At 34.1% G+C, this 72089-nt stretch overlaps 1 protein-coding gene across 1 annotated transcript; it reads left to right on the top strand.

Moving 5' to 3' along the window:
* Positions 1–14527: 14527 nt before the first annotated feature.
* On the top strand, positions 14528–70386 carry LOC110036751 (auxin response factor 12-like). The gene is given in 17 exon segments (XM_020741278.1): positions 14528–15287; positions 15390–15508; positions 15597–15695; positions 15776–15832; positions 15920–16075; positions 16165–16249; positions 17395–17485; positions 17560–17724; positions 17803–17925; positions 18944–19019; positions 41206–41353; positions 56135–56236; positions 56239–57116; positions 57194–57225; positions 57227–57373; positions 58132–58249; positions 69936–70386. Coding segments are annotated over 16 exon segments (2412 nt in total). The 5' UTR covers positions 14528–15241; the 3' UTR covers positions 58220–58249; positions 69936–70386.
* Positions 70387–72089: the final 1703 nt, after the last annotated feature.

The raw sequence follows: 72089 nt of genomic DNA, 5'->3' as shown, positions 1-72089 counted from the left end.
CTTTTTTGAGCTCTGAGACCATGGAGAAGACCATTTTGGATCCTCCACGTGTTGGTCCTAGCCACCCCTAGCCAAAGGCCAGAGCTTGGGGGACCAACCACATGAGTTTCCAAAAGAGTAGAGTAACAGGGTAAGGGTGAATGATTTTAGGGTTTAGGATTGTGCATGTGTGTGCATGACTAAGACCAAATCCAGACCACCTAGGGCTAATCGTAAGGCTTGACAATCCTATGGGAACTCCTCTTGAGCTCCCCTATGTTGTTTCTAACCTTCTAAGTGCTAGATGGCAAAATCAAACATGTGGAACTCCAAGAAGAGCAAAGAGATATTTAGAATTTCTAGTGGGTAGGGTTCCATTACTAGTCCTCTAGGATAGTGATACACCAAAAAAAAGTTCAATTTTATGTATACATTTTATGCTTAAATTTGGTGATATTACAATTTAAAGAAGGGTAATTTTATATTTTGTTACAGTTATATTTATTTTAGGCATTTTGAGCAAAAAGGAGCAAAGAGGAAGAAATTTGGAGTCAAAATGCAGATTTTTAGCATCCTGGAGCCAGAATCCAGAGAACAGCATGGAACTCCAATAAATTGGCTCCAGAGATCCAATAAAATGGCACCATAGATGAATTAAGACAAATTGTGGCAGTTATTGACTATTTTTGAAAGGTTATAGAGGGCTTCAAGTAATTCAAATACCCTATTGAGTGATTCAATGCATCTAAACAGTCTGGACAGGCTCTTGAATGAAGAGATATATATCTTTGATGAAGGGATTTGTCTCTTAATATGAAGAGGTGTGCCTCTTGGGAAAAAGGAGGGAATTTTGAATTCCTTTAAAAAGAAGGTTGGCGCCCCAATTAAAAGAATTCTAGGAGGTCTTGGTGGGGTGTGAGGCGTGAGAGTGTGTGGTGTGTGGAGAGTGTGAAGAGTTGGCGTGAGAGGTTTTGGAGAGAATTTTCTTCTAGAGTTGTAATATTAGAAGGAAAGTTAGAGATTTCATCTTCATTACTTTTGTAAGAGAGAATTGAGTGTGATTGTAAAGAGAGAAAGTGCTTAAAGGGAATTTCAATGGATTTGCTTGATGCGGAGTGTGAGATAAGTTGTGTTCTGTCATTTCTTTGTTTTGTAAATTTATTTTTATATATAAAATTCATGTTTTGTCATATCATTCTCATGAATTTTGACTAATATTCTTTATCCTTCTCCCTACAATAAGCTATGGTTTTGTAAAAAATTAATATTGTTGTGCAAGGTTTTAAATGTCAATAAATTGTGACGATTCAAACTCAAATATTCATTTATTTTTTTATATGGCTAATTGAAATGTTAAAATTTGTTAAAAAACATAACATATGAAAGTGTTATGCTTTCTACAACAAGGTAAGAGTGACATTAAATTTCATGAGTGAGAATGAAATCCATGGGGTTGAGTGCAAATAAATAGGAAAATATATTTTGATGTGCGTAAAATTGGAGATTTTAGGGTGACAAACTAAAATCCCTAATTTGATCCACTTGCTTGGAAAATAAAGTAAGATTGTTAGCCCTCAAGTGTGGGAGAAGTGGGAGCTCTAGAAGGGGAGTCAGTATCCTCTCAACCAAACCACAGATTCAGGGACCAAACTCTGGATAAACCAATGTTCTTTATGCAGTCGAAAGATGATAAAGAATAGGATTGCTCATATTTGGCACAATACAATTATACATATAATTTTAAATGATTTCAATTACTTCACTAACCATAAACTCATTGTAAAGGGAAAGGATGCTTTTTTTAAATTTGAACTCCTTATTACAAAACTTTGTTTAGTCTTAGTAAGTTTAACTTTGAAGTTTAGAAAATATATTAGTTAACTTAGTTCTTTTAGCAACATTTCATTTAGCATACATTAATTTACTTTAGATTAGTTTTTCTTACTTAAATTTTTATAGTTTAAATATTGTGTTTTACATTACAATCATAAGAATTTCCATCTCCATGTGGGATCGATACTCAGGACTCTATTAGAGCCCTTTATTACTTGAGTGATACATTGACAACTTAAAGATTCTAAAATATAAAACTATTTAAATTGAAGTGATTTTTATTGTGATTGATTTGCATATTTATTAATCGTGTTGTCATGTGTGTTGTAGTATTGAAAGATATTTACAACGCATACACAAAAATACCACATCAGGTAGCCAACAGGAAATTCCTATGGCTAGTTCCCAGGCTTCTACGGTAGAAAGGCTAGATATCAACAAAAGTGAGGTCAACACCTGTCACCCTAGATTACCCACGTAAGCCCTAAGTTGGGGCTAACCTAGCCTCAAGTTTCAAACCCTAGATCAAATTTGTTAAAATTCTAGCATGTCACTCTATGATCGCCCATTTACACTCATCAAATCTTGTCTGTCTATCTATTTTCACTCACCCCAAGATTACTTTTTCTTCATCCTAAAAGTTAGTGTGTTAATTACTAATTAAGGAAAGCATAGCCCTCTTGGGTCAATACATTTTTATAATATCTTTTAACTTTTGGATTGGTCATATTGGATAAGTAAATTAAACATCAAGTAATATACCATCACAATTTTAAAATTAAAACAATTCAAAACAATTCTAATCCTACACATGATTATTTCTCATCACAAGGAGAAAAATAAATAAAATTACTTAGATTTCATGAGGAAAATACAACAACACTTGGATTGATATTTAAAATTTGGTTTATACAATAAATTATAACAAACTTAAATAAAAATACATAATACTTATCTCAAAGTCCTTCTCAAGCAAATCTCCTTAAGTTCCTTTGAAGAATTCTCAACTCTCCTTCCACACCACACACTAGTAAGAAAACCTCTCTCCCCTACTCTAACCACCTCTTTAACCACTTCGCTAACCCTTCAAAGAAACTCAACTACTCTAACTTTCTAACCTCATAATCTCCTCTCTAACAACAACCAACAAAAAACCAACACACCCAACAACCACCTTCTTTTACTTGAAGAGACACCCCCTTATATTAACTCTTAAAATCTTTACGTGTCACTTTAGAAGGCCCTTCAAAATTCATCCAAATAAATTATATCTAAAAAAAATTGATTCTAGTGCCTAGGCGTCGGTCTGGGCGCATAGGCATCAACCTTCTAGAAGCTTGAAATAATTGCATGGTGCCAAGATGCCATATCACGGTGCCTAGCTATCTGTTTCCATATTTAGGGTCTGACATTTAAGCACCAGAAGCTAGCGCCTGGGTGTCAGTTCACTTTGTGGTCCTTTGCTTCATTTAACCCCATTTTGCATCATTTTCGCTTCTTTTCCTCTAAAACTTCATCTCTTGTACCTGAAACCAAAAACACGCAAAATACCTTCCATTAAGGTGTAATATCACTAAAAATGAGCATAAAATATATATTAAAAAGTTTCACATTTACAGGCATGTCAATCACTACTTCAACGCCTATATATTAAAAAGTTTCACATTTATAGTTTCATATTAAAAAGTTTCACAATTAAAACTTCATCTCTTGTACCTAAAAGCATGGTACAATCCAGATTGGTGAGGTTATCGATTGAGGATTTGTCGAGGGTTCCTAAAGCAAATATAATCTGCCAGAAAGTAGCTAAAACTGCTTAGTAGATATCCAAGCAGAAAAGGCAAGACAGGAGTCATCTGGCATGATGGCTTATCGGTTGCATGAGGTAGAGGAGTCTTTGGTTCGATAGGCTCATCTCCTTTAGCGCCATGACACAATTCTACAGAAATTGGAGAAAGAGGTGCTTGTGGCCTAAGCTAGGGAGGCCTTTCTCTAGAAGGATGTGGTGCCTCTTTGATAGGAGATGGCCGCCATCCTGGAGGATCTCTTGACCTCCCAAATCCAATATGAAATAGATAAGATAGAAATTTCTAGATTAGGTGGCGACTTTGTGTATATGAGGTTGTCTCAGTCGGGCTAGTAGATGAGGCAGAAGTTGCCAGCTTGATTTTTTATTTTATTTTTAGCTAAGTAGCTTTAACCGAGTGACTTGAAATATAAACATTCTTATTTAAATAAAATTTTAATTTTTTTCATATCATATTGTGTGTCTGATGTGACCCCATTTTAGCGGTTATATGCAGTAAAAAGACATTGACACCCCTTGCGTCATTTTAGCTTCTTTTGGGTTGATATAAATAAATCTATTAGAGTTAGAAAAATTATGCTTTACTATTTCTCTCATTGCATTATTTTCATTTCTCCCTTCTGTGTCTACCTTCCCTCTTTTATCTCAATTGACTGTCATGGCTCCTCAGTTTTCCTCCCAACTTTCTTGTGCCAATCCCTTTGGTGAGAAATCTATAATATCTACGAAACAGATTTAGGGTCTTTAAAGATCATATTTTATTATATCCTCCATTATTCTTCGGCTAACTAAAAATATTGAGAGAGTGATGTGCAACTTTTGGAAGAACTTGGTCTTGAATTTGGATTAGTTCAAATTTGGGTTCATGCTGTTTATTTGTCACGAGCTCCACTCTATATTCAATTTTTATGGTGTTATTCTGGCACAGGTGGCACCGAACTCCGTTGACATTCTCACGATATTTATGGTTTTCCTCCAGTGGCTAGATATCCCATGGTTGTTCAAGCTTGTTTCATATTACTTTGGGTTCAAGATAATTCGGATGGGTATGCAATCTTCTCATATGGCCATAAGCTCCAGATTGTTGACATCGAGTGCAAGGTGAAAGAATGACAATCAAAGTTCATCATCACCTAAAATTGGATAGGCTAGGAAATATCCTTCTGACCCATCAGACGAGAGGTAAAGAAGCTGAAAAACCTCCCTTAAGTCAAAAAAAAAGTTTACATGAATATGATTAAGGGATAGGAATTAACTATGTATCAATATGTGGAAGTGATCGTATTCAATAAAATTTTTTGGTTGGAGGACTATGGTGACATGACTATTGAAAGTTGGGACAGATCGTATGCCAAGGAGAAAGAGCAAAAAACAACTGTGACTATTAAGATGTCTATTGGGCATCCCCGACACTAGTAAGGGACTTTCATCTTCCTTTTTTTTTCCTTTTTTTGGTGAAATTTGATAAATTTGATGATTGGTTGTAACTAAATAAGCAGGGGAACTTCCAGGGTGTGTTGAGAGGCTTTTTTTTATCTCCCAGTTTCTAGGGTTTGAGTCTGAGAGGAGGGGCATCCCCTATGAGAGTTGTTGGTGCACCAAAGTTGTCCAGTGTCCCTTTTTCTTATTACGGTGCTAAGGAAACCTCCTGCTAATTGACTTTTCTTGACATGGAGTCTAGCTCTAGGGTTGAGGAAGAGTCTAAGGTCACATAAGGGGAATTTGATCCCAACAATATGTTTGTGCTTCGTTTGTAATTACTTCAATTTCAATTTTAGACAATAACATCAAAAACTTGAATCTCACTGCCCATGTGTGTTTGCACCCATAATTCCCGACTGAGTGTTATGTAACAAATTATTCCAATTTTTCCACAATTCAATTTTATACACTAAGGATACTACGCAAGTGCACGTATTGCTCAAGTAATATAGAGTTTTATTTCAAAAACTTTGAGTATCAATCCCACAAGGAAAGACATTAATTCATAATGACTTCAGTAAAAGTTCTAGTCGACAATAAATTATCTTAGCCTAACATTTCCAAAAAGTTTGATTTTCCTAAATTCATCACTCTACTCTAAAATTAAAGGTAACTAAATTAAATAAAAACCTAATCTCTCGAGGCTGGTTAAATTTTGGAAAGTTTTTATATAATCAAAATCTCTTCTCTCTTATAATAAAGATTTTGGCATAAGCAGTAGAAGAATATATTGAATTATGTACTAATTTTTGCGCCAACAAGGAACCTATATCTACCTAAACTCTTTTGAGTGTATAAATAAGTTTAATGTTCTATTAGGTTTACATCATTAGGAGAGATGTGAAGGTGGTTAAAAAGCCTTACAACTCATGGTAAGGAACCATTCACTTAAATCAATTGTCACCTAAAAGCCCCTAATAGAAACAAATCATGAAGTATATTTCATTTAAAAGTTGCACCGTCGCCTGACTACTTCATCATAGCAAACCAGATAATGTGAGTGCACTCAAGTTGTGAAGTTATTGCTCTTCTGAGTTTTTGTCTCAACTTACAACAAATTTTAACATAACCTATGGCCAGTACGTTATGTCAATGAAGCAAAGGAGATTTCCTCATTGCAAATGATATTGAAATTATAACACTATATTGCAATAATTCAAAGCAAATATAAAAAAATGTACAAGTCTTTTCTTTATAAAAGATTCACGCCCTCCTTGCACAGCAAATAACAATCCCTTACACTCCTCTTAAATCTCTAAAAGATTAATACAATAATTAAAAAAAAATCTCTCAATTCCTCCCTTTTTCTCTTCTTTCTAAGTATCAAGAGTCACTAATAACTCCAAAAGACACTTCCCCAAATGAAGAGACCCCCCAAGCCCCCTTAAGATACCTCTCAAAATATCTAAGAGTCAATCAAATGCCCCTTCAAGATTCATCCAAATACATTGCATTTTTTAGAAAAATTTGATTCTAGGTGCCAGCCTTCTAGAAGCCCAAGATAATTGCCTAGCGCCTAGGCGCCAGTCCTGGTACCATGGCATTGGGCTCTCTGTTTCCACATACAAGGTTTGGCGCTTAGGCGTCAGAAGCTAACGCCTATGCACCAGTTCACTTTGTGTCCTTTGTTATATTTGACCCCGTTTTTCTCTGTTTTCGTTCTTTTTTCTTCAATTACTTAACCTATTGTACGTGTGATCAAAAACAAAAAAAATACCTTTCTATAAAGTGCAATATCACTAAAAAATAAGCATTAAATGTATATAGAAAAATAACAAATTTTCAGGCATGTCAGACGTTCTCCTCTTAGAGGGGAAAAGCCTAGTCAGTGAGAGTTATGCACCTCCCCCCTCCTCTGTCACGGTGTTCTAGTTCCCCTTTAGGGTGGATTTCTCCTTTAGAGAAGGAATACAATCTCTGGTTCAACACTATTGCCCACCTTACCATAATGAGCACAAAGACTAATTAGTTCTCTAAAATTCCCATTGGAGAGGAGTTCAAAACCTCAGGTTGCCTTTGTCTATTGGGTGAGTTGGTTCGGTCAGTGCAATTGGATGTCGCGCTCAAGAGGGTAGGGATGGCAGAGTTTGGCTAGATCTTTGTTCAGTTCAATTTTATGGCTTGATTGATTTTGGAGTTCAAATTGGAGGCTCTTGTCCAAATGGAGAAGCAAAAAAAAGAAAGCTAACAACTTGATGCCTAAGTTGGCCATCGATAAGTAGAAAGCTGAAGTTTAGGTGGTTGATCCCGACTTTTTATATAGATGTACAATGTTATGTATGCGATTAAATACTTTAACTTCCTTAATAGTTATTTTGAATTTGCAACAAAGTCAAAAACTTGATCCAAAACAAAAGCTAGGGAAGTTTTTCACTATGAAAGAAATAAGAATACAATTTCAATTTAAATATGGGATACTACACAAGTATACGTATCGTTATCAAGTAATATAAGACTTTCTGATTAAGTCTTAAATATCAAACCCACAGGAAAAATAACTATATGCTTTTAAGAAAACTAGAAATTTTAGAAATTTTAGATGAAAAAAATCTACTTAGCAAAATATTCTTACTTAAACTTAAGATGCTAAAATAGGAGTACAAATTTGATTCTTTTTGTAATTTTTTTGGTTTATGAAAATAAATTAAGCAACTAATTAACTTAACTAAATACTTGCAAGATAAATGTGATATAAATAAAATATCTTTCTCCTTATCGTGAATCAGTAATAAGTAGAGAAATTCCGTTGAGGCCACGTGGAGGCTAACATATCGTATCAAAACCTAAAACTGTAAATCAAATTAGGGGCTTTAGCATGTCACTCTAAAGTGCTCTAATTTTACACCCTTTAAAAGTCTAGTTCCCTATTTATTTGCACTCAACCTCATGAATTACATTCTCATTCATGAAATCAATATGTAATTCAAACCCATTTTTGACTGAGACAATACCATCTTAGAACTTAAATGTTCTCACAACATGTGTTAACATCTTAATTGACCAAATCAAGAAGTAAATGATGTGCAATGTTTCAAATCATCACAACTTCTTCCAACAGTGAAGTCTAATACTTCACACAACTTTCTTTCAATACTTAATCACTAATCATTTTAAGAAAAAAGATAAAGAAACTACTCATAATCCATGAAGAAAACACAACCACACATGAGTTTAAAAGTAGAAATCATACACACAAACAAGAAATCTAAATTAAAACCAGGTGTAATCACAAAGATAAATGCTTATTTCAAATTCTCTCTTACAAGTGTCACTCACAATACAAACTAAAAACTCAAAATAAAATAAAAAGAAAAGTGATCAGCGGCAATGGCTGCGATGGGCGGCGACGACGACGACCTTAGATGGATGATGGCTGTAAATTTGTTGGGTGGTTGGCCTGAACAATCTAGGTATTTTCTTATAAAAATCCAAGGGGTGCCCTGGTTTCTCTTCAAAAATGTGTCTCCATTTAATGAATCTTCTAGAAGTTGCCTCCTCAAAAGCCAATTGAATGAATTTTTGTGTCCATGGACTATTTCCCACGTTTTGACCAAGTGTTGCTTCAAACACCTCTTCAAAAATCTATCTAAATTAAATAATTCATCTCATAACTACTTCTGGAGCTTAAGCGCAGGTACCTGATGCTTAGGCGCTGCTCCTCTGATGCTTATGCGTCAGTCTTGGGCGCTTGGGCGGCCAGTTCATTTTTGCACCTTTCTTCGTTTTTGCTCCAAATTTGACCCTTTTTCACTTCTTTTAGCATTTTTCATCCATTTGATTGTAGCTGAAAGAAAAACACACAAATACCTTTCATTAAAGCGCAATATATCAAAAATATGTATAAAAATGTTCACAATAACACTATATATTTTAGGTGTATCAGCGGTCAACCTTGAAAAGTGGTTAAAAAGAATTGTTTGGGATCTAGGAAAAGATGGTGGAAGAGTACAAAGAATTAACATTAGCCTTAACAAAGGAAAATAAAAGGTTAAAGGAACAAGTAACCAAGATTCTGACTTCAGAGGAGTATGTTGAGGCGCTTACAGAACAACTATGGACGGACATGGTCCTGGTTGCTGAACTCTTCATCAAAGCAGGATTGGTGGAGCCCAAATGGCCAGAAATGGGTCAGTTTCACAACCTTCACTTTGATTCTTAAGATGAATGTGGCAAACCTACTAAGCTGCGTGATGATGTAGCCAACAGTGATAGTAGGCCCACAACCACCTGCATTTTCTTTCTTATAATTTTTTTCCTTTTGACATTGTTTTTTTAAAAGCATGGTTAATTTTTTTTAATAGAACTTTGTTTGCCCAAGCTCGACTGACTGATGAATGTAAAAATTCATATATTGAATTGGAAGACATTTTCTTTTTATGCTCCTGCAATTGTAATTTTTTTTGTTTGTAGGAATAGAAGTTTCACTTCACATTCATACCTTAGTTTCTTGCTCATGATATTTATTTTACTTTACCAGCTATGTGTTATAAATTGCTTGTAGGTGGCTGGGTGATTGGTTCATGGCTATGTGATAACCAACTAGCCTTTGACAGATCTCTCATCATGGTTTCCCCTATTTCCTCTTGCAAAGCTTGTCACTTTAGGTGGGGGACCAAGTTTAGAGATGATTAGAATTTGAGTTTATCAGTTGTGGTTTGGTCAGATGATCTTGGTGTCACTGTCCACCATTATTCACTTATAGGCTCGGACAAACAATCTTAACATCACGACTGACAAGTTTTTTTTGTGGGTCTAGCCAAATAATCTTAGCATCATGACCTACTAGTTTTGTTTATGAGTTTAGCCATACAATTTTAGTGTCACAGAATAACTTTGTTTGTGGCTTTAACAGGATGACCTTAGTGTTATGGCTGACCAAAATTATTTGTGGGTTCAACCTAATGATCACGACTGACTAATTTTTAGTTGTCAGGTAGCTTATGTCGTAACCGTTTTATGTCTGGGGCATCGAAGCTGGGATCCAATCTTTCACTTGGATGGGCCTCAGTCGCTTAGTTGGACCTTAGTCTTAGGTTGGGTCCCTCGCTATGAGAGAAGACCGCCTAAATGCTCCCTTCAAGAAGATTGTCGTCATATTATTGAAAGATCTTGTTACTATTGTGCAAGGAAACATCTAAAGATGTTTGTTAGATCGAAGTTAAGGGAGTTAAGCATGTGGTGAGAAGAACACTAAACTAGGTATTTTTTTATCAGGCATCTATAACATCATTGTTGTAATTTTTTTCTTAGGAATTTTAAGTTCTTTGGGGTTTGATATGATGTTATAATGGCTTTTTGATTCAGTAAGTTTTTCGAGTATGTTTGATGTGAAATTTTTTAACTCTTCAACAACAAATTGTTCAGTACCTCTTCGAAATTATAGGGGGAGTAGTAATACTTTGAAGGCATAAAATAAATGAGGATGATATTCTTTTTATTATAAAAATTAATACAAAAATATTAGGAAAGATTTTTTTGAGGTCAACTTCGCTCCATGTTAGAGAAACTTCATTTCTAGCATAAGTACTTTTATTGTATGCTTGAGCTCCTACTCCCCCATCGGATGATGTCACAATCGTTACACATCTAGTACAATTTGCCAACCATCTAACAATGAACAACATGATCAACCAGTCCGTGGGGCATGTTTTTGGCACTATTCCTTAATGAGAGAACACTTCTACTTCTTTTAACAGTGTCAACCAGAAATATCCCTACCGTTGGACACAGTTTGCCATTATTTTTCCCTTTGAGTGACTCCAACATTCTCTACAATGGATTTCAAGGAGAATATTTTCTGCCTCATTCTCTTTGATGTAGTTCAAGTATAATGATGTGCTTATTTTTTTAAATTTTTTTCCTTTTATCAATAGGTATTAGGATGCTTTGATTTTAAGTCTTTTGTGATTTATGACCTCCTTTGCAATTTCTCTAGTCTCTAAGTACTAGACGCAAGAATCTATCCAACTCTTGGTTCTTCCAATTTCCATAGGCATCACATATAGTTTCTTGATGGCTGGCAAGCTGAGTTTTTGTAGGGACACATTCCTCAAGTGAACACATAATAGTTTTGTAACATGATTTTCTTCCCAACCGATATGCTCAATCCTGAGCTGAGTAACTTTAAAATTTCAGCTTTAGTCTTACTGAGGTACCTAATCATCACTTCATCTCTAACATCAAAATCTACATTTATTTGATTAAGTACGAGTTGTGAATCTATCTTTACGAGTATGCACTCGATGCCCATTTCACAGGCTAGGTGTAAGCCAACGATCAAGGCTTTAAATTTTGTCGGATTACTCAATAACTCAAACTCTATAGCCATCAACTGATAGAAGTGCTCCTTTGATATGCTACTCAAATTTATCCCTAACCCTACTCTAGCTTAACTTGAAGCATCATCTAAATATGAGAGCCATTCTTATTAGTTGGTAGAGACTTCTTAGCTTCGCTCCATTTGTTTTGAAAAGTCTGCTAGGAAATTTGTGATTATATGAGCTTTGATGGCCAACTGGAGGAATATGTGATGTCAAATTCACATTGCTTCACCACTCACATCAACAATTAGCTGGAATGGGCTAGTCGATGACACGAAATTTTGCTTGGTTATTACTAGAGAGTATAAGGAATACTGCCTTGAAGAAGAAGGTGACTTCGAAGAGTCCCAGATAGAAGATGCTCCTCCAAATTTAAAAGAAGAGATCAAATAATTGGTCGATGAGTTAAAAGAGATCAATCTAGGGGCTGAAGATGACCCTAGATCCACTTTTATCAGTTCCCTGTTAAGTGATGATGAGTATGCATAATTGGTCAAGCTATTGAAAAAATTCTGAGATTGCTTCGCTTGAAACTACAACGAGATACCTTGTTTAACACTGAAGGTTGCAGTTCATAGACTTGGAGTAGACCCGACTATGACCTTGGTCAAGCAAGTTCCCAGAAGGATGCGTCTCGAGATTGAGCAACAAGTTTCCACCGAGATTAAGAAATTGATAGATGCTTACTTTGTGAGAGAAGAACAGTATCCAACATGATTAACTAATGTTGTGTCAATTAGAAAGAAGAATGGACAGTTTGAGTTCGCGTCAATTTCAGAGACTTAAAGAAAGCTTGCCCAAAGGACGAGTTCCATTACCAATTCCATAACTAATGGTAGACATTGCGTCGTCTGATGCAATCTTATCACTTATGGGCGGATCTTCCCTTGATGGGACGTACTGCTATAAATTTTATTGAAGTGTTAAATTAGTTTTCTTAACTTAAGTTATATTTTACATGTAATTATAAAATCACAGAACTAGTTTTTTTTATTTTTTCATAAAATCAAAAAAGAGGTTCTAACATTTACTTTCATAAAATCAAACCCTAAAAATTGCTTCGAGTTTGGACTTTTGTGAAGGAAATATGCACGACATGCTTAACTAACAATATGGATGTGTTCTCATTGATTAGATGATGCTTTAGAAATAACTCCCATGCAATTTCATAGATAATCGGGGGAGATCTTAGCGTTTGAACATGAATGGTATTCGACTAATCGTCCTGTGGGGATGATAAATGGATGTTGTTCATTTTTGTGAATCAGAAATGGAAGTCATCAATTAAGTCGAACCACAAAACCATCAATGCGAATATGATGAAATTGCAGGGCACCTCGGACGATAGTGTGGAAAGCGTCGCAAATCAAACCACTCAGCTTCGGATTTCGGAGCTGCCGAAGATGACAGGGTGCCGCGTCAGATAAGTGGGAAAATCTTAAGTTCTTATTTAATTAAATCCAGAAAACTCAAATAAACTTTAAAAAATTATAACTCCGCCTAAAAAAATCCAAAAAATAAAATAAAAATATCTCTCAAGTTAGGGAATAGAGGAGAACATAATAAAAATAAATTTGAAAAGAATTAGTTTATATTTAATTTTTAATTAATTAAATACTCTCTGGGGTATTTTAATTTTTAAACATTAAAGAAAAATCCAAAAATCATGAAATTTGTAGGGGTTAATTCTAACACTCTTGAGAATATTCTCTAATTTTTCCAATATTATGAGATAATCCTAAAATGAAAAAGACCAAATTTCTATCAAACTTGTAATTTATTTTTTAAATAATTATAAAAAATCTGAAAATTGGAAATTAAAATGGGAATTGATTAGGAAATATTCTAAAATGAAAAAGACCAATTTTCTACCAAAATTGTATTATTTTTTTAAATAATTAAGAAAATAAAAAAATTAAAAATTAAAATGGGAATTGATTAGGAAACTTGGGGTAAGAAATTTAAACCCTAAAATAATAATTTCCAACCTTTAAAAATTAAAAAATAAAAATTTAAAATCTTAAGGGCAAAATTGTAAAATTTAAAAGATTACATTGTATCACAAATTGTCTTAACCCTAGTTTAGAGCATTAAGCTAATCCTAACTTAGGTTTAAGGGATTAACAAAAGAAGACAAAAAGTTACATTACCGAAAGATCAAAAGACTTGATTAACCAAGTACAAATCCTTTAGAATTTGGACCCGAAGTTAACCAAACAAAAACTTTCCTAGCCAATGACCAATCCCCATCAAGTTGAGAAAAGGTCTAAGCCTAACTCTCATCCCAACATTGCAGTCTCCTCATAAGAGCCTTTGAGACCCTTCATAAAGAAGCTCAATGTTTTGCCATGATGTACTCCACGAACACCTCGAATGACTTTTTCTTAAGGGGCAAACTACTATTGGATTACAGTGATCTACTTTCTGCCCGACAACCTAGTCTTATCCTAACGACAGTAGCTCCTCATCTAAGGATCGATAATCAACTGCCAGACCAAAGCGGCAGACTGACAGACTCAAGCCGTCCGAGCCAAGTCTGGATGACCAAATATCAACAACAACCGATCTGCGACCTCCACCTCAGCATAGACGAACAATTGAGCCCTGTCGAACCAAGGTCTACTGATCTCAGCCGACCGAACGATAGTGTAGAGGAGCCATATGCTTATTTATGTAAATACCCAAAATACCCTGCAATGCCCCCAATTAAATTAGGGTTAAGCGTGTAATTGTACATATTATATCCCCATTGTTGATAAACAAGACACTATTCCATAAATAAAAAGATTACAAAATCTCTTTATTCACCTAATTGTCACCGTGCATTCTCCTTTTATCTATCTTTTTCTCTCTTGTTTTACGCTCTATCTGTTTGATGTGAGTCCTGGGCAGTTTCAGATTCAACACTTATTTGTTGACAAATTTAATTAAACTTAATATCTTTTCTGAATCCGAACGAATGGCTAAAATTAAAAGATGGACAACTATTTCTTGAAACAACAGACTGAATTGTGTTTCAGAAACTCAAATAAAAAAATGTAAATATGTTCGGCTATTGTTATTTACCTTGAATCAATTAATATATATCTCTAGCTGCACGTGTGTTGCAGATGCAAGCACTCCAACATTTTTTTTTTTGTACCTCAACTTCTTTTATCTCCGCCTCTCAGTCGAACAGAATTAGCATACCATTTTAAAATTTCCTCTTATATTTACCCAGACAGGAAATCCACGATAATTCCGGCAAGTGCTGTCCTCCTCTCCCGTGTGGCTTTACCATCTCCCCTAATTCGACCGATTTATCCATTCAAGCCGATCTGGAGTTATACACTGCCGCGCTTCTCCGAGCTAGCTTTAGCCTGAGGGTTGTGTTCTTACAGCTCCCCAAGCTCGATGCTTTTCAATTCCTCAAGTTGCTTCTTCTGTATCATTTTCCTTTTAGTAGCAGTCAGAGGACCCGAACTTTGCTGGTAACACTAATTCCTTGTCGGCCGGTTCAAGGAAGAAGGGAACTTTGAAGGCGGAGGCAGAGCTGATTGGTTTCCTGATAGGGAACCTGGTCTGGCTTCCAGAGTGTGAAAATCTTATTTTGGATTCGGCGGACATAAACTGTTTTCTACTCGACTATGCAGCTGATTTGGTTTCTTGGAGTGTGAAATGTGAGCCTTTTTTGAAGTGGATTAGGTAGGATTCCTAGGCAAGTCTTTTATTATCGCAAAAGGTTTTTTAGGGGTTTGGGATCGACGCGGAGGCGGCGGACATGTGCACGATAGGTTCCTGTTACTTTCTGCGTGTTTCCTGAGCTTGTTAGAGTGCTGCTATGAAGCTCTCGACTGTGGGAATCGTGGTCCAGCAGGAGGAGGAAGGTTCTCTCTCTCTCTCTCTCTCTCTCTCTCTCTTCGTTCTGTCCATTTTGCTCTCTCCTATTTATAGTTGGTTTGATGTTTGTGGTTTCGTCGACATTATAGCAGGGGGGGACAAGAGATGCTTGAACTCCGAGCTTTGGCATGCTTGTGCTGGTCCTCTGGTGTGTCTACCCAATGTCGGCACTCGTGTAGTCTACTTTCCGCAGGGCCACAGTGAGCAGGTAAAAGTCAGAAGTTCAAAAGGTTAATTTTGACGCTTGAAGGTTTCCTTTTTCTCTTTCATTGATTCATCTTAACATTGGTGTCAAGGTTGTGGCTTCAACCAATAAGGAGGTTGAGGGTCATATTCCTAATTATCCAAATTTGCCACCTCAGTTGATCTGTCAACTACACGATGTGACTATGCACGTAAGCTTGCTTATTCTATGTTTCATATCAACTTGTTAATTGGCGAAGTAAGTGTTCTGATTGATTATGAACAATTTCAGGCCGATGCTGAGACTGATGAGGTCTACACACAGATGACTTTGCAGCCTTTGAATCCGGTATATTCTCAATTTCAGTGTAGTTTGATATTGAGTGATTAATTTACCGGTTATTTTAGGTAGTGAAAGTGTTGTAAGTCAGTGCAGCAGGAGCTCAAAGATACTTACCTTCCAGCCGAGATGGGGCTGCCAAGCAAGCAGCCCATGAATTATTTTTGTAAGACTTTGACAGCAAGCGATACAAGCACTCATGGAGGGTTTTCTGTTCCTCGTCGAGCAGCTGAAAAAGTTTTTCCTCCCCTGGTGTGTTTTTATCTGCATGCTGTGTTTTTCGTAGGAGATTTGATTGGATTGACATGAAGATGATGGGTGTTGTTGCTTTCATTTTTTAGGACTTTTCTCAACAGCCACCTGCACAAGAACTGATTGCTAGAGATATTCATGATGTTGATTGGAAGTTCAGGCATATCTTTAGAGGTAGTAATAGCAATAGCTTATAAAAAATTGGTTGTTTAAGCTCTTGTATAAAATTTTTTTCCATGAAACTGTAATCATTCTCATTTTGACGCAACATTTTTCTGAAATTAATGTAAACTTTTTTAATAAAATAAAAACAACTGTTATGCAAGTAAAATTTCATCCAAATTAACATAACATCACTTGTGATAAGAAATCTATATCAACTGTTATGCTTCTTCATTTGGATCAGATGAGGATCACCAGTACATTTGCTTAATTTTTTTCCACCCATTTGATTGGATTCTTATAAAGGATCATCAAATAGTATAAATTTGTATGATAATATAAATTTAATATGTGAAATAAGGTCTCTCTCTCATGTACGGTTCATTATTGTAATTTATGTGAATTTGCTAAGCGGGGTTGTAACCCAAGAATTATGATTCATTAAAAGTTTGGTCACATTTTTCTAAGATCCTGCTGGGCCGCCATTGTAAAATGTATTGTATGATTTCCATCAAATTCTTGCTATCATAATAACAGAGAAATTTTATAAAACTTTAAAGTTAGGGCTTCTCTTTTCCTCCCACTTCTTCACCTTTGCATCCTTTCTTATATTGCTTTTGAGGTTTTGTTTGAATCTCTAAAGTTGTTCGTGATCATAATTATATGAAGGAATTTATTTTATTTTTGTAATTGTACCTTTTTAGCCATCTTTATAAGTGTCTCATTTTATCTAAGAGGTTTCTCAATTTGATCAGATTGATTTATTAAAACATGTCAAGTTTTTGTGTTTAATATGATGATCTTTGCATTTTAGTAGCTTCAAAATATTTAATTTTTTTTCGATAAGCATCATTTTATTGCTCGCTTTTTAGTTGTTTATTTTATACTAGATTATAACAGTTGATCATCTGAATTTGGTAACCATTGTGTGACATTCCAGCAAAATTTTGTTCTGGCATCAAGTCATTAACATCTTGGTGTTAATTGTGCTAGTACTGCTTTGGCATGATGGAAGGAGCAAGGGAAATTTCATCATCTCCAAATCATGACTTAAGGCAATTCAGTCTAATGGAGAACAATGCAAATGCAGAATATAATTGCCTTAATATATTTCATATGAAGTTTAATTTTTAAGTTTCTTTCTTCACAATTTGCAGGACAACCAAAACGGCATCTTCTCACCACGGGCTGGAGTGTTTTTGTTAGTGCTAAGAGGCTTGTTGCTGGTGATTCTGTTTTATTTATCTGGTTAGTACTTAAGACTTTAGTTTCATGTGAACTATGGGAATTGAGGTGTGGATCTCACTGAATGTGATTTCCAGGAATGAGAAAAATCAGCTTCTGTTGGGAATCCGACGGGCTAATCGGCCACAAAATGCTGTACCTTCTTCTGTTATATCGAGTGATAGCATGCATATTGGACTGCTTGCCGCTGCAGCACATGCTGCTGCAACAAATAGTCGTTTCACCATTTTTTACCACCCAAGGTAAGATTTATGAAAGCCACCATCTTGTTATGATATTTTTTTTATTATTTGGAATTCGCTAATGTTAAATTTATGTAGGGCTTGCCCTTCAGAGTTTGTGATACCACTATCAAAATATGTTAAGGCTGTCTTTCACACTCGTGTCTCAGTTGGCATGCGTTTTAGGATGCTTTTTGAAACGGAGGAGTCAAGTGTTCGTAGGTACGTTAGTGTTTTTTAACTGAAAGCGAAAAAATAAGTACATTTTTCTAGGTTACTAACTTTTGACTCAAAGATGCCACCTTTGTGAAATGCATGCATGAACTAAAAATTGCACAGTTTATTTTCTTCTTCTTTTTTTTTTATTTTTATGGACGATTGTCATGAATGTTGATTCCAATCTATGCCATGTGCTTCATTTTCAAGTACTACCTTGATATTTTGAGATCATCATTCAATATTCTGATTTTTTGGATTTAGTTTCTACATCCATTAATGGTTATCTATGGACATATATGCTAGAAAACCTGAGGGATGGATGCTGATAATGTTATATTGTTGATTGTACTTAGTGCTGCATGCAGAAGACTAAATTGCATGTAAAATAGATTTTTGCCCTCTCGTTAGGTTGGGTTTGCTTCATTGCTATGGTATGTGCTCCTGCCAGGATTGAACATTTGCATGTATTTGCATGTTCATTGTGAAAATGTATGTATTTGCTTGTGTATTTATGTTTAAGTGCATATATTTGCATGCACATGAATTTGTTCGACCATGTGCCTGTGTATATGTGTGCCTCTAGTTGTCCGAGAGAGCTTGTTTACTTGTGCATGTGTGGTGGTGTGTTTATGAACTAGAAAATTGCTTTATGCATGCATGCTTGTGTGTGCATGGGTAGGTGGGTTGGGGATGTAGTGGTAATCTATCTTTTCCTTTTTTTTTTTTGCTATTGTTTCTTTTTATTTGTTTATAAACTTATTGAGAAACCTATTGCTTGCTATTGATTGTACCAGTTTAAGTCCAATATTCCTTTAACACTTCGGTGAAATAGCATTCCTATCATATATTTTCTTACTTGTATTTTCCCTAATGATTCTAGATGTTAAGTTTCTGATATGTTTATGATTATATTTGCTTTAAACACCCATGTGTGGGGAAATTAAATTAATAATGTATTTTCTTGTAATAATTTACAGTTTGGAAATTTATTCTTGTAATTGGAATCTTGTGTTTCATCCAGGTATATGGGTACAATAACAGGAATAAGTGACTTGGATCCTATACGTTGGCCGAATTCCCATTGGAGATCAGTGAAGGTGAACTGTTAACTTCTCTATTTCCCTTTTCTCTCGTGTATTTTGTGTGCTAGTGAATTGTGGATTTCAAATGTATCTTGCATCATAAGTCTTGGAGTGTTCTGTTATAATTGTTATTGCTTGGGTGTGAATTTTTGCATCATGATTCATAGCACAAGGCTGCTTCTTTTGATGGGTATGTTATTGTTGGGTGGGTTCATAAAAACCCTATATGGATTTACTAGGATATCAAGATTGGTGTAAATATCAAGACAAACTTGCATGAATCTCAATGATTCTAGACAACCCAATAATGGGTGATCCAGTTTGATTCATACCACTCAAATCTAGCCTAAATTGATCAATTCAACTAAACTTGGTCGTCTATGGTGTGCTTGCAAATTTTCTACAATGAGTTAGAAATCAACAAATAAAGTTTAGAGACCTCTGCTTAGATTCCTATTTATTAGGGCAACCGTTTTGTTGTGGCAACACATTTTTCGCATTTTTCTACCATCGATGGCATTGGGAGGAACCTTATGTCATCACTTTTATGCATGAGAGCTCCATTAGAGATGCTCCCTAGCATGGATTGGCCAATCAAATTAGTTAAGCGGCTTGATCTGATTTGTTTTATTCAAGTAAAGGGGAAATTGAACCTTTTTTCCCAAGGGACCAAAGTTGGGAATGGGATGGACTTTATCATAATTTTCCACACTAACCCACCAACCAAACTGAATTTTGATATTCAAAATCTTATTGCTAATTGTATAAATAAGGTTTTAAGATAGATATTTCATACATTTATGCGGTTGTGCATCCTTGAATCAATGTCTTAATTGCTTAGTTGCGTGATCTAGATTAAGAATGTCTTAAAATGTTGCATTTTGTGGGCTCTGAAAATTCGCCTCGGCTGGTTGAATTTTGTGGGCTTTGAAAATTCACGCCCCGGCCTCTTGTTGAGAACTTTGTATTTATTCGTGTCAAATTTTTTAGAATACATATTACATAGTAGATAAGACTACCTAAAGATTTCATCCTCATTTTATAATGATTTTATGATCCGAGGTTAGAGGTTTCCCATAGGCACAAGTTTCTGTGGTTAATTACCCCTTCCGATAACGGTAGAGCACTTTTGATTGAAGCTATTCGTTATGCACTACATATTCAACATATAGTATCACAAACATAGGTTTTATGTTATATCATTTATCATTGTGAACTAAAAGCGGTTGGTGGCAAAATGATAACGAATTTGATTAAGATCCCATTGTTTCATCGTTTAGAGTCATTTTGGTCCATGATTTACTTAGAGTGGTTGCTGGTCTACTTAACATGATGAGATAATTGCCTCAATTTGACTAAAGGATCCTTAATAGTCGTCATAAGTTGCGTCATTCAATGTAACTTTGTAGATTTATGGTGGATGCTAGTCTAAGGGGATAAATTTAAGTTGGTCTTAGCTGAGTGATAAATTTATGTCAATCATGTATGCCATTGTGATTTACAACTTTAAAATATAAGAGACCATTAGGAACATATAGATTATAGCTATGATTAACATGATGAGATAGTTGCCTCAATTTGACTAAAGGATCCTTAATAGCCGTCCTGAGTTGCACCATTCAATGGAACTTTGTAGATTTATGGTGGATGCTAGTCTAAGTGGATAAATTTAAGTTGATCTTAGCTGAGTGATTGATTTATGTCAATCATATGTGTCATTATGATTTACAACTTTAAAATATAAGAGACCATTAGGAACATATATATTATAGCTATGACCATTCTTTAATGGTGTCATTTGGTGACAAATCACCTATTCAAAGAGTTCTGGTCGTAACAACTTTCTTGTGGAGCCGTTAACGGAACCAAGACATGTCACGCCATGCCATTCTTGGCGTGAGATTGATTTGAGTGTGAATATATAAATATATTTGATCTTACATTTGCTCTTTATGAGCTAAAGTTAATAAAAAAATTGTCATCCTCAATAACTATTGTGGATGGTGGATTGAGCATGTTTTAAGCTTTAGGTGATTGAATTTACTTGTGTCTTCTCTTTTGTTAGTTTGAAAATTTGATTTGAAACTGATTTAAAAATGAGTCATTTGTTTAAGATTTTCAGTCAATTTGACCATCATTGAGATTTTTATTAGTTGATTTGAATATTGTCAACTCTATATCTTATTTATTAGAGGATCATTTTCATAATACAAAATTTATTTGAATATTATAGACGCCTATTGACTCTAGCCCGTTCATAGAGGTTCGGGCTTAAAGATTATGTTTTATGATTTTTTTTATAATTTTCAAATTAAATATTTACATTTTAAGTTTGGAATTTTATTTTTAAAATAAACCACTATGGTTAAAATCTTTTATCAATGCGGCTAGCTTCGAAGATTTATTTGAAATATTAACTTTTATGATTTCATTGAAATTTGTCTCTTGAATATTATCAAGATATTAATCTTTTCAACCTAGTCCATATGAGAATCCAATTGTCGATGCGCAAGCTCAGTCTTGTCAACCTTAATTCTTATGAGGAGTAGGTCAGACTGATTGATATGAAACTTATGATCTTGCCTTATAAATAAGGCAGCTCATTCTAGAACGTGCATAATTTGATATTTAATATTTAATTTTAAAAAGAAATTTTTATAAAATTTAAATATTATAAGCATTGTAGTTTGATTTTAACTTCCAACTCATGCAACATTTGAATTTAGTTATTTAAGATAACATAAGAGCATACACAAGCTTAAATTTATTATAAAGTGCATACATTTTAGGGTATTTTAAGGATTATTGAATGATTCATGCACACATCATAGAAATAATAAAACTTTAGTATTGACGTATTCCCTATGATGCGGCCTTAACTTAAGTCCAGGTGCACTTGCACTCTGGGGGCCTTACACAAGTGCACGTGTCGCTTTTGTAATATAGGACATTTGAGTCCAGATGATCAAACCCACAGAGAACGAGGTGTTTTAAGTCTAGGAAAAGTTCCAGCCTGCTAAATTCGTTTTTATCTTGGAAGTAAATTAGTTTGAAGCTGTGCTAACTAGTCTTACTCAATTACAAACTCTTAAAGGTTTACTCCTAATGAAATTTTATTTAATATATTTGGATTGGTGACAATCAAGTTGAAGTGCTACCTTCCCTTCTAATGATTTAAGTGGAGTCAAGGAATTAAAAAATTGCAAATTGTAAATGAGGCTAGTGGAAAATAGGAGAAACTCTCTTTTTTACCTTCTCTCGAGTGCATAAAAAAGTTTGGTTAAACTAGTTTTTAATTCCTTAAATCTCAATTTGAACCTAACAAAGATTATTTCCCTAAGATTTGTATCTCTCTATAGTGTACTTGCTCCATAACTAGTTGTTATTCTATAACTTTTTTGAGTCTTTATGGGTCACAATACATTTTAACTAATCACTTGGCCAGAATGAAAATGAAATAAAGATTTGAAGGCTACTCATCACATTAAAGATTTTAAAAATATTTCTGAAGTCATTCGTTCAATCCTACACTTAATCAACACAAGGGAAAGTTAAAAAGTCTACTCAGAAAGCATTGAGAAAATACCACAAATCATCTTTAAAAACAAGTAAATCCACTATAAAATTGTGTTTACAGAATTCAAATATAAGAGTACACAATACTTAGCTTTGACACTCATTACAAAGCTTTGAGAATGCTCCCTAAAGATGGTCTTCTCCCTTGTTGCTAATCTAAACATTGTCATTACAATTCAACTCAAATTCCTCACCAATCACTCAAGTAATCTTATCCTATATTCTCCTACAACAAACCCTACTCCTTTACCAAAGACCGACCAATGATTGTAAAAAGACTCCTTTATCAAAGACCCCTTTATCGTGCAGAATAACCCCCAACATTGTGTCGAACAACTGTTGAAAACTGCCCAGGTTGTTCTTTGGCGCCTAGGCGCCACGGGGCTGGCGCTTAGGCGCTAGGCTCAATGTCTGCACAGTTTCATATGGGCGCCTAGGTGCCGAAAAACCTGGCACCAAGACATTGAGCTCCAACCTCTCGGTTCTTAGCTTGGGACTGGCACCTAGGCGCCCAAGAAATCTGGCGTCAAGGCGCTTGTCACCTGTGTCCTCCATATCTCCAAGTCACATTCACTTTGCACAATTTCTTCTTCACTTTGCTCCATTCCTAACACTTGTTGTACCTACAAAAAAAAAATCATAAAAATATATTTCTTCAAAGTGTATTTTCATTTATAAATATGTGCAAAACATAAAAAAATTAAACTCATTTCTACACATCAAAATCCCACAAATTTAAAGGTTATTTGTCCTCAAGTAACGATAGAATATTAAAACCATTTTATGTAATTTGAGGGAGTGAGTTTCATTAAAATTAACAACAATTTTTGCTTCAGAAAATTCAATGTAAATTTAGATTAACTTTAACAAATGAGTCCAACCTCAATGTATAAGTAATTCTTTTACCCAACTATGAAAACTTGATTTCTTATTTACTTTAAAAAAAACAATTAATACTTGTTAATTAAGGTACCTTAGATGGTGGAGAAACAAAATTTAAGCCCCCCATTAAACAAATTTTACTAATACTCCTTAAATACACGTAGCTTAGGAATGTAATGCAGCATCAACTTAAAAAAGAAAATCAAGTGAAAATAATTTTTGATCAAGCTGCTCCTCACTCAATATTTTCATGTAATCACTATTTTTCATGCTTTAGGGTGTATATTTTAATATCTACATAATTGTAGGAGGATTACTATATCTGGATAGTTCTTTAATAGTTTTAGATTTCACTATCATCTTCCTAAAGTAAAACATGCTACATTCAGCTTTTAAACTTTTCAAAAACTAATATATTCGTTGAAAATATGATTTTAACTAGTGCTCAATTTTATAAATAGTATATCTAGGGATACTGAGATGAACAAATATCTCTTTTTTTTTAAATGAATAGAAAAATCATTTTTCAAATGTTGAGTTACGAGTTAACTTAACACTAATCTAGTCTCATTTACATGAAATTTAAAATAAAAAATAATTATGTTTTTTTCCTTTTTCAAAAATTACAATAATTTCAAATTGACACAACATACCTCAAATTTTTTTTAAAAATATCAATCTAAATACATGTTATTGAGAACAAAAAAATTCAAGCATTAAAAAGATTCCCTCTCCCCTCGCCGAACTTAATTTTCTAAATATGAAGCAATTTAAAACATAAATATAAGCAGAGAGAAAATAGCACAAAAATACATCCTACAACATATATCTATCCACAAGATTAACAGGTATATACAAGAAGAACAAATAAGCAGTAGGAAGTAAATCACAGCTAAACGACGATGAAAATGAAACTACCTCAGTATAAAATGCAACTGGTAACTAAAAATAAATTAAGTCTACAACCACAAATACTAATTAATAAAGAGAGTACCAAAACAGCAGCAACAATTAATACACATATAGTTCAGTGCATAAAAGAAAAAAAAAATAATGTCCAGTATAATCACATAACAAAAATAAAATTAATGTCTAGTATATCCACAAATAAATAAATAAAGTTAATCCTCTTCATCATCACCATCATCATCATCCTCATCCTCTTCTTCCTCATCATCGTCCATCGGTCGACTGTGCTCATATATTTTGTAAAGTGGGCAAACTGGAACTCTACTGAGTTGTCCCCATCGTTCCGCTGATTCATTCTATATATTTCCACCTGAGCAGCCTGAAAACTGATGACGTGATCATATTGACATGTATTCTAGCAATCTATATGCGGCAAATGATCAACAATATCATAAACTTCCGCCTGAATAATGGAGATGTCATCCTCCATCGTCTTCAATTTCTCTGACATGGAAGCTATGCTAGTGGAAGGACGAGGTTGAGAATAAGATATAGAAGGCTGAAAAGAACTCGCTCCACGCCCCAAAGTAGCATGATTATTATATAAATTAACATTAGCCTTAAAAATGGGTTTTAATGGATGTAGTAGCTCCTCCCATCCCTCAAAAGTAACACCAGACTATTGACAAAGGGCAGAAATAGTAGAAGGATGTCGTTTAAAGTGGATCCTCCCTTTGTAGCATTGATGATGGAGTGATCAATCAGTGCTCCTATATCTATCGATTTCATGGTTTGGATGCAATAATTGGGAGCTGCTCTCTTTCTCTCTCGTTATCTCACTCAAATTGGTGGAAGGCAGGAGCTTGGCCAAAATGAAGTAATGCCAAGCTTTGGAAGGAGCCTTCGATTTAGATTAAAAATTTACTTTATGGTCATTCCTCACCTTTCAAACCCCTTATTCATTTGTCAGGAATCTAATGATCTCATCTAATTCAGAATCAGTGTGGGCGAAACTAGAGTAGAAACTCTGAGGGACATCTCCCAATAAGAATAACACATTAATGTGTGAAGGGGAGATATCCACCTGCTTATCCCTCACAAAAACTGAATCATCAAAGGCCTCAGGGAGGTTAGCATAGAATTCCATGGCTACAAAAATTACTGCTACAGCCATAGTAACAAAAATTCTCCCAGTCTCTCCTAACAATCATACTTTCTTTCTGACCCCCAAGACTAATGAATCCCCTCTCCGCAATTAACTTAGATACTAAGAAGTCGCAACACTCCTGAGCTTTGGAGCATGCGAACTTCTTTTTATCATATGAAGTTTATTTTGATTTTTCACCTTTAGTTTTTTGAGCCATAGGAAAGCAACAATGATGAAAATTCAACAGAATGAAGTTAAGAAATGATGTGGATGCATACAAAATACTAGTTATAAGCTTAATCAAATTATCCCAAAAATTCCTCAATTTTCACCTCTTCCAAAAATCCCGATGAAATCCCGATTGAAAATTGAAAAAATAAGCTTAGGGAGTGGATTTTATCTTTTGGAAGTGATTTCCACTCACCAAATTTTCAAGGATTGAGCTAAAATGGAAGGAAAAGGGAAGCCTTAAGTATCGCGTCTCAATTGCCGAAGAAGGGTCGGGGAGGAGGTTTTGAGAAAATGACCTAAATCGGGTCGATTTAGGTTTTGTCGAGCAAGAAGGACCGACGCCTAGGTGTCGCGATAGCAGTGCCAAGGTGCTGCTCTGCCTAAGTTATGGCGCCTGATTTTATTAGCGCCTAAGCGCCTAGTCTGCTTCTGGCACTTTGGTACCAGGGGCACTGGTGCCTATGTGCCTGACCCAAATTTGGTCCTAGTTTTCTAATTTGCAATTTTTTATCATCCCCTTGTTCTTAATCACACATATTAAGCACACCCAATCACAATTCTATGCTAAAGGTAAATGAGGACCACTCATCCTTCTTCTCTTCACTTCTCCCTTCTCCAATTCCTCATCTTCAATGGAATCTCTTTCAATCGATTGTCAGGTGCTTTACATATTTTTGTAAAGATATTTAGGTTCATATAACACCTTTACTATTGGCTTATGCGCTGTCAACCTCTAAGTACTATACTATCCATTAAAGTATACACCTCTATCAGTTTAATGAAAAAATTATCCACATGCTCCTCTAATAGTTGGTTTATTGAACCAACATGATGGAAGAACAGTGTAAGAAATAGGATGTAAAAAATTGAGATGGACATATCTTATGCTCAAACTCAACATGTCTCTTGTAAATCCTTTTCTCTTTTGAGAATTAGGGTGTAGAGGACAAGGTTGTTCCTACTACCACAAAAGACACTAAAGTCCAGTCATCAACGAGAAGAGTAAGGATTCGCCTCCCTCAATTTGCACACTCCTAATCAAATCAAAACATACACAATCTAAAAATATCAACATAAAAACAAACACTCCAAACAATAAGAAACATCAACCACAAACAAAAAGACAAATACAAACTTAGGTTGCCTTCCAAGAAGCGTTTAGTTTAACGTCCTCAAGTCGACGAATCCAGATATTTACTCAGGTTGACCCAACATTAAATTCTCATTAACTATAGGTCTCTCATCACCTAAGTAGGGTTTAAGTCTCCATCCATTCACTTTAAATACCCCGCTACTCTTAGAATTATTAATATCAATTGCACCAAAATGATAAAATTTTATTACAGAAAATGGTTCTGACCACCTTGACTTATATTTTCTGGGAAATAATTTCAATCCTGTATTATACAGTAAAACCTTCTATCTAGGCTTAAAATTTTCCTAAGAATCTTTTGATGGAGTCACTTTTTCATTTTCTCTTTATAAATTCTCGCATTTTCATAAGATTCCTGTCTAATCTCATTGAGTTCATTTTACTGCAGTAATCTTCTCTCACCAATATCTTTCATATTATAATTAAATTCTTTAACAACCTAATAAGCTTTATGTTTTAATTTCATTGGTAATTGACAAGCTTTATCAAACATAAATATATATGGAGACATTTCTATAGGTGTTTTATAAGCAGTCCTATAAACTCATAATACATTATATAATCTTAAAGACCAATCATTTCTATTTGGATTAACAGTTTTTTTCTTGAATCTGTTTTGATTCATCTATCAGATACTTCTGCTAAATTACTCGTTTGATGATGATATTCTATGGTAATACTATATTTAATTCCACATTCAGTAAATAATATATCAATTTTTTTATTTCTAATGTGGCTCCCCATCACTTATAATCACTCTAGGTATAACAAATCTACAAAACACATTCTTCTTTAAGAATTTTGCTATACCGAACATCACAATTTGAAAGAGCCGCTGTCTCAATCTATTTTGTGACATAGTCCACACCTATGAAAACATATAAATTTTCTATTGATGGTATAAAGGGACCCATAATATTTAAACCCAAACATAAAAAATTTCAATCTCTAAGGTAAAGTTTAGGTGCATTTCATCACGCTTAGAAATATTGTCTATTCTTTGGCATCTATCACAAGTTTTAATATATTCATTCACATCTCTAAATAAAGTAGACCAATAAAATCCAGATTGTAAAATCTTGAAAGCAGTTTTATCAATTCCAAAATATCTCGAATTTTAGAATCATAGCATTATAATTTCGTGGGTTTCTTGTATACATCTCCTAACTACTTGATCCTTACATTTTTTATAGAGGTATGTGTCGTTCCAAAAGTAATATCTGGCATCATGGATGAATTTCTTCTGTTGATGGTAAGTTAGATTATGGGGCCTAATATCACCACTCATGAAATTTACTATGTGAGCATACCATGAAACATATCATTCAGTAATAGCAAATAATTGCACATCAGAAAAATTTTCATTAATCTCATCCTCATAATCACATGAATTCCCCTGATCTAGTCTTAATAAATGATTTGCTACTTGATTCTAAGTTATCATTTTTATCCATTAGTTAGGTTCTTGCATCAAAAGGATCAATTTAATCAATCTCGGTTTGACATTCTTTTTTAACATAAGATATCTAATAGCAGAATGGTCGGGTATGAACGGTACCTTTTGTTTCAAGCAAATAGGGCCTAAATTTATCACAAGCATATAATATGACCAATAACTTCTCAGTAGTGGTATAATTAATCTGAGTTTCATTTAGAGTTTTAGTGACATAGTATATTGCTCTAAATATTTTATCGTGTCGTTATCCTAATACTGTCTTCATAGCATAATCACTTGCATCGTATATTAACTCTAATGGTTTCCCCCAATCAGATGAAATAATAATATGTATGAACAATACATTTTGTTTCAAGCAAATAGGGCTTAAATTTACCAAAAGTATATAATATGACCAATAACTCATTCTCATTAGTGGTATAATTAGTTTGAGTTTCGTTAGAGTTTTTGTGGCATAACATATAGCTCTAAATATTTTATCGTGTCGTTGTCCTAATACTGCCCTTGCTTCGCATATTAACTCAAATAGTTTCTCCTAATCAGATGAAACAATAATAGAAGCAGTGACTAACTTCTATTTTAGAGTATTAAAGACATTTAGGCATTAATGATCGAAATTAAATAATTTGTCCTTTTCTAAAAGTGGTATAGAGGTTTGACAATTTAAAAAAAAAAACCTTAATATATCACATATAGAATCCAACATATCCCAGAGAACTTCTAACTTACTCACAATAGTAGGTGAAGATAGTTTTTCAATAATTTAAACTTTTGCTTGGTCCAATTCGATGCATTTTTCAGATATTTTGTGTCATAACACAATTTATTTAGACACCATGAATTGACACTTCTCCTAATTGAGAACAAGGTTAGCATTTGTTTGGGGCAACTGCAGGTTTTGTTTGGGGCAACTGCAGGTTGGGGCAACTGCAGGTTATTGAATAAACTGCTGATAAGCTGATTAAAAATAATTTGTTGATAAGTTAGGTACAGTGGCCATTACAAAATTTTTTTTTTGGAAAAGTCAGACCGCAACCAGAAGACACTACCACCGCATCTAGATAGGTGTGGTGTGAAAACACTGTTTTCAGCATTTTGAAAACGCCTAAACTATCAAAACGTAGTTTACCCAAACAGGCCTGGTGCATTTTCAAAATGCCACCGCACTTAATAAGCTGCCCCAAACGGGCCCTTAGTCTCTTTACAACTTTCAACACCTTCGCCAAATGGTTTAAGAAGAGTCAAATGAAGAACCAAACACTGAATAATCATTCATAAAGGCTTTTATTTCTTTCTCAATTAGATCGCATAAAATAAATATTATACACCGTTGAAACGTAGCATTTACGTTACATAACCCAAAGGATATTCTTCGAAAAAATAGAAGTCCCATAAGCACTTGCAAATGTTGTCTTATTTTGATCTTCAAAAATAGTAGGTATCTGATGATGCCTTGAATATATGTCTAAAAAGCAAAAATATGGTTGACCAGCTAGCCTATTCAACATCTGATCCAAAAAAGGTAAATGAAAATGATCTTTTATACTGAAAAAATTTAATTTTGTATAGTCTATACATATAAGTCACCCAATGACATGGCTAGTAGGAATTAATTCATGCTTTTATTTATAGACACCGTCACTCCTCATTCTTAGGAACATAGTGAATATGGCTAACCCAAACTTTATCTGATATCGGATAGATAATACTTGCATCTAGTCACTTTAGTTAGTTCTTTTTAGCTACTTTCATAATTGTGTTTAATTTTCTTTGAGGATCTGCCCGGAGTTTATGATTAACTTCCATTAGAATCTTATTCATACATATAGAGGGATTAGTCCCATTTGTATTTGCAAGGTCCATCCGAAAACTTTCTTATAATTCCTCAGAATATCCATTAATTTCTTCTATTACGAGTGAGTCAAATATGAGGATATGATAACTAACAATGTAAATGACTTTTCCAAGTAAACATATCTTAGGTATTTAGGAAGCACTTTCATCTCAAGTTTAGGGGGTTCCTCTATAGAAGGCATAAGATGTTTACTATTTTCTGTTGTATCTTGAATCTCAATCCTCTCCCAAATAATTTTTGAATTCTCTTATACCGGTAGAGCAAATTCATCTATAGAGCCTACTGAGTTTTCTGAGTTTCCACATTCAATTCTGGCTCTACTATTTTAACTTCACAATTCTCTCTAAAATCTCTACTATACAAATAATCAATCAAATCAATACGAAAGCATTCGTCTTCTTTTCTTTCATAATAATACATAGATTTTAATACATTAAATGTAATCTCCTGATCATTTACCCTTATAGTTATTTCATCTTTTTGCATATCTATCATGACTCGTTCAGTGACTAGGAAAAGTCTACATAATATTATGGAAATTTCTTTTAACTTCGTCCATATCTAAAATAATGAAGTCAGTATGAAAAATAAATTTGTCCATCTTTATATTAACAACTTCTATCACCCCTTTTGGATAAGTGATCAATCAGTCAGCTAATTGAATGGTCATAGTAGTAGGAGACACCTTCTCTAATTCTAACATTTTGAAAATAGATGGTGACATAAGGTTTATATTAGCTCCAAGATCACATAATGCTTCACCATAAAATCTCTCCAATTGCACAATAGATAGTAATGCTCTCAGGATCTTTAATTTTCTGAGGAAGCTTCTTTTGAATGATGGCACTGCATTTCTAAATGAGTGCAACTGTCTCATAATCTATAAACTTTAATCTTCTTATTAAGAATCTCTTTCATGAACTTTATATAATTGGACATTTGCTCCAGAACCTCATTAAAAAGAATATTAATAGTCAGCTTCTTAAATACTTACAAAAATCTCGAAAATAATTGATCAAATTTTTATTTCTGAAGTCTTTGAGAAAATAGAGGTGGCAGTTCTTCTAAGTTAATATTAGTTGGTTAAACTGATTTTTCTAAAGCTTTAGCAATGTCTTTGAAAGGTTTTTCAGGTTGTACATTATTCTTTTCAAGTTCAACATTTTTCCAAACTACTTCCTCCAATTCTCTTCTACTCTTTAATTGGATAGCTTTCACATGCTCATTAATCTTCTCTTTAGGATTAATCTTTGTGTTGCTAGGAAGAGTTCCTTGGGGGCGATTGCTAGGTGAGTTAGCAATCTGTCTTAAATGGTTTCTTATGTTTCTAATTGTTGCACTTTGACTTTGTAGTTGATTCCCTATCTGCAGTACATCTTTCTCCCAAGACAACTTCTACTCCTTGAATTGTGAGTTAGAGTTGAATCCTGGAGGATAAGGTCTATAATTGGTACTATCCTAGTTATTCCAATTTCCTAAATGATTTGCTTGGTGATTTCCTCATTGTTGGTTTCCCCCACCATAGTTGTTCCAATTAAAGGTAGGATAGTTCTTCCAACCTGGATTATAAAAATTGAAAAAAAGGTCGTTAAACCTATTGTTAATTGCATTTAAGGTCTCAAATGATGAAGTAATAGAACCAACGAATTGTCCAAACGAATTTTCCTCAATTACTGGATGTATTTGAGGTTAGTTCATTTCAAATTGGTCTAGCTTTCTAGATATAGCTACTACCAGAGAAGTTAGAATCGAAAGCACATTTGTGTCATGTACACTAGCTACCTCCTCGAGTTTACTCTCTCAAATGACAATTGGAAATTGTTTATAGTCATCTCCTCAATTAGAGAACAAGCCTTATCAAATGGGGAGCATGAGCGATCCACCAGCGACAACATCAATAATCGATCTAAGGGATCTTACCAAATCATTATAAAAAGTCTGAATAATTAGTCAATCAGGCAGTGCATGATGTGTGCACTTTTTAAGATGCTCCTTAAATCATTCCCAAGCATCGTATATTGACTCAACTTCGCGTTGACAAAATAAAGTAATGTCATTTTTAAGTTTAGCTGTTTTTGAAGGCTGAAAATACTTAGCTAGGAATTTTTGGACTATCAAACCACGTTCTAATTGATCCAGGCGCTAATGAGCTTAACCACATTCTAACTTTATCCCTCGAGGAAATGAGAAAAAGCTTAAGCCTAACTGTGTCGTTTGACAAGTCATTATAACGAAATGTAGCGTAAAGTTCTAAAAAACTTGCTAAGGGTAAATTTGGATCCTCAGATGAAGTTCCCCCAAATTGATTGTTTTGAACCATTTGGATGATAACAAACTTAAGCTCAAATGTGTTAGCTTCTATGACAGAGGTTTGAATACTTAAGTGAATTTCATTTGCCGTAGGATTAGCTTAATCCCTTAATGGTCTATGCGCGTTATGATGATCATTAATCGATTCATGGGTATCTAAATTGATTTATTGATTGTTTGCCATTTTTTCTACAAGATGATCATTAATCGATGTTTGTGAATTCTTATCTGTTTTCTAATCCTCTTAATACATGTCTCTAGTTCTGAATCGTAGTGTTCAAGTCGTGTAGATCCTGAGCTACGTATTCACTGACAAAAGACTTAACTAGTAGGTTTCAAAAAAAACATAACAAACACAAAAAAAATATTTTAAAATTTTTTTCTTTTTCAAACAAACAAGCAATTACACACAAAAACTAACAATATAGATTAGTGTAATACTTTAATGGTTTATGCACATTATGATGATCATTAATTGATTCATGGGTATCTAAATTTGTGTTTTTGATTGTTCGTCATTTCTTCTACAATTTCGTGAAGTCTTTTCTGTTTTCTAATCCTCCTAATATATCTCTATAGTTTGGAATTGTAGGATTCAAGTCCTGGAGATTCTGAGACACATTCACTAAGTAAAAACTCAACTATTAGGCTTTACAAAAACACACTAACAAACACATAAAAATATTTTTTATTTTTGTTTCTTTTCCAAACAAACAAGTACACACAAAAACTAACAATATAGATTTCCAAGTCTAGGTCTAATGGTTCAACTAAATTCTCCTTAGTTAACCACACCGTCACTCCCTGGCAAGGCACTAAAAAGCTTGATGCGTCCTTAATTTAAGTTCAGGTGCACTTGCATTCTAGGGTCTTAATCAAGTGTACATATCACTTTTGTAATATACAACTTTTGAGTCCAGGCTATCAAACCCACTGGGAACGAGGTGTTTAATTCTAGTAAAAGTCTAGCCTACTAAATTTGTTCTTAGCTTGGAAGTAAATTAGTTTGTAGTTGTGCTGAATTACAAACTACTCGTAAAGGTTCACTCCTACTGAAAATCTACTTAATATATTTAGATCGGTGATAATCAAGTTGAAAAACTACCTTCCATTTTAATAATTTAAGTGGGGTGAAGGAATTGAAAAATTATGAATTGTAAATGAGGCTAATGACAAATAGGAACAACTCTTCTTTTTACCCTCCTCCAAGTCCATAAAGAAGTTTGTTTAAATTGGTTTTAATTCCTTAAACCTAAATTTGGTTTCCTAACATTTGCCACTCTATTATACATATCTTTAATGACTTGACCATAAGTCACATCAAAACCATTCTTTTCTATAACTCTCCAAAGAATTTTTATTGGAACTTTATTGTTTGCTTTCAAGTGGACGAGGACATATTTAAAAATTTTCTCGCCACATTAGAACAGCCTAAATATGTAATTAAAATTTCATGCTTTAGATACCTTTGTGTGCAAGACGATGATGACAATGGTGAGATGAAAATACAAATATTTGTCTTTATGGATTTTGAATCTTTTTACTTTATCTTAAATATATAATATATATAAACATAGAAAGAGGAAGGAGGCTTGGGTGGTTGGCTATTGAAATGTTCAGGCGGCTGTGGATTTCTTCGGTTTGGATTTTGTTGGTGAGTGCAGGGAATTCTTGGGTTTGGATTTTGTTGGTGAGTGCAGGGAATGCAAGTCTGTGCTACGAATTATTATAATAATATGTAGTAGGGAATGAGTGTGTGTATACTGGAGGTTGTGGCTTGTGGTGCTGGGTTCGACGAGGCCTTGAATTTGGCATAGGGAGGTGGACATGTGTAAAGAAGAGCTTCTCTGGGATGAGTGCAAGTCTGAATCATGAGAAGGGAGAGGCGTAGGTTGGACTGGGCATGACTGAGTAAGGGTTGAACAGGGAAGGAGATGGTTTCGGTGGTGTGTGATGTAAAGAGCATAGAGAGATATGCGCAAGAACATGGTGAACAGGGGTTACAAGAAGGATTGTTGAAGGATTGTTCTGTGTTCAGTGTGGTTGGAGCGAGTGATGAAAGGCGGGTTCATCTGGCTACTGTTAGAAATTTTATGAAAATGAGAATGGGAAAAATGGTGGGATTAGTTATATAGGATATAACTGGAATTTCAAAATTAGATTGAAAATTTTGTTACGTAAATAGTAGTCTTAACTTGCTAAATTTCATAGCAACAAACTTAAATTTTAATTAACTATATAATTATAAGCAAACATGCATATAATTATATATCATTTACAATTTTGGGAAAATGTGAAATTTAATTTAATTAAAATTATTTAAACAAATAATTATTTATATTCACTTATTATGTCTCAAATTTCATGTTGTCAACCTTGCACCTAGTTTAGCATTGCATTTCACATTCATGTAGGGATTTAGACAAACTTTGTTCTGCTTAGGTAAGTTTGATGCTTCAGGCATGTCAATAACATATATTGCAAACATATAACATGTAAGCGAGTTTGATTGAGATCAAATCAATACAAGCCATATTCATGCGATGCCGCGTTTAATAATTATCAATTATTTTGATTTAGATTGAACTCGACTCGCATATCTTTAATGTCAATAAATGTGTCCAACAATTATAATATGCACCTAAAATATATCACATTTGTTGCAAATTCATTACTTATATGGATCTCCAAATACTTGTTTCAATGTCACACTGAGGGTTTAATTTTTTCAGATATTTTTTGGTAGCAGAATCCATTTCTTAGGATCAATGTTTAAAATTGTGCATTTGGGTATTGAGGCATTTTTCTTTCGTGAGGTTAGGTGTAAGCCTTGAGGCTGTTTGAGGCGCAAGCTTCACAAATTGAAAATTGCATGATCAAAATAAATTTATAAAAAATATATATAATTCTATCATAATTTATAAATATATTAAATGAAGACATATTAACACCATAACATAATACTAATATGCTTGTGCTTTCATGAAGATGGCTAAAAGTTTTTTTTTTCTAAATTCTGCATTTTGTTATGATCACATTGACATATAGATGTTATAAAAGTATTATAAGTCCTAACAAAATTCATTCGACAATTGATTAAATAAATTTTTTAATATAATTTTCATTTTGAATATTTTACTTTACAGAGTTTTTTCTCCAATTTTTGTAATATGCACTAGTAGAAGTTTTACAATAATCATATTTATTTAAATATAAATATAATTATAATTACAAAGACCTAGAGCAGTTATCATTTGCAATCCCATTTCTTTATTATCCCTGTAACTCCTTATAACCGAGCAACGAGAGGCTTGTGGGACATGGAAGTGTGTGGTTTTGAATGAAATAACAGTAGGTGGCTGTAGTGGTGGCACTGCGTCTGGTGCAAGTTGAAATAGTGGAGTGCTGTTCAAATGAAATTACAACAAGTGGTTTGTGGGGGGTGCGAGCTTGTGGGATCAAACGGATACGCATTTAAATACCTCATCGAATCCAAGGTGAATCGCATCTTATTGTGCGCCCCAGCGATGTTGAAGCATATGTGTGGTGTGATCCAAGCGACGTGTATGCCTCGACACGGTGTGATTATGCAGAGGCTTGGCTCTAATTATGCAGTTTTAAACACTGCCTAGAATAAATATTAAATATGAATTTCTTTAGCTCAGCTGCAGTAACTTGCTGAACCATGATATTACCATAGGTTCGACGCTTTGTGCCTGATAGACTTGATGAGGACGTTTTATGTTTGGTAGTTTGGAACTTGAATTTCTTTCTATCCTAGCTTTGCACTTTAACAAACTTAATGAAGAATCACATGCATATGGTCTAGCCTTTGTGACTTCTATTTGGTTAATGACGAAAAGTTGTCAGTTCAATTCCTTACACTGTAGCGAATTTAGTGACGACATAAATAGCAAAGTTCTCTTTGTTCAGCTGCAAGCTTTATATGAACTTTAGGATAACTTTTTCAGTCCTATTCTTTATCCGTTGTTGGACTTATTGAAGAAAAGACATTTCTCAGTTTGCGCGCAGTACTTAATCGAACTTGGTGAAGAATACAAATGTTTTAATTCAATGATAGCAATGATCTTAATTTGTTTATTTATTGAGTGAGGATCATCTTATTGGATGTTGTATTGATTTGTTGACCAGGTGAGAAAATCTTCTAGATTTGGATGTTTTAATTCATTAAGTTGCATAAGTTTGGAAATGAATAACTATTGTCATCTGACAATAAAGCAGTAGCTTATGTTATGAGATTTAAAAGTTAAGTATGTAATTACTAAGTTTAACTTAATAAATTTCATAACAACAAACTTAAAACTTAATTGACTATATAACCATACACTTGCATTCTGATATTATGTATCATTAACAATATTGGGAAAATGTCAAATTTAATCCAATTTAACTAATTCAAACAAATAATTATTCCAAATAATTATTCTTATTCAACCTTTTTTTTTTTTTTGGTAAAATATGCAGTTAACATGTCTGGAATTTTGTTTTGTCAAACTCACACTCTGGCAGTGCTTGGTAGCATGCTATTAATAGAATTTAGCTATTGTTTTAATTTAAATCTAGCCAAACATAAAAAAATTTGAAAATTAAGTTCATGGCTTTGTTAAATCAAAATTGTCGCACGTCACGACTATTTTTCCTCGGGTTCCGTATCTTTTTATGACCTAAATTCGGATTTAGTAAATTTTATTGCAAGGCGGGTTTATTCCGTCGTCGCTCGCATGCTTCTCTGTCATGCTCTGGTTTTCGTAACTCCTGATTTATTTGATTTCATAAATCCTATTTAACATAAATCAGAGTTGTAACCGAACACCGCCCTCTGTTAGCTTTGCATTTCATATTCATGCGTGGATTCATATAGTATGGGTGTGCTCCTAAGGCAAATTTGATGCTACGGACGTGTTGATAACATCTTTCTTGCGAAGGGATAACATTTGATGAGTTCGATGGAGATCGAGTCGATTTGAGGCCTATTCATGTGATGTCACGGTCAATACATATTCTTTACTTAGATTTTGACCGATCTCGACTCACATATCTTATGATTCAGATGCATATGACAACACATTTGAAGTCTTCCATGTGGTTAACACCTTTGGATACCTATGAACTTGGATTTAAAGGAGATGTAGTCTAAGTTTCCAACAATTAGAGAGCTAAGAAATCGAGCTTTTAAGTGTTTGAAAGCTAAAGATCCATACTTAAAAGACACGACGACTCAAAGAATGAAGATTGTTGTTGGGTTTTCTGATACAGTCATCAGCCTTTATTAACTTAAAAACCAACCCTTCATTGGTGCACTGACATTATGTTCTCAAATCCTATAGAGAATATACAGAAAAAATAAGTCGTCAACTTCTATGACATGTATTCAAGTGCACGAGCAAATGTATTGACTGCAACTGAGCAAGAAGTATTTAAAGTTGAAGATGGAAGGCATATGAACTCTGTTTGTGTAGAAGTATTTCAACACCATGCAATGTTATTTTGCACAATCTAGTCACCGAAGGAAAAACATTGCCAAAAGAATTTGAAATGTCTAAAACGAACATCTTAATATGTTCGGTATGAATGTGTCATGACCCGGTTAGCCTTGTAGTTAATCAAGGCGGGTACAGACAGCTAAACTGTGGGAATTAAGTTTTCTATATTCATTTTCTATAACTAACATATAACAAATGAAAAAATCACTAAAGAAATTAAATTAAAGCAATAATATTAATTTTACTTCCTTACAGGTTGTCTGCATCTTCTAAAAATATTCTCTTATAGTGCTGTCTTGTAATCAATTAATTTCATCAGAAAAGTTAGTTTAAAATAATGTTTAGCTAATCAAAACCAGTGAGTACCCACACTTCTAAATTTTAATAATATAAAGAAAAATAAAATAATATGCTTGTCAGTTAAGTTTTTAATAAATCAGTATAAAATATTTGATACTTTATGAATATGATTAATTACGATTTTTTATGCTGTTCAATGTGTTTTATCATATCTATATCATTCTATATCTGTATAATCATCATAGAAGCATCGTTTAAATATTGTACTAGTTAAAATACTTCAATATCAATATTTTTTTTCATTTACGTGCACTGATACCTTAGCATTCACCATCTAATCAAGCATGCACATGCAAACATACTATAACAAATATTATCTAGTAATGATTTTTTCATTCTTATTTTTATAGCAGTCTACATACTTGTACACAAATCAATACCTATGATAATTTAAGCAATACTGAGCATACATGTCACTCCAACAATATGAATAAAATTTAATAAAAACTATAAATCGTAGGTGTGAAGTGATATAAATATAACAATAACAGTAAGTCTATTTGTTCGAGAAGAAGTAAAATATTACTTAGCATAAAAATATGAATACTCACCAAAATCGCGCGACTTATCTTAAATCTTCAATTATGTTATCTCTTTTCTCCAATAGTTAACTGCCTAATAAAAATAAAATTTTAAGCATCTCATTAATTATGTGTAATTGATTTTTAATTAATTGTGTTATTTTAAGTTTTAATTAGAAACTTTTAATTATTAAAGTTATTTTATCCTAACTATCAAAACTACAACTCACTGAACATCCATGATTTGTATTTTTATTCAATATTCAATTAATGTCTCCTCTAATTTAAATAAGTAAATATAATTTTTTTTATTTCGATTAAATCATTTATACTAATATTATTATTATAAATTATGTTATTACATATATACAAATTTAATAAATTTTATTATTTTAGTTAATATCTCAATAATTAAACTTTAAATTTGATCATTGCAATTAGTATTAAATATTATTAATTTATAAAAAATACTTTTAGAATTAAAACCCTAACCTTTATTGTTGTCGTCGACCTTTCCTCGATCCAAAAGTGATACTTTTATAGCCTGAATTAAATGCACTTAAATTTAACAACTTAAATTTATATATTTAGTAATTTAATTAAAATATTAAAACGCACCCTTACCCTAATTTTTCGGCTTGAAATCCCTACTTCTGTTTGAGCTCTTTTGTCTCAGCTAGGGAAAAAGTTTCTGTCCGGACTCCGGATATAGTTCTACGTGTGGATTCCAATAATATGCCGCCACATGTGCTACATCGCGGATGTTATTTCGGGGTTATTGAAGTGAAATCATAGATGTTATTTCTGGGTAATTTTGGGGTTCTTGAAGAGAAACTCATATATTTCACTTCAATGACCCTGAACTAACCCAGAAATAACCTCCGTACTTCCACTTCAATAATCCAGAAATAACACCGCAGAAGTTATTTCAGGATTATTGAAGTGGAATATATGAGTTTCTCTTGAATAACCCCCTAAATAACCCCATAAATAAGCCCGAAATAACCTCCGCGGTGTTATTTCGGGGTTATAGCAGTGTATGCGGTTCTACTTTAATATTTTTTTAGGTGGGTCCGATATAACACACATGGCGGTATATTACTGGAAGTACGCACGTAGAGCTATGTCCAGAGTCTGGACAAAAATTTTTCCCTCAGCTAGGGCTCGGTTGAGCGCTATACACACGCATAGAGCTTTTTTTTCTTCTTTCTCTTTCTTACTTGCTCGCACTCGCTCAAAAGGCACTCCCGCACGCAATGAATGGCTCTCTCATTCCTTCTCCTTGGCACTAGAGCTGCTTGACGGCTCTCCCTTCGGCTTCAATTGAAATCTCTGTTGTCCTCGCCCAGCCGTAACATCAATCCTCCTCTGCTCGACTACTTCTCCTCACACATCAAATTACGGTGTCCTCTCTTTCGCACATGCCGTTTGACTCTACAGGTAAGTCGATCTGGCCTTTGATTTATAGATCTAAAGTACCCTCAAGTTTTCCCGACTGTTCGCTTCCTCTCCCTCTTTTTGACTCCCTCCCTTCAACTCCCTCTAGGAGACGAAACGAAGCGTCACAAAATGAATGGTTATAATTGTCCTGCATAGTGTTAAAAGTTGATGAAACATGGTTTCATTCTTGCGTTTCGATACAATAAATAGTCGCACAAAAGTCCTTCCATTTTTATACTGAATATTTCTTTTTGGCTTGAATTTTTTTTTCTTTTTTATAAAGTAGCTTTTAGAAATCCTTCTATTATCTACATTATGGCGGACAAATCTATTGTGGATTTGTAGGTTATTTGGTATGAACTGCATCTACTTGGGGGTTTCTATTGTCATGTATTAACAAACACACAAACTACTGCATAAATACATGATAATATAATGAGGAATTTGTTGACTGTAACATTGATAAACAAGTCGACTAGTAAAAGAAAAAATATATTTTTTCTATTGTACATTTTCATCGCTTTTGTGAATCATTTGTAGTTAACATGTAGGAATCTTATCCCTCATTTTAAAGCATAGTCCGCTGATCCATTGGATTTTTTTAATAACAAATCGAGCTCACGATTTGGTCTTTGCTTTATTGCTTTTACATGATAATATAATGCTTAACTGAAGCATTTTCCACTTTCCTGTTTCTTATATGTCTATGCATGCCCTCAAAAGGGTCCTCTACGTTTTTGCCTCATTTTTCGAAGCCATGTTCTTGAATGTTTCATCATGATTAGCATCCCCGTATCTAAGCATCATAAATTGCTACTTATTGCTGATCTGATTTACCATTATAATGAATAAATCAGGTTAATTGGGACGAATCAACTGCAGGTGACAGACAATCCAGAGCATCTTTATGGGAAATTGAGCCTTTGACAACATTTCCAATGTATCCGTCACTGTTCCCTCTCAGGCTTAAATCACCTTGGTACACTGGAGTATCCTCTCTAAATGGTATTTCCCTTTCTCATGAGAGATGATATGTGATGTTAGGATGATAAAGATATAATGTAATTTATACAAAATAACTCTAATGGTTTGATTAGATGCTAGTAGATTGTTACAGACTTTCATTGAATCTTTTTTTTTTTTTTTTCGTGGCAAGATAGGATGTGCTTGAAATGAGTCTAGCCGGTTTTAAGTCAAGAAACAACAAGAATGAAATGTGTAAGAAGATTTACGTGAGCTTTGATATTTGCAATGTAACTTATGATAACCAAAGATTGTCCTTTTTGAACTGTCTTTTGCTGAAGATTAAATCATCCTTGATAGTCTTTCAAGAGTTGCAAACTTTCACGCTCAAGCAATTTTTATTTTTGGGTTGGAAACACACAATAATTAAATAGAATTAATGATTGTAAAGCTGAATACTTGAATGGTTGAATTTAAAATAGTACTTTAGCTGAATACATAGAAGAGTGAATTCATGTTAGAACAACTCACATAAACTTCGTCTAACGACAATTCGAACAAGTCAACTCGGCAAAGCTGTTGTACTTGTCATGCATATGTCTTAATTCAACCAAGTGGTGAACAACTCCTCAGTTCTCCTTATGTTGGCCTATAATATTCCATTCACAATATTGATTTTTAGATTGAATTGTGCTATAATATTTGTGACATTACTATGAATGCGACAGAAATCATGTAAATTGTCGAGTTTTATTATTCGGATTTAAAAGGAAATGTCCAACGATTTGGATCCAATAATTGATCAAGAGGCTCTGATTCTCAGGGGTTATGTGAAGGCCCATCCTGCTATGTGTTTGGTCTTTAGGAGTATATGATGCTTGCTGAGCTTCATAAGCTTACCAATAATCATGTCAATGTTGAAGAGTACAACTATGAGCCAACTTTATTTTTAGCTAAGAGGAAGGACAAAAATCATATCCCGAAAAGATTTCAACAGTTTCTTAGATATTAAAGAAGTCATCATACTGAGCAAGCAGATAGAGAAATAAATTTTTTTTTTTTTTTGAAAAGACAAATAATCATCCCTTTGAGGGGTGAGTAAGAATTGAACAACAAAGGGATGACTATAAAAGGGAATTGTTGTTGCCACAACCTAATTACACACCATATGTAATGCCTCTTTTGAGACTCTTCATGTCCGAGCTAAATGAGACAATTCAAAATAAAGTACTTCGAGTGATCAATGCGGATGTGATTAATGCGGATGAGTGCTAGAGCATATCTCAGTGACTTGAGGTAGTACTGTCTTATCACTGTGATCAAGGGCATGACATGGAAGTGTCACCATTTGAGAACCTTGGTTGAAGAGCATATCAAAGCAGGAAAGCATAATAAGTTTATTTCTAGAGACGCGAGTTCAAATACATAGGTAGTAGCACCATTAAAAAAATTAGAAGTGAACCTGTACCTACTAAGACTTTTCACATTGCTAGGTAGTTTCAACAATCTATGGAGAAGTTGGAGTGGAGTGTCGGCCATTTATTTTTAAAATCATTTAAATTTAATTTGATATATATGTGTATGGTTATAATTTTTTAGAAAATAATATTTTAATTTTGAAAAGTGAGGCCGAATGGGTCTCATACATTTGGTAGTTTAGATGACTGGGCGCAATACCACAAGTAATACACTATCTCGAAGAATATGCATATAACTTGTTGGTAGTTTTAACCACATAAACTAAAATATTTGTGCGTCCGTTGGGTCTGCGAAACCTTTTTTTATAAGCCGACAAGTTCCCCTATTTAATACGGGAGATTAAATAGGGTTTATATTAAGTTGGGTTCTTAAGTTCCCTATGGAGGCAAGCCTCTATAGTTAATTATCTCTTAAATGACCGAAATCACTTAAGAAGACTCTCAATTATGATCAGTGATTTAGTCTTCATAATTTCAAAGTATAAGTTTCTGAGGTTAAATGTGAGGAAAAAAAAGCGGAGGAGACTCAAAATAGGAACAATTATTTTTAGGAGTCAATGAAATAAAAAGTAGGGGATGTCACAGATCCGAAGAAACCCGGGTGACTTCCCACCTATTCTACGATTAGACCTTAACTCTGAAGAAACTTCCTACACCTCGTTGCCGTGGCCTCAATCGCTGTTCTCCGTCCTCGCTTCCATGCTTCGCTTCTTGGAAAAACTACTCTAAGCTCCTTAACATATTGATTATATATTCGGGGTTGTGGTGTGTATAAATATGTGATTATTGGGTTAGCGGCTCCCTATAGGGTACCTCCTAAACCGGGTGTCCTACTGTCCTACTGTCCTCTATCCTAAAAGGCTTCTGCATGTCTATAGAAACAACATGAATAATGAAAGGGAAACATGCTACGAAACGCTGTAAACAATAAACAGTAGCATCACAATCATGAACTATATATATATGTAGTAAAGTGTGCAGTAAAAAAAGTGAAAAATTGTAAAAATAAAACAAACCTGTATATCTGACGGGTCGGCGACTCCCGTAAATGAAGTTGGTGTCGCAGGTACAAGTAAACGAATATAATGAAAAGAATTTAAGAAATGTGTGAGCATGAATTTATACAAACAAGAATGAATAGCGAACGTCACCTGAAAAGCTCTAGAAAAGCGACAAAGGACCTACGGTAACTCGAAGAAAACTGTCGAAAGCACAAGAAAAATCTGGAGGAAATCATGAATGATCTACAAAGATCTCAATAAAACCGTAGGAAACATACGAAAAATCCGAGGAAAAAAAGAAAATCGTAAGCATTCAGGTTGGGGTAGACTCAAATTTTGGTATTCTCGAGGGACTCTGAAGGCAACTATCGGTCACCCGTATGTATAGAGCCCGACATTCAACTAGAAGGGTTTCCTACAATACCAACTTAGGAGGGTGCTGCTTAGCGCAGTACCAGTAATTGACAAGTGGATAATCAAATTATATTACTTAAAGTTTATATTTTGGCATACATATAGGTTCCATGCATATAAGAAAAAATAATATCTATTTTTGTAGTCGAAATACTCTTATAAATAACGTATCTGTTCTTATTATTTTTATCTATATACAATGGTTGCAAGAGCACTGTCTAAAAATTATATCATTTAAGAAACTTCAATATCAATATTCATTTTAATATATGTGTACGATTATCTTATTTTTCCCTCATTAGTACCATCAATAGGCGACTCCATTGTAGCCAAAGATATACATACAATCATTTTATGCAGTTATTCAATATTTCATATCACTTAATATGTAATATTATAATTAATTAAATATTTTATAATATAATATTATGCGTATTCGTATCGAAATGACTAAGAAAATTTAATAATAAAAAAATCAATTACAATAATAAAGAATAAATAATGACACATATAACTTGTTTAGAGAAGATACTAAAATGATTTTATAATTTAAGAGTATGAGTATTCACCTCGATGTCGATTAAATTGTTATTTGATTTGCCTTGAATTTATTTTTAACTTCGATTCTTTTTAAAATTTAAGCCTACAATAAATATAAGTATAAACATTAATTTATTATTTAAAATATTTATTTTATATTATTTAAGTGTTAAAATTTATTATTATTATATCTTATATAATCCTAAATATATATTATAAGTATAAAATTCTTATTATATGTTTTAATTAAACTTATTAAAACTCAACTTAACCTATTTGGTCGAATCACTCTTTTCTCCCCTACAATTGACATTTTGTTTCTGCAACCAAATCACTCTTTTCTCCCTTACAATTGACTCCCACTCACAAAGAGTCTAGACATCGATGTCTCCTTCCTATGGTAGCAGCGTATGTGCACTGAGAGAGGTTCTTCTCTCAACGTCGACTCCTTCGACTGACACCGACTCTTCCTCCGTTGCTTGACACAAACGCTGATACTTCCTCAGGCCTCCTCATCGCCGACTAAGATGTCCTGTGTCGTCCTCTCTTTCGCACACCGCTCGACTCCCAGGTAAGTGAATCTCACCTTGGCTGCGCCATTTTATAACTTGTCGAGTAGGCTTCTGATCCCATAGCCTAAAATTCCCGATTGTTCGATTTATCTCCAATTTCTTTGGCTATCCAACCCATTTGTGTCGCCTTTTCTTGACTCCTTACATGCACTTCTTCAGTTTTCTCATGTCCCTCGATTATAGAAATTGGACATCACATGAAGTACATCTTTACTCAGAAAGAGTTGAACCTGAGGCAGAGAAGATTGATGAAATTTATTAAAGATTATGATTTAGATTTTCAGTACCATCCGGGGAAGGTAAATGTTGGTTTTTAATGTGCAAAGTTGTAAGGCTTGAAATAATTTGAACTATGTATTTACTCAGTAGGAGCTGTTATTTGAAGATCTGAAAAAGTTGAAGATTTCTATAGTTGATTATGGTGATAACAATATTGTTCAATTGTATCAGTTGATGGTGCAGTCAACTTTGAAGGGAAAAATTGAAAATTTTTTAGCTAGAGATAGCAGTGTTTAGAAAATGCTAGAGCAAGTTAAGACGGGCAATTTGGATAAGTATGTTTTAGATAATGATGATTTATTGAAATATAAACACAAAGTTTATATTCCAGATATTGTAATCTGTTGAAGGATATACTTGAGGAGACCCATTTATATGGCTGTATTATGTAACGGGGGAGTAATAAAATGTACCATGAACTCAAGGAAATATTTTTGGTGGCCAAGATTAGGAGTGTATCAAAATTTGTGACTAAGTGTCTTTCATGTCAGCTAGTGAAGGCATAACATCAATAAACTTGAGTTCAGTTGCAGACTTTACTGATTTCATAGTGGAAATAGAAGGAGATAGCGATGGATTTTGTGATATGAGTTGCTTAGATCATGTCAGAGTTGTGATGTTATATGGATAACCGTTGACAGATGGACTAAGTGTGCTCATTTCTTGCCCTTAAGAGAGAATGATTGATCCAGTTGAGAGATTAGTTAAATTATATGTGGATCAAATTATGAGATTCCTTGGTGTGCCAAAGTCTATTATATTTACTTTCAGATTGTGCAAGAATGTTCTGGAAGCTTCGGGCACTAGATTGACTTTTAGTACAACTTTTCACTCTCAGACAGAATCTAGTCATAGAGGACTATTTAGACTATAGAGGATCTGCTAAGGTTATGTCTTTTTGACTCTGGTGGACGGGAATCACATATAATTTTAGTAGAATTGCTTATAATAAGTTAATAATAGTTATTGGGCTAGCATTGAGATGACTCCTTATGAAGCCTTGTATGAAAGGAAGTGCGGGGCACCTTTATGTTGGGCTGAAACAGGTGAACGAAAGATCATTGGAGCTGATTTGATTGATGATGCTATTGAAATGGTTAGACTGATCAGGGATAGTCTAAAGGTAATGCATGATAGACAGGAAATATTATATGTCAAACACATTCTAGTAGAGTTTGAAGTTGAAGAGTTTATGTTTATCAATGTTAGTCCATTGAAGGTTGTGCAACGTTTTGAGAAGGCAAGAAAAATGAGTCCGAGATATGTAGGTCCGTATGAGATTGTGGAAAGGATTGGGAAGATAACTTACAGATTGGTTTTACTAGCTCATATGCAAGGAGTGCATAAAATTTTTCACATTTCTTCACTTAAAAAATATATTGCAGATAAATCTAGTAGGATGATAGTTGGTATTCAACTAGATTTGGGCCGGGAAGAATATTGGATTATGATGTGAAGAAGCTTTGTAATAGAGAGATCCCGTTTGTGAAGATTTTATGGAATCATGGATTAGAGAAGGATTTTACTAAGGTGCAAGAAAGTTAACCGTAACATTTTATCTGAGGTAAATTTACTCTCATCATACTTTTTAAATTTTTAGGACAAAATTTCATAAAGAGGGGAGAATGTAATAACTGATTTTAAACTACTTAAATAATAATAATAATAAGAATAAGAATAATAATAATAATAATAATAATAATATTGAATCAAAACCAACAGTCGGGACGATTCATTTAAAGTGAAATCGAGAGGGGGAGGGCATCTCTCGATCTATTTCATTCCTAACAGTCATAGAACAAATAAAGAACGAGAAATAGAGAAGGAAGAAGGGTGAGAGGGTCATTTTCAGCTTTAGTAACAACTTTGTCGACGATTTTGCTCCCATTATGGAATAGTAAGAAGATGGAAGAAGTTTTGATAATATTGAAAAGGTTGTGTTGTCATGAAGCCTGTTTGAAGTATGTTTAGAGAAGTCAGTTGTTTTTTGAGTTAAATGACTTTATGAGCCAAGATATTATGTAAGCCTAAGATATTTACAAATTTCAGGTTATTTATACGAAATGGCAAACTTGAGGCGAGCATGTGGAAATTTTTCGTAGGGCCGCTCCGTCAATTTCAGGTAAAATAATTTTGTGCTAATTTAATAAGAACAAATTGATTAACGAAAATTTGCTTAAATTTTAAAGTTTAATATTATGTTCTATATATTTTTAATATCAACATAAAGGTTATTGCAATAATTAACTAGTTACTGAAGTATGAGAATCTAATGTGACAACTGAGGTGAGTAATATTATTTCTAAATTTGAGTATTCTTTATTTCAAAATTTATGTTGATTAAATGTATGCTTTAGTTCAATTAGATTTATATGTCAAAAGATTTTTCATATTGTTAGAAGAAATTGTATGCATGATAAAAAACACATATTAGAGTAAGTATGCATGTTAGTAGATGAATGAAGATATCTCAAAAGAAGGTATGTTGTGAAGAATGCAATAACTTATATATTAATGCTCGTATGTGCATGTTAAGAGTTCACCCCCTATTGGTACAAACAAAGGACACCAGTGTACCCGCACGTAGTTTTTTTCTACCACACCAGATAATTTTGATGTTATGATCACTAACCACTGTGCTGAAGGGAGAGTATCTGTTAGGGGCGAGTATACAAAGCTTACCACCCTATGCAATTGTGATGTTTAGATCGCTAATCGCTGTGTCGAAGGGAGAATATCTGCCAGGTGTAGGTAAAGATATTACTACCTCAAATAATTGTGATATTTAGATTGTTAATCTCTGTGTCAATGAGAAAATATTGGCCAATGATTTATTATGTTTTGTTGACGATGATTCTCAAATAGATACATGTGTATATTAAGAAGAAAACTTAAAAGCAAAGTTAAAGTTAATGCATATAGAAGATTAAATATTTTTGTTGAGTAAAGGTTATTGATACATGCATTAGTATATTTAAAAATTTCTTATAGATATATGAAAGACCATCATTCATATTGATTTTTTTCATTGGGTTACTGTAGTCTAAAAGTGTGATTACTCTTGGGCTTTTTTTAGATAACTCGTTATATTGTATTAATATTTCTTTTAAGTTTTAATGTTTTGAATAAGCTTAATAGAAGAAGCGAGAACAACTACCAGCAAGGCAAACTTCAACTTGTTAATTTAATTGCTTTGTGTAATTACTCTTTCATGAATTTCTAAATTTTAATTTGTTAGTGATAGAAATAAAATAATAGAGAATTTATTTTTACTGTTCGATCGCTTGTTTTCGTTTTGGTTAATTTGAATTTCCGGGCGGTTCGTGACAATCTCAGTTTCACTTAAACAAATAATCATGACGGTTGTTTTTTATTTGTTATTATTATTATGATTATTATTATTATTATGATTATTATTATTGTTATTATTTAATTAGTTAAAATTCAATTATTACACTCGATTTCTCTGACTTTCTTTCTTTATGTCTATCTCTTGATCGCTTTTCAATTTATCCCTTCTGTATGAGTGAAATGTTGAATACCCAAGAATACAATCGAGGCCAAGATTGGTTCAAATTGTCACTGTGGAAATAAAAGTTCAATTTCTTTTAGTGATTTGTTATTTTATTTATTTATTTATTATTACTAGTTATTTCAATCTTTAGTCTTTATAAAAATTTCATCGTTTAAATTTGCAAATCTACTTCTAACCTCAAATCACTTCTCATTAAAACTTAAGATCTCATTCATTAAGATGAGTAGTGGATATAATAAATAAGTATCTGATACAAGATAACTCTACTCTTCCCCTATCAACTGAGACAGGATAACATAATAAGGACAACATCAAACCTAAAGTAAGGTAATATAACAACACAACACACATCTTTTGAAAAGAATTACACTAAAATTTCACTCCTATAAGATGTGTAAAAAAACACAACACTCATCAATCCCTAGTAGCATCAATATTAGGAGTAGGTCTTTAGGCTATGTACTAGTATGAGAATAAACTCAAGGTCGAATTAGTTGTTTTGGTTCACTTTAGGTGGGAGCTGGAGCAATTGATTCTATCTTTTTTTGCCCATCTGTAGTCTTTTGAGAAGGATTTCCACTTAGTTCTTAATCTTTCAAAATTCTTTTGCCAAGTGCAGCGTGATATCTAGCCATATGACCAGGGTAATGACGCCAGTAGCATGTATTCGAGCACATCAAACATTCATCATTATGTTGTCTCCCTTATTGAGCATAAGTGAATATAGTACTCCGAGTCATTCCACCAAAAAATCTAACAAAATTGAACTCATGTTTCTTCATGCTGAATCCCTCTGATTTATCTACATGCTCTTTTCCATCAATACTCTTTCTATTGCGTGTCTCTTTATACTTTTGAATAACAAGAAAATCAATCTCTACTCATCTAGCCCACTCTACTAATGCTAAGTAGTTTTCAATCCACATTGGCACGAAGGACTGCCTTATCAAATTCTGTAATTCTGTAAGTAATATGTATGATTTTCTTTTACAGTAACAACCAACTATGGCTTAGATCTTGACAGTGTAGTGAATTCTGCTTTGTAATCTATGTCTTTCTTTTCTCGCTGTATCATTTAAGTTTTTCATGCATTAGTCTTTGATTGAATAGGGGTACAATTCACTCTCTAAATATATCCACGAACTCCTCCGAAGTTACCAATCATATTAGGTATGTCTCATAGTCTGTTTTGCGTTGTCCACGCCACCGCCTTTTAGTTTCTCCATTTAATGCAAATATATCTAATGACACTCTTCTTCATCTGGACAGACCATACTATCTAGTATCATCTCAATTTGCTTGAACTAATTCTCCGTTTCAATCAAATCTTCAGTTCACATAAACAATGGTAGATGCAGGTCTTGGAATATCTCTAAGTACTCATCCACAACAACTGTCTCATTCCTACAAAACTGTGGTCTGGACTTCTGAATCAATTGTGGATCGTCGCCATCATCTGGATCAGGGCATTCGTGTTCACAGCTATAGCGGGTGGTATTGCTTTTTTTACTGGACTCACCTCTTTAATAATCTCGGGTGCATCCATGTTCTTGAATTAACATAATTACTTAGAGTTAACTTAAATTTTTAATATTATAATCATTAATTTCTTTGTAATTGTCTTATTAGCTCTTTCGTCATTATTTTATTAATTATTTCGGGGCTTGAAATTAATTAATGCGGATATTGATAGTCAGACAGTGGAAAAATAAATTTTAATATATTTATTTCTTATAACTTACATTTTAATAATGAAAGAACAACTAAAAACATCAAATTAAAGTATTACAATTAAATTTACCTCATATATGGTTATCCATATCTTCTTATGAACATTTTATATTCTATTGCTAATTTTTTAATCATTTAATTAAACCTGAAATATCAATTTAAAACAACAGTGAACTAACTAAAGCCAGTAGATACTCATACGTTAAAATTATAGTAATATAATAGAAATTAAATAATATACATACTAGTTAAATTTTATGAAAAATCACTATGAGTTTTTGAAGGTTTTTACTATCTTATATGATTATTTAAGATAATTCCAAACATTCATTATGTTTTATTATATCATTTACCAATAAATATTTTTTTTAATTTTGTATACAACTGCGCAGGTGCTTCGTCTTGACCTATACTAATGAAGGGTATATCAATGTCAACATCCTTTTACATTTACGTGCATTGGTACCTTAGCATTCCACAAGTAGTATCACAGAGAAGTGCTCCATCATAGTCTGGTATACACATGCAATCAATCTAGACATTTCATATTATTCATAATTTTATATCACACAATGCGTAATATTTATTACAGTAATGCAAAAAATATTTCATAATGTGAGACTTAAGTATTCATATTGAAATAAATGATAACATTTAAGAACAGAGGAAATCAATGTTATCAATCAAGTTTAAATAATAATTCATACAACTGGTTTATAAGTGATATAAAAATGATATTATAATTTATGAGTAAGAGTAATTATCTTTAATGTCACAACATTCTTATTTTCCCCTCCATATTGAACTTCTACTGCATAATTCATATTTAATCAAACCCATTATTAATATTTTATACACAAAATCTATGTTAGATTCATTAATTAAAATAAATAAGCCCTTACATTTACCTCAGATTCATTAATCTTATTTTCAAATACATTAAAAATTATCATTTAAAAAATAAATATGTATGTATGTATGTATATATATATATATGTATGTATGTATGTATGTATGTATGTATATATGTATGTATGTATGTATTAAAGCCAAAGGGTTAATATATTAAAGAAAAAGGTACAGATAGGTTTGTATGGGTGGGCCTAAAAACCAAACCCACACGGTATAACACACCTAAAAATATAAAAGATGGGTACATATTGAAATTAAAAAAACCCAAAAAACCACCCGGGCGCTGAAAAAGTGTGAGTCATCACAATGTAGTCTTGCCTCTAGCTCTAGTTCTCGGTAGGGATCCAGCTAGGAAAGTGCTGACCATTACCCGTAGTAACCAAAGTATCATCCATAAGACTTCTGAGCTCTAGTAGATCTCATTTCTTCTTCTTCCTCCTGGAAGTGTAAACCTGTCATTCGTCTGAAGAATAAGTCTGATGGCGTAGAGCTAAAGCAAAAGGAATACCAACAGTAGTACCCATAATAGGTTTTAGAATATGTGAAGTATGAGTTGCCTCGAGACCGGTTACTTCTTGAAGAAGTAGAGCTGCGAGACTCTCCTGATTATCAATCTGAACACTATCATTTATAGGTAATAGTTCAACAGTATTGTTTTCTATGGAGTTTGTAGGTGCCAGCACCGCATCACTCGCAGTAACAGTAACAACAGTGTCATGGGGGATCCTCAGGGGCAACATACATCTCCTGTCTGGTAGTATCTTCCTCAGGTGGAACTAAAATGTCCACAGCAGTGGGGTTAGACCCATCCTTATTCACTTGAACCTTAGATTTCAAATTAGGATGAAGCTTGTGACATTTAACAAGGATATGACCAAACATCTTACAGTGGGTACAATATGGGGGTTTGTGTTCCATGACGATTTTGTTGCCAATAACCATTATGGGTTGTGCCCAGCCAAACTTCAATAACATCAGGTAAAGTAATATCTCTTTCCACAAGAATCCTGGCCACTGAGGGTCTGGTTAGGTTGAAAGTAGGCAAATCTATTTTCAAAGGATCCCCAAGGATGACCCCAATAGAGTAGAGAACCTGATGGTGAAAAAAATACAGCTTAAGACTAGGTAAACTAAACCATATCAGTACAGTGAGAGTTTCATGATTTAGGTCGAAATTATGAGACCACTTGAGTAACTTCATTAATTTGCCCGAGATATTTCTTGGAGAAAATTATGGTGTAGTCTTCAGCCACTGTTAGTTGGATCAACACATGTCTTCTATCCATGAGTACCACTTTCCACTTGCCTACTAGCTTAAGATCATCAACGCTCTTTCTGATAACATCCATAGGAGGGCGTCCCCACTGAAATTTTTCAATAAGAGCAAACTTGAATTTTTCCGCATAGTAGAAATTTCTGATTCAGTGAAAAAGATTGCTTCTTTTCCACCTTTCATACTTCTCTTTTTAATAAAAGGACAATCATTTGTACGCTCATGAGATTCCTTATAACTTAAGGGGAATACCACCACGGACTCCACCTGAGGGTTATCCATCACATAGGCAAAAGAGACTTTGTCCGGCTCAGCCAAAGAAGAAGGAAATGCCATCAGAGGCTGTCGGCATTAAAACTGCTGTGAGATTGCTGAAAGGCAGAGCTATCGGGCGCAGAAGTAGGAGCAGCGTCGAAATAGAAGAAAACCAAACAGTTGGGCGCAGACGACGAAGATGCGAGCGACAAAGGCGTGGAGCGATATCAAGCAGGAGCAGTGTAGCGATATAGAGAAGATGACGCCGCGAGCAGTGGATCGATATCTCGACGCGAGCCGCGACAGGGAGCTGCGAATGTCGACGCCGACGTAGACGCAGACGCCAAACGAAAGAGCGAGAGTCGACGATGCGAGGTCCTTTCCTTCCAGCGATAGAATCAATTGTGACCGAAATCGCCATTGGAAGCCCTAGCGGAGCTAGCGGAGCTCGCTGCTGTAGCCCATATTGTGGAGATATATATATATATATATATATATATATATATATATAATTAAATAAATTAATTTAAAAAATTAAAACTCAATTTTATTTCTTCGGCCGCATGCACGTTAAATCCTTATGAACGAGTCGCCTCCTTCCTCTTTCTTCTCTTCTTTTCTCGATGCTTCTCTTTTTTTTCCTTCATGCAGAATAAAGTCACACGAATGTCTTCATGCTCACATACAACATATTATGCGGGATCCTCTTCTCCTCTTCTTCTGCATGCGAGCATCCACACTCCCTTCTTTTTGAGCTTGAGTTCTCTTCTCTCGCTCGTAGATGTTGCTGCCTGCAAGCCTTCGACTTTGGCTCTTCCCCATTTGCCGACTTTAGCTTTCTAATGCCTTCATATGCACAAATCGAATGTAGGGATCATTTGATTCTTTCTTCTCTCACTTGGTGTCAACGCCTTCACTCTGGCGAGAGCACAAACATTTGCCCCAGATGCACATCAGTCATCTTCCTCCTTCACTGAAGCCCTCAACATTTCAAATAGAAATTATTCTCCAGTAAGATAACAACATGACTTATCCTTCTCCCGCTCGATCTTTTTGACTCTCCTTCCTCTGTGTCTGTCTCTTGATCTCATTTCAATTCATCCCCTCCGGTTCAAATTGTCACTACTGAAATAAATGTTCATTTTTTTTTTATTTTACTTATTTATTTATTAATTTGATTTTTTTATTAGTTATTACAATAGTGCTTAAATTATTGTCATTTAAGTATATGTCGCGCCATTCTTATGTATTTACATATTCAACACAATTTTTTTTAATTTACAATACTTGCCCAAATTATTTAAAATTTAATAAAATTCATTAACTTTTTTAAATACAGTATAAAAATTTAATATATAATATTATTTATTTTTTATTTAATTATGTTGAGCCAAATTAAGCCAAACACGAGCGAGGAAACCTTTGTTAATGTTTGACTTGTTTATAAATCGAGTTAAAAAATTTGTTTGTTTTTGGCTCGTTAGCTTAACGAATAAATTGAACACGAGCTACTTAGCATGCCAAACGTGGGTTGTTTGCGAAATATGAGCTTTTTTGACAGCCCAAGATGTATGGGAAGAATTATATATTAAAGTTACGTTGATGTTAAAGTTATGTATATGGAGCACATATTAGTATTAGAAGCGGTTGCAAAATATCTAAAGATTTTTCAATTCAAATAAAGCTGAATCAAGGATCAATAGTGAGTTAATATTTTTTTTATATTTGTTACGGATATGCTTACAATTGATAGTTAAAGTGAGGTGCTTTGTTTGTGTTTTTTGTGGACGGCATAGTTCTACTTTGCGAGACATTTATTGAAATAAGACAATATTGGAGATATTGTTTTGAAGGTAGATGCCTTAGAGTTTTAAGAATTAAAACTTAGTATATTTATGTAATTTTAATGGGTTTGATATTAACTATTATCTTGTAATATTTATAAAAGATAAAATGGTGTCTTGATAGGATAAGTTTACGTATCTTGTATTTATTATGTAAAATAGGATATAGATGGGAATATTACTTCAAAAGTTTAGGTTGAGCATTAAAAAGGAAAAGTGTGGAAGGAGCATTATGCGGTAAGAGAATGTTATTTTAGATTAATATATAAATATGTAATTGCAATTAGGCTAATGATATTGTATGGAATTATGTGTTGGGAGTAAAAGTTGTCTAGTGCAAATTTTGAGCATGCAAAATGAGAATATTAAGATATATGCACAAAAACATGCTGGAAGAATTAATTAACTAGTGATTATATCTGATAAATAGTTTAAGTGATGTATATCAATGATAACCTACTTAAAAGAGAATTCATATAAATAGTTTACGCAATGGAGAAAAAGGATTCATGCAGCCGACCCCACGTAGTGGGATTAAGGCTTTGTTGTTGTTATTGTTGTACTTGAAAGAGAATTAGTATGTTTTTGATATGTACAATGTAAGGTAGGTAGAGAATGCACCCATTAGATAGTTATATAAAATTAGTGTTGAAGGCATTAGGAATGAGAAGGGTTAAATCTTAGTCACCATGGATAAATGTTCAAAATGATTTGTGAACTATATGTTTAATGGCTTTAGTAGCACTCAATATGAATGAAAGAAAAATGAGTTTATTCAAGTTAGTAGAAAGATACACGCGCTACTTTCCTTTATATTATTCTCTCACCCCTACATGTCTCCTTACTTCATAAATGCCACATGGCGTGTGATGCCCATTGATTATCATCTTTAGTAGCTGATTAGCTTAGTAATACGTGATGTTCAAGATTCTTTCTATAGGACAAGCATCTGTTGGCTCATTTTTTTTTTTCTTTTATTAATATGTCAGACTACAATTTAGATGATGGGAATGCATACATGTGGCTCAGGGGGAGCTCTGGTGGAGCTATTAGGTCTTTGAATTTTCAATCTCCTGGAATTGGTTCCTGGGGCAGCAGGTTCAGCCGCAATTGGCTAATAATCACAGTCCTTACCAAGCAATGGATGCTGCAGGTTTTGATATTGGGGGTATGGATTCACTGAGGCAGCCATTTCTGAACTTCCAGCAGCCATTTCAGTTCCCTCAACAGTTCTGTGTGAACCCTTTTCTGCAGCAGCAAATTATTCAGCAAGCTCACCATCATGAACAAATCATGAATTCTGAGTCTCAATGTATGTTAGATCATCAACCTAACATTACTTCAAATCAACTGCTGCAACCGCCATACAGTGATCAGCAGAAGCAAAAAGTTCAGCAGCATTCAACTTACCAGGAACTTTTTCAAGTTCAAAACAATAATATAGAACAGCAGCAGCTGCCACTATCTTCTCCATCATCTCAAAAGCCTTTATTTCTTGATTCAAGTGTGAACTTCTCATCAGTTTCAACACCCAGCTGCATACAGAATTTGTCAGCAACTTCTTATCCAGAATCAAATGCTAATAACTTGAACTTTGCAAGTCCTGCCCAGACAATGCTGGCTGAGCAGCATCAGCAAAAATGGGATCCACAGTTTGCGCCAAAGGTTTCTTCTTTTGGTAATTCAGTTTTACCTCAACCATTTCATTGCAAAGATGGTACGAAGGAATCTGTTGTCTCTGCTTCTGATACACAAAACCAAAGCCTATATGGTATCAATGTTGGTTCCTCCTCTCTTCTTGGCAATGTTGTGCCTAATCTAATTAATGGCAACAATAATGACAATGGGGTTTCTGGCATGCCATTTACCACGTCTTATCTTCAAAATTCTCTTTATCACAGCCTTGATGAATCATCAAGTATATTGCAGCATGCATATGAGATTGATCCATCAATCAAAACTTTTGTAAAGGTGAGCGTGCTAAGTAAGTTTTTTTCACCATGTCACATTGATTAGGGCTCCAAGATTACCTTTAAACTGGCTTTCAGGTTTACAAGTCAGGATCCGTTGGAAGGTCACTAGTTCAGCAACTACACTGAATTGCGCAAAGCACTGGGTCAGATGTTTGGTATTGAGGGTCAACTTGAAAACCCTCTTAGATCAGGCTGGCAGCTTGTATTTGTTGACAGGGAGAATGACGTGCTTCTCCTTGGAGATGATCCCTGGGAGTAAGAATTATTTGATAAATCATAAACTTATTCAATTTAAAGAACTATTATCAGCGAACGTTTCTCATCAAATTCCAGGATGCTTCTTTCCCAACTATCTGCTATTTGAGAAACTTGAATTGCCTGACTATTTTTAGTCATATTTGTATAGACATTTATATTCAGCTTTTTTATAAAGTTTCCGTGACTAAGGTTTATATGCTTTCTAATATTTGTATCTGCTGTCTGCTACAAGGTATGAATTGCGATTGCTTTCTTAATTCTGGGTTAAAATATCAGTTAGTATGAGAGGCATGCTGCTAAACTCAACAATTAGATGTACCATCTAGAAAAAATTCTTAGTACTGGTTCTGTGATGGGAATCCCATGATTGTTGTTAGTTATTATAAATTGTAAAACTAACTGCATCTGCTGGTGTGATATGTTTTTTGATAAGTTCAGGGAAATTTTTTATATAATTTCTGGTCCGGCTCTATATCACTGATAGGATTCTGTAATGCAGTATGAAAACTCTGTATGTTGATTAAAGTGTTGTATATTTATGCTAAACAATGAGAGTTTTTTTGGCAAAACAGCTGGCTTACAGTTACTTTTATACATTTCTATCATTTTTTAGCAATTCTTTAATTTGTGTTCTATTTGGAATGTGTGATTTTGATATCTTAAGTTTTCACAATACAAAATCAAACTTTGTGCATGCATTGCAGCTCAATCAGAACCTGTACCTCATCACCTGACATTCATTTATAAATATGCAGATCATTTGTGAACAATGTGTGGTGCATCAAAATACTTTCACCAGAGGATGTTCAGCAAATGGGGCAGCAGGGCGTTGACTCCAGCTAATTTCCTTCTGAGTTTCAGTAAAAACTAATGGCAAGTTCGTTTATTTTGACTTGGGATAGAATATTCCTCTACTTACTTTCAGTGCTTTCCAAGATTTTAATGATTTGGGCACCATCAAATCCTAATGCGAATTAAAAATAAGATCTAAATACTAATAATTATTATTTTTTGAATATTATTGCATTTTTGTGTCCATGTCCTGCAATGTTGGGAAATCTTTTCTTTGTTGGAATGGAAAGTTGAGGGCTTCAATCGATTTACAAATAAAACCACACCGAGGAAAATAGATCACACCAATTCAAGGAATCCATAATAAAATTTGCAACAGAAATGCACAACAAAGTAATCACAGAGAAACACACTGGGATTTAACGTGAAAAAACTGAAAAAAAAAACCACTGTGCCACACGACACCAAAATTCATTATGAATGGAGAAATATACAGAGATCTTTGTCATTCAACTATTCTTTTATGCCACTAGAATTTATAAGAATTCCGCTTCAAATTTTCTCTTGATTGCACAAGTGAAGTCACGTGTTGAAAATTCACCTCCCAAACACAGCACAACTTCTATGCTCCATTGAGAGATCACTGCGTGCAAGCATGAGAGACACCGCTCTGACTTGAGAACTTTAGAACTAAAATGGGAGACAAATCACAAGTAGTGTGGTTACGTTGTCTTCGGTGCAATTATTCTGTGTTTTCTGTTCCGAAGTCAGGAGTCGAAGTACTACGGTGTAGATATGCTGGCTGGTTGTGGTTATGTCAGCCTTGTTACTTTTGGCCACTTTTGGCGTACGTAGTTACGTCGACATGATTGGTACGCTGCCTTTCCCAGCTTCTTGGCGTTGAAATCCCTCTTTGCATCTGTGTGGGTGGTCCTTCAGGCTATATAACTCAACAATCTCCCATTAGATATTGATAGCATCCATCTTCATAGCCATATACCATAGCGTGGCTAGCCCCTTGTCTCAACCTTCTCAGACTATAACTAAAGCTAAGCATAACTCTAATTTCTTGATAGTCATTAATTTAGTCAATATATCTGTAGTATTTTGAGTTATGCGTATCTTCTCTATGTACAATTGCTTGTCTTCTAGTAAAATGATATCTCAGCTAGCTAAATATTGTTTGATATGACATGAAAAACAGTGTTTACAACAAGATGAATAAGACTCATACTATCATTATGAAGCTTTCTAATCTCTTTCTCCTTGCCCAATTCTACCATAAGACCCTCTAGTCAAAATCATCTCCTTGCTTGCCTCAGTGATAATAATATATCTGGCTTTTGTACTTGAAAGTGCAACAATCTTCTGCAGAATGACAAACCAACTCATCGCTGTGTTTCCCAAAGTTAATATATACCATGTTGTACTTCTATCATTTAAATCTCTTGCCAGATCAGAATCTACAAATTTCTATGGACTGATCCTACACTTTCAAAGCAACTTATCTTGTTGATTGTTTCCCTTGAGTACTTCAGAATCCACTTCACCATCTTCTAATGATGCCTGCCTGGATCACCCATGTACTTGCTAACCACTCCCACTGCATATGTTATATATGCTATTATACAAATTATAAAAAGCATCAAACTTTCAATTGCTGAAATATGAAGTTCTCCCCATCTGAGCTTGCTCTGCTTCTGACATTGGTGATAGATCTATATATAGCTTGAAGTGACTACCTAAGGGGTTGCAAACTGATTTTGTTTCACTCATGTTTAATCTCTGTGAAATTTTCTTAACATACTGTCTGAGATAACTTTACTGTACCTACACTCATGTCCCTACTAATTTTCATTCCAAAGATCTTAGTTAGATCCAAATCTTTCATCTCGAACTTCCTTGATAATTGCTTCTTTAAGTTCCTAATTCTCTCCTTATCCACCCTTCAATCGACATGTCATCCACACACAAAAGAAGATATATCAATTACCAAACACTTGGATAAAGCAACAATGGTCTCTTTGATACTACATTTACTCACTGAGATGAATCTATCAAATGTACCATACAACTGTCTCAGGGTCTGCTTTAAGCCATAAAGTCTCTTCTTCAACTGCAGGCTAAATCTTCTTTCCCAAGTATCTCATAACCCTGCTGTTGCCAATATGTACAATTTCTCTTCTAGATTTTCATATAAAATGGTTGTATTTACATCCATCTGCTCTAGATTTAGATCTTCCTCTATTACTAAGTTCAACATAACTTTGACACTTGATATCTTCACTTCAGGAGAAAATCTCAGTATAGTCCACTCATTCCTTCTGTTGATACCCCTTCTTAATAAGTCTTGTCTTGTAGCTCCTGGTATTATCCGACTCTACTTTCAGCCTGTAGACCCACTTGTGCACTGCACTCTTACCTTTTGGTAATATTGCCAAATTTTAAGTTTGATTCGATATCAGTGACTTCATCCATCATTCATGGCAAACTCCCACTACTTTGAATTTTAAGCTTAAATGACCTCTTCATGGCACTTTGGTTCACTACTATCAATTAGCACCAAACTGTATAAAAAGAGAATACCTTAGTGCCAGTCTCAAGATTATCTTCGACCTCTTGACTTTAATGGTAAGTGATCCTGTTCTTCGTCTGATTGAGTACTTCAATCTCCATCGTTCTGATCATCAACGTCTTCTATATCAATATATTTGAACTCTTCAGAAATAACAAACGGGCAATTCTAAGATTTGTTCATTGAATGTAGTGTCGTCTGATTGAGTACTTCAATCTCCATCGTTCTGATCGTCAACGTCTTCTATATCAACATATTTGAACTCTTCAGAAATAACAAACAGGCAATTCTAAGATTTGTTCATTGAATGTAGTGTCCCTATTTCTTTTAAACTTTTGATTTTGACAGTCTCATAATTTGTACTCAAATTCATTCAAGGAATATCCAATGAAAGTGCATTTGACAGATTTTGAACAAAGATTACTTCTAGACCCTGCATCATTATGTACATATGCATAACAATCAAATTCTTTCAAATGAGATAGATTTACTCTTTCACTCTGGGCTTCTTCAGATAAGCCTTCTTTCAAGGGTAATGACCCACCATGATTTATCAGAAAAACTATAATGTTCATTACTTCTGCTTAGAATTGTCTTGGCAACCCAACATGCAACCTCATGCTCCTGGGACTTTATGTGATGGTTATGTTCATGTTGTTGACCTCATTTTTAGTGAGGTGTAGTTTTCTTTTTAGGGTTAAGTTCTAATCTTAGGGTTTTTCCTTTGACTATCATAAAGCCTTAGAAATGAGGCCCGCCTCATTTTAAAAATTCAACCTGCTTCTTTACTCTTTTGGAGTTTCGCATGTGTGGTATCGGCCTCTAGCACTTGGAGGTTGAAACGAACATGAGGAAATCCAAAATGAGTCCCTATAAGATTATTAAGCCCTAGGATGACCTTATGCACAATTTGCACCTTCATGCGCACAAACTTCGCGATTCAGACAATCGACACGTTTGATCACTACAATTCACATCGTTTGTACCGTTATTTGTCGGAAGCTTAGATAAATTTTTGAAAAGATTGATCGCGAGCTTGAAATTTGAAGAAAATTGAATTTGACATGTTTTTCAAACCTGGTAGTCGAGGAGGTTGTTCGAACGACCTCGAATGACGAAATTGGCTGCGCCGTCGCGTCTGAAACTTCAAAATTACCTAGGAAGGACACACATTTTGCTAGGGCGCCGCGTATGAATAAGTTGCACGAAATTTGACATTTTTTTAAATAAAAAGAAGGAAAAATCCTTATTTTAAAATTCCCAAATCCCTAATCCCTAAATTCACGCACACAAGAGGTCGCATGTCTGAATCGCAACCTCGTGACCCGCAACTCACACACCTGATTCCTGTTCTTCTAGCTCGGTCCAGCCACAACCTCGCCCCTCTTCCTAGTTGCACGCGAGCCCTAGCAGAGCGCTCCTCTTTTTTGTCGCGACGGTTCGAACCGAGGTCCCCTCCCCCGTGCTCTGGTGAAGCTTCCACCTACCCTCGCCACGCTCCATGCAGCCTCTGCCACCGCTCCCTGCTGCTCTGCCTAAAAGTTATTCCCTGTCTCTCCCATGCCTGTACGATGCTTGTCGTTTCTCGCTCGTCTCTTTTGGCTAGGCTCACCGTCCAGGTAGGTGAAGGTAAGTCTTCTCTTCTTCTCTTTTGGCTAGGCTCACCGTCCAGGTAGGTGAAAGTCTTCTCTTCCCTCTTTGCCTTTAAATACCCCACTTGGGGAAGAGTTTAGTGTTGACCGAAATTTTGGTGTGAGGGGGAAGTGCTGCTGAAAAAATTTTCAGGGCCTGTTCTTAAAGTTGCTTTGGATCTGAATAAATTTTCAGGGCCTGTTTTTAAATTTGCTTTGGATCTGCATCAAGAGGTAACCCTCTTCCTCCATTATTCGTTCAATATTCTTGCTTACACACCGATGTTCTAGTTTGGTGGCTCGACTCTTTTACTTGATTTCCTAATATCTTGCTGGGTTGTTTGGTGCTCTTACTTGGTTATTACTCGATATTACTTCTTAATATTTTTTCTCTGAGATGGATATATGAGTTTGGATGATTTTAACTATCACTTCTTCTCTTTGAGGGAGCTAACTGTTGCCGTAATATGTGGAAGCGCTGTGCGATTTGTCATGACTAGGGAGAGCTGGCCAATTTATTCTAACGCTTTGCTCCCAATACTCTCTCATAGCTATGCAGTAAATTTTACATTTATATGCCTTTCCTTGCAATGTTGCCCATGGTAGTGCACCTAGCATACTGGACATTCCTTTTACCCTGAAAGTTTTTGTGACAATAATGAATTTTACAGTCTTACATCATTGGATTGATACTTATGCTATAAATAACTTGAGTGGTTGCCCAAAATTGATTACAAAATGAGAAACCTAGCATTTGAAACTAAAGGTTTCTGGCGCTGTGCGATTTGTCATGACTAGGGAGAGCTGGCCGATTTATTCTAACGCTTTGCTCCCAATATTCTCTCATAGCTATGCATCCAATTTTACATTTATATGCCCTCTTTGAGGGAGCTAACTGTTGCCGTAATATGTGGAAGCGCTGTGCGATTTGTCATGACTAGGGAGAGCTGGCCAATTTATTCTAACGCTTTGCTCCCAATACTCTCTCATAGCTATGCAGTAAATTTTACATTTATATGCCTTTCCTTGCAATGTTGCCCATGGTAGTGCACCTAGCATACTGGACATTCCTTTTACCCTGAAAGTTTTTGTGACAATAATGAATTTTACAGTCTTACATCATTGGATTGATACTTATGCTTATAAATAACTTGAGTGGTTGCCCAAAATTGATTACAAAATGAGAAACCTAGCATTTGAAACTAAAGGTTTCTGGGCTTTCCTTGATTATATAAGGTTATATACTTTGAATCTGAACTTGTTTATGATTTCGAATTTATCTATAGCTTCAAACGGGGAATATAGGAGCATTCTTTCTTGGAATATTTAGGGTGGTTAAATTCATACCATGCTTGAACTAGTGAAGATATTGGTTCAGCTGTATGAATTGTTCTTCTAAATAATAATTTCCATCAACTTTGAAGCATGTGAATGTGCAGGGATGATTTTCTTGCATTCTTACTTTGGGCAAGCCATTTAGTAGGAAGTTTATTTGGTAGTTTGTATTTACTTGCTCTGGCCTGAAATCGTGGAGTCGTGGGAAATCAAGAGGCAAATACTAATTGCATGTGTATCACACATATCTTATGCGTTGACCCATCCAACACCTGAACTCTGACTTTTACATACCCATCACATGATCATTACGTATTTACAGATTTAGCACCTAAAATGCAACATTTACATATCTACTACCCAATTCTTATATGTTTACATTTATAACACCTGAATTTCAGCTTTCTTTCCAAAAATCTCTATGACTTTGGTGGCGTATATGTCAATACCTTCGTCGAAATTATATAAATCCCCATGCTGATATCAAAATTGGAAGTTATTGTTATGCAAAATCTGAAATTAGCTGCGTCGGCTTTATGTAAATTTGAAGTTTAAGTGAATCTGAAAATTCGTATAGGCTGATGCTAACGATCTTTTATTTGAAGCCTGTAATAAAGAATTATTGCTATATAGTTGGAGGTGTTATGTTCATTTGGTGTGGAGATTTACCTATCCTGAAATCGTATACAAATTCTCAGCGTATTTATGTACATGATTCTCAAAATTTTATATATTTGTATAACCGACCCTTGAACATTGAATTATATATGAGCTTTGAGATTCAAACCCTTTTTCTTCCCATTTAGATTTTTAAGAAATGCATATAGAATTATCAAAGTGACTTGTGGGTTGGAGGCGGGGCTTTAAACACTCTTTTGGTGGTTGCTTTTAAATATGAAATTGATGGTTTTTGGGCAGCATCTATTGGGTTTATTTGATAGCTTTTTGGAGGCCCTTTGGGCATTTTAAGTACTGATTTTTGGAAGCTTTTGGTGGTTGCTTTTAAATTTGAAATTGATGACTTTCGGGCAGCATCTGTTGGGTTTATTTAATAGCTTTTTGGAGGCCCTTTAGGCACTTTAAGTGCTTATTTTTTGAAGCTTTTATACATCGATATGGGCACTTAAAGTGCTGATTTTTGGAAGTTATTATACATCGATGTGGGCACTTAAAGTGCTGATTTTTGGAAGTTTTTATTCATCGATATGGGCACTTTAAGTGCTTATTTTTGGAGGCTTTTACGCACATTTTGAGAATGAATAGATCATTATTTTTGAAAGAATTTAAACTCAAGTTTTTATTCATCGATATGATGAATAGATCATTATTTTTGAAAGAATTTAAACTCCTTTAATCGATATGGGCCGATTTACTTGCGGTTTCTGCCCCTTTGCTTTGTTGATTTCATTTTAGAAGTTGGTTGGCCTCCTTCTCCATTGATTTGTTTTTTTATAATGGTTAAGTCAAAAATATAAACTTCTGATTTAATTATTTGGAAAACACTTAAAAAATATTTGAGGATTAGTTGGAAAACACTTCATTGAAAGCAAAACACTTTAAATCATTGCAAGCTCAAGTTAGAGGCATAGGCTTCTTAGACTTTAGGAGCACACTCTAGGTAAGAGTTCGTTTACCTAATTTTCAAATGAATGATGAAACTAGACATTTGACCTTAATTCACTAAACATAATGATACACCAAAATTCTTTTATAACTTCATTTTAATTAAATCAAGTAGTGAAATTTCCGTCAGTGAAATTTCTACAGTGAAACCCAATGCTCTGGGATTTGAGCTTGAGCCTTACACGGGATTTGAGCTCGAGCCTTACACTCAAATCCTCCTAGCAATTGGGGACATCTCCAATGTCAGGTATAAGTCACATGCTCCTGGTCCTCTATACGTGACATTGTGTTTTGTTTTACTTGTTTGTGTTTTTTATTATGATTTTATTATATCGAATTTTCTAACAATTTGTTTAAGTTTCCTGCAATTCGTTTAAGTTTCCTGCAATCAATTTGTTTAAGTTTCCTGCAATTCGCTGTTCTTTTTATTGCATTATTTACTTTAATGTATCTGCTAAACTCCTTGGGTGAAGAACAGTAAGACATATGTTAGGAGGTACACCGAGCCCTTGAGACCCAACAGTAATTATATTTGCAAATACAAAACATAAACTAAACTTAGAGTCGCTATAATTCGGAGCTTGGAGCAAGTCTTTGTGTGACGACGGAGAAGCAGCAGGTGGAGGATGACGACCTACAACAGCAAACCTTTCCTTAGAATTAAACAACAAGTCATAGAACTTCGAGGTAGTCTGCCTAGCGCGACATAAATCCTCACTTTATCGTTTAGGCTTTTGCACAGCCAGGTTGTGCAACCTAAGTCCTAACTCGCTTTAGGTTCCGAGGTTGTCGTCCGTTACGGCGTAAACACTCATATCTTTCAGGTCATTTATATGACCGTATCATGCTAATATAAGTCCTAAATAATAAAATTGGCAAGATGAAATATCAAATAACATCTTGAAATTGGAGCCAAACAATATGATAGTTTGGGAAGTCACTGAGGTTCTTCTTAGGATTCGTGACATCCCCAACTTTTTTTCCTTTGTTTCAAAAAATAAATATTTCCATTTGGTCCCTTTCCCCACTTGACATTAGTATGTCCAACTTTGGAAACCCTAAATTTTAAATTCATGAAGATAGATACCTCTGATCATCATTGAGAGTTCTCTTAAGTGACTTCAGTTATTTGAGAGGTAATTAACTATAGGGGTTTGCCTTTATAATGAGCTTTAAGAACTCAGGTAATATAAACCCTATCTAATTTTTAATATTAGGTAGGAGAACTTGTCTGTTAAAATAAAAGGTTCGCAGACCAGACGAATGTCATAAATTCTGTAGTTTATTTAATCGAGTCTCACTATCAAGTAATGCGCAGGGATAAGTGTGTTTCTTTCTTATTTGCGGTGTTATGATCGATCATTTAAACTATTGCATGTATAAGATTGATTCAGTATCATATTTTTTAAAAATTAAACAATTACACAATTACATTTCAAAACTATATATATATTATATTAAATCAAATATCTCTTTCCAAATTTGACGGTCGACACATACGCTCAACCACTCCATTCTGTTGTGTTCTTCTTAGAACAGTGAACTCATGTCTGATCCTTCTGCCTCATAGAAATGTATGAACCGCTGATCACAATACTCACTTCTATTATCTGATCTGAGACACTTCAACCTTAAGTCTTTCTCATTTCTTATCATAATTTTTCACTTCTTAAACGCTTCAAAAGAGTTAGATTTATGCTTTATGAATTACACCCATAATTTTTTGATGTTATCGTTAATGAAAGTGACAAAATAGTGAGAACCGCCAATAAACTGAGTTGGATTATGACCCATACGTCAATATTGACTAACTCTAGCTTCTTTGTCTTCACCAATGACTCATCTTTGGAGAAAAAACTTTCTTCTGTTTGCCATATACATAATTTTCACATAACACTAAATTCATATATTAAAAACTCTTAAGCTTATTCTTTGAAAGTAGGGATTTCATTTTGTAGCGCTAATATAGCCAAGCTTGTGATGTCAAATATCTGCATCAGTGTTGGTTTTAGTCACATCAATAGATTGTCATCTCATTGATTGGGTAAAGAGTGCTTTCATTGTTGGCTCGAGCCATCACCATTGTCGCCCCCTAATCACCTTCCACGAATTATCTGTGAAAGTAGTCACGTATTTTGACTTTGTCAGCTGGCATATCGAGATTAGATTTCTCTTCAGACTTGAAACATGTTTTACTTCACTAAGCTTCTAGACTTTTTCATTAGACAACTTGATATTAACATCCTCTTTCCTGCGATACTGCAGGCTTTGTTATCTTCCAACTAAGCTTTTCATATAGCACTCAGTGTGTAATTTTTAAACAACATTTTTTATTGGGGAAGGCATGAAAAGAGACTTAAATCTACTATTTAATATTCAACACTGATTAGGGATAAAACCAATGATTCGTCTTGGATTTCACTTGTGGAGACATTATTAGAGAAATTCATCTATTTTTATCTACCACCAGTCTTCTCTGGGGTTTACAATCCTTCTTGAAATGATCTTTCCTTTCACATTTCCAATATTCTCCTCTACCATTTCCTTTGTCTAACCTGAATTTTCCTCTTCTAGACTTGAACTTGTCTTTCTATGTATTTCTGTCAAAATTCCTTGTTTTCAACATTCGATATAGAACCAAATGATTCTTCATTTGTTATCTTTCTGTGAACTTTTTCATTCGGCACTTGTATCATCAAAGGTCAATTTCATATTACCGTAAGAGTTATGCCCGACCGTGAAAATCCGACAATGAAGACAAAATTAACAGTGCCTTGATCTCATCATCAAATTTGATACATACAAAACGTAGTTAGCTAGTCACAGAATTGAAATTGTTCAAGTGTTCCGCCACTGAACTACATTTTATCTTCATATTGAATAACATCTTCAACAGAAAAATCTTATGAAGTAGAATGTTTTTTATACATTTTTATCTGTGTCGTTATGAGATCCACCGTAATTTTCTCATTCATTATATTGAACGCAACAGACAAAAAAAATGAAAGACGGATCATACCTATGTTCGTTCGATCCAATACTTTCCATTCTTCCGGAGCCTTCATTTCAAGTTTCTTGGTGATTCCTTATAGTGGCAAATACAATTTCTTTTGATACAAGAAATATTTACTTGTATTTTGTTGAATGCAAAGTTAGATTCATTGAACTTCTTCTTTTCTTACATCGCTTCGTAGTCGTTGCTTCAACTCGAATGAAAAGTCATAAAAGAAGAAACCTCGTTGTGATACTATATGTTGGGATGGAAAACCAAGGGCTTTGAACGATTTGAAATCAAAGCCATACCGTAGAAAATTGGATCACACTTATTCGAGAGATATGGAACAAACTATTGAAAAAAATGCACAAAAAAGTAATCACAGAAAAGTACCCCAAGATTTAATGTGGAAAACTGGAGAATAGAAAAAAATCACGGAGCCACACCACAACACACCAAAATTCATGATGAAAGGAGAAATGTATAGAGATTTTTACCACTCAGATATTTTCTTTATAACACTGGAACTTACAAGCTACCAGAATTTCGCTTCAAATCCTTTATTGATCGCACAAGCGAATTCACACGATGAAAATTCACCTTTCAAATACACTGTAACTGTCATGCTCCGTCGAGAGTTCATTGCACGTAAGCATGAGAAACACCACTATGAATTGAAAACTTAAGCATTGAAATGGGAGAAAAATCGTGTGCAACGTAGTTATACGGCTCCTCTACGTGATTATTTATTGCTATGTTTTGAAGTTGGGAGTCGAAGGACCGCGGCGTAGATACACCGATTTGGGTGTGATTACGCCAGCGTGGTTACTTTTGGCTGGCATAGCTACGCCAGTATGATGTAGGCACACCGCCTCTCCCTTCTGCTTGGGATTGTAAGACTTCCTTGTGGTTTTGTGGGTGCTCCTTCAGGCTCCACATCTCAACATTCTTACATTTGGTTGTGGTTCGTATATGCTTACGGCAGGCTTAAACTGATGCAAAGAGTAATGCTTGTGTGCATTATGTTTGTTTGTATGTTTGTATGTATGTATGCATGTATGTGTGTGTGTCTATCTGTCTGTCTGGATAAATATAAATGAAATATATGTGCAGCTTCTCTTATTTATATAGCAAGCTTTGTTTTTTGTCCAATCTTTTGGTTGTAGAATAGCACGATCAAAGTTTTTCCAGAGTGGGATCTCTTATATTTTGGGTGAATTTTTTGTTTGCATTCGCCAGTAGTATCTCTTCAGTTCAACTTCGAAGTTTGTGCAGAGGAAATACTCTCTCTCTCTCTCTCTCTCTCTCTCAACACACACACGCTCCCCCTCCATCCGCATCAGAAGATTCCATATCATCATGTGTTCTGACAGGTGAATTTACCACGAAGTTGCTGATATTGTTGGGTGATGAAGCTTTAATGTGCTTGTGAAAAATATCAATATGTTTTTTCAAATTTCAAACTGAGCAAATTCTTTTACCATCGTTACCATTGTAAATTCACGAGGAAACCAAGCATGTTAGTCTATGAGATTATTGTCTCGTTTTGGTATGAGAATAAGAATTTCATTTCTGCACTTTCGTCTGACCAGATCTACTATTTTGCAGGTCTACCCCCAGCTGAGATCTCCGCAGGTCTTCGACGGAAGACTACTGTCTGTTGTTGAGCGTAGTATGGCTGTAAAATCTGCATAAAATACATATATTTATGCAATACAATCCCTTTTCTTGTGAATGCCCATGCAACCTTCCCATTGGCTTTCAATTCACTCATCTCCAATAGCAATGCTCTCTTAGCCGTTCCATGTGCTTTTAGATAGTATATTGTATGGTCTTTCTTATTTAATTATAATTTGTGAAAAACAAAGTGTTCTATAATATTACTAATGCTTGGATCTGCAATTTGTAGTACTGGAAAATATTGACATATCCATCATATGAAGCTCCTGTAATGTAAGTAGGACTTTGGAACGATTAACGTCTGCAATTTGTAGTACTAAATATCCCACAATGTTTATCTAGGATGAAAATAAATTTTTTTTTATCCATAACGTATTACGCGTGAAATATTGTTTGATTTCCCATTTGTAACGTCAAGAATTGCTATTCGTTCCTCTCTTTTATGCAATTCAACATTTTCTCTCATAGATCTTGTAGATTTATCGGATTTCTTATGCGAGTTTTGTTTATAGAAGTGTAAAGTTATCATGATCCTCTAGCTTGATGAGGTTATTTCATTTGACATCATGTAGCAATGGGTGATTATTCTATTGTTTTTATTACATGATTGATATGCATTATATTTATTGTGAGGGTAAGAATTAATGAAAATTGAGTTTATTTATTAGAATTTGAATGTGGAATAGACAATTGGGTTAGAAGAAACAAATTTGAATAATGTTCAATGAATGGTAGAAATATATTTGAATAATTATGTATTTTTGTTCAAGTAAGGTTTTAGCTTGATTCTATGTATTTTTGGACAAAATGTGAATTTTGTTGGAGCAGGCGCTTTATGCTTGAATGTTGGGACAAGGTTCAAACTTTTGTATGAAACAGGTTCAAATCCTGTTAGAAATTTATCAAATGTAGTTTGATTTTTTTTTTTTTTATTGATTTGAATAAATTTGTATAAGTAGTCTAATTAAATTTGAATTTTAAATCAATGTTGAACCATCATAAAGGTAGTGATTCAAATTTAAATTTATGCATACAAGAAGTTTATAGGGAATAAGTCTCTACATTATTCTAGGATTCTTAAATAGAAAAGATTATTTCCTAAAACAAACAAAGCACATTAAAATCTAGCAATCTTGTTCTTTATGCAAATATAAGTGTTAAAATAGTTCATGATTATTTACATCAGGTTGTTTGAGTCTGGAGCTTTTAAAAGTGTCAGATTAGTTCCAAGATTGTTAAAAATAAGATTGAAATAGTACTCGTATGGAATTATTGGAGCTCAATTTTAAAAGAGTTGGATTATTATCATATTTTTATAAATTCTAGAAGCATGGCTCCATGTAGATAGTTGGGATTATATTAGCACTTGTATAAAACTTTAGGCAATATAAATTTAGAAAAAAAAGAAGATTTAAAACTTAGCCATTCAAGCTATGTTGCTTGATGATGGGTAAAAATGCAGAATTTTCAGTATAATTTTTTCAAGATATGTAAATATAAAAAAAAAATTATTTTAAAGCATGAGAATTTGAAGGCTATATTTATGTATGCATTAGGAGTGTGGTTTGCCTAAAAATTAATGCTACATAAAATAAATGTAATGCAAAAATTAATGCTAAATATTACATATAAGGATTATGCAAATAAATCTGTATAATTTTTTATGCATGAATAATGTTTCACACACCCTAAAACTAACATTTTTTTTCAAAGGCCAATCCGGTGATCGAAATTACAATCCATAAGTTGCATGATGTTCATAATTACATATGAGCAGCATGCAAATCACGTTGATGGTCACCGGATACTATTTTTATGTAGAATTTTGCATTTAAGATTTTTATGCAAATCACTTGGACTTAAATTTTTTATAGAATCATTATATTTCGAAAGACTTTGTCAATGCATTTGAATCATTAAAATCTTTCAAATGAACCTCTTCATGCTCAAATTTAACTCTGTTTGTTATCTCATTGAGCCGATAATAATATTGATGATAATTTAGATAATAAAAAGAATAATCGTGATAATCAACTCAAATGAACTTAAATTGAAATCAAACTTGAATCAACTTAAATATGA

The sequence above is a fragment of the Phalaenopsis equestris genome, unplaced genomic scaffold (assembly GCF_001263595.1).
Source record: "Phalaenopsis equestris unplaced genomic scaffold, ASM126359v1 Scaffold210457, whole genome shotgun sequence".
NCBI classification, from domain to species: domain Eukaryota; kingdom Viridiplantae; phylum Streptophyta; class Magnoliopsida; order Asparagales; family Orchidaceae; genus Phalaenopsis; species Phalaenopsis equestris.
The sequence above is the reverse complement of the archived record's forward strand: the minus strand, read 5'-3'. Positions and strand labels throughout refer to the sequence as shown.